At 41.5% G+C, this 72,089-nt stretch overlaps 1 non-coding gene across 1 annotated transcript; it reads left to right on the top strand.

The window, feature by feature from the left end:
* The first annotated feature begins 36,723 nt into the window (after window positions 1-36,723).
* Window positions 36,724-36,795, top strand: TRNAW-CCA (transfer RNA tryptophan (anticodon CCA)). The gene has a single exon. It is a non-coding gene; the product is annotated as a tRNA-Trp (tRNA).
* Window positions 36,796-72,089: the final 35,294 nt, after the last annotated feature.

Genomic DNA, 72,089 nt, shown 5'->3' on the forward strand with positions numbered 1-72,089 from the left:
CCAGTTATTGGTACTGAAATGTTTCAATTGGTTTCGAAATTGAAGAGGTTGAAATAGGTGTTATTGTGCATTAACAGAGCGGGATTTTCTGATATACAACAGGCAGAATTTTAGGCAAAAAATTTGTTGATGGAGACTCAGGAAAAACTGCATAAAGATCCGCTTGATGACTTCATTATCAAGCAAGAACTAGATGCTAGAGATAACTTCCTTCATATCCATAAAGCATATATTATGTTTTTGGCTCAAAAAGCTAAAGCAACTTGGATTCATAATGGAGATGAGAATACTCATATTTTTCATGCATCTCTGAAAGTTAGGAGGATACAGAATAGGATTCTTTCTATCAAAACTGAGGATGGCATTTGGGTTGATACACCAGCTGGAATCAAAGATGCTTTTTTAGGTTATTATCAAAGATTGTTGGGGACAACTATGCCACAAAGGAGGAAAGTTTCTCAGTCAATAGTGACTTTAGGTCCAGTTATTTCCGAGTCTCATATTCGGATTCTTACAGCAGAATTCTCAATTCAGGAGGTGAAATAGGCTATGTTTTCAATTTCAGGGGTGGAAGCTCCTAGCCCAGATGGTTATAGTAGTTACTTTTATCAAGATAACTAGAGTTTGGTGGGTTTGGAGGTTAGTGTCGTTGTCTTATCCTTCCTCAAATCGGGTAAGCTGCTTAAAGAGATTAATGCCACGACTATTACTCTTATTCCTAAAACAATCTACCCAGATAATGTCTGTGATTTTAGGCCTATTGCATGTTGTAACGTAATTTATAAAACTGCATCTAAGATGATTTTTTCAAGACTTCGCGAAATTCTTCCAGACTTAATAGCAGAAAACCAGGGGGGATTTGTTCATGGAAGATACATAGCATACAATATTATGATATGTCAAGATTTAGTTCGACATTATGGAAGGAAAAGTTGCAAACCAAGTTGTATGATCAAGTTGGATTTGAGGAAAGTTTACGACACAATTGAGTGGGATTTTATTGAAGAGATGCTTGCAACCTTTAATTTTCCTCCGAAATTTATCCAGTTCATTATGATTTGTGTTCGAACACCGAGGTACTCATTGATGATCAATGGCTCAATGCATGGTTTCTTCGCATCTAAGAGAGGAGTGCGTCAAGGGGATCCAATGTCTCCACTGCTTTTTGTACTGGGTATGGAATACTTGTCCAGAATTATGCTTAAAGTTGGTTCATCCTCTGGTTATAAATTTCATGACAGATGTTCTGTCTTAAAGATGAACCATTTATACTTTACGGATGATCTATTATTATTCTATCATGGACACTACATTTTTATTCTTTGGATGCTTAAGGGGCTCAAACTGTTTTCTAAGACTTCTAGAATTTTTCCAAATGAGTCTAAATCTTCTCTATATTGGAGTGGCATGTCTAAGATTGAGGTCGATAGGGTGCTGGATGTTTTGGGCTTTACTCGCAGTACTCTTCCATTTCGGTACCTTGGTATTCCAATATGTTCAAAGTGCATCTCTTCTGCTGAATGTGGGGTTATTCTTGAGAAAATGATCTTCAAGATTAAACAATCGAGCTCTAGGAAATTATCATACATGGGCAGAGTCACATTGATTAATTATGTTCTGCTATCAATACATTCTTACTGGGCTCAAATATGGACATTACCGTAGAAGTTATTGAGGGATATAGAAGCCATTTGTAGAGCCTTTCTTTGGAAAGGAATGGCTGATTTTCAAGGTCTAGGATTAGTTGCTTGGAACAATATCTGCCTTCCAAAAGCAGCTAGAGGGCTGGGCTTTAGGAAGATTTCTGAATGGAACATTGCTTCACTGGGTAAATATGTTTGGGCCATTTCTTCCAAAAAGGACAACGTGTGGGTTAAATGGATTCATAGTATTTACTTGAAAAAGGAGGACTGGTAGGAGTATAAAGTGTAATGAAACTGCAGCTGGTATTGGAAGAAACTTGTTGCTATTAAAGATCTCTTTAGAGCCAAATTGGATAAGACATCTTTTATTGCAATGAAATATAGTATTAAATCAAGTCATGATATACTCTGTGATCACCCTATCAGTGTACAGTGGAGGAATTTCGTTTGGGAGAGACTTAGTATTCCGAAACATAGATTCATTTTATGGTTAGTAATGCTGCAGAAATTAAGTACCAGAACATATATAAGCAAATATATACTAGGTTTGGAATCAGTTTGTGTACTGTGTGGCGACCACAATGAAGACCTTCCTCACTTGTTTTTTCAGTGTGCTTATAGCAAGGTCTGTCTGTTGAAGGTGAAGAAGTGGCTAGGTGGGCGAGCCCAAACAGAGCACTACCAGCGGTTACTGCAGTGGATAACTAAAGCGAAGCACCTGAGTAAAGTCAGAAAGTGTATTTTTATAGCCTCTGTTGCCTCATTGGTGTATCATATATGGAGAGCGCGGAATGATGTTTTGTGGTCAAATAAACTTTGGCATGTAAGTCATATTGTAGAGGTTATTCAAAGAGAACTCAAACTTCGATTGGCTATGACAATGCCAAGTAAAACAAGAAGTGTTGATAGAGAGTGGTTTCTAAATTTGTAAAGATAGATACATGGATGTATAAAGTCAGGATAGGGGATTTTAGAGGATTTAGAGGCAAAGCTTGTAAATTGTACATGATATGGTTTTGAGCAATACAATGATTCTTATTCACCAAAAAAAAAACATATAATATACACATAAAATTTGGGAGTTACAAATTTGTAACTGATTTTGTAACTCCAAAATATGTCACATTTGGGAACACACATGCGTCTAATTTTTGTGACTCTCAATAATATGTTACAAAGTGTGACAAATCACATTTTGTCACATTATTTAATCTAACATTATATTATATGAAATAATATAACAGAAAGAGAGTTAGATTTTTCTATGATATGCTATCTCAGATTCTAGAGTATTAGAATGTTGGGGGAGAGTGAGATAACACCACCTGAAAAATAAATCTACACAAAAAATGGATTGACAAAGACTTAAAAAATATTGAGAAAGAACTTTCAAACCCAAGTAGATCAATGGTCTTCTTCAACCTTGATGAAGCTTCAAAACCCTAGGCAAAACCACCACCTTTGAGTAAATCCTTTGAGCAAAGAAAAACACAAAATCAAGGCTTATACACGTTGCGAAACGCTGTCCTAATAATTTATTTCCTAGCCACCATGGATGCTTGAGGCCTTCTCTTGAGGAAATAAGGATTGAGATTTAACAAGCCTTAAACTATCAAAGTCAAGCAATTTCTTTAAGAGTACTTGGAGAAAACTAGAGATTCTTGGAGCTAGAGAGACAGAAGGGGTAGAGAGAGATTGGAGAGAGTGATCAAGTCTTCCAAAACACTATTTTGACCCTTCTATAGATTACGCACCATCATTAGGTCTAATCAAAAGGATTAGACTTTTAAAACACGTCATTAAGAGCATTTCATGTAACTTTCACATACTGCAGTAGGCGATGTGTCGCCTGCAAGCAGGCGACCCATCGCCTATTAGGGTTTCTTCATTCTTGAAACCCTAAGCATCAGGTGATGCTACGCCATTTGGGTGGCAACGTATTGCCACCCTCTATATTTTTGGACACTTCCAAAGATCCTAAAAATGCTCTAAACGCTACTAAAAGTTTTGGGAACCCTTAGATACTTTCATGCATCACTTTGGACCAAAAATTGCATTTTAAAAGTGCCTACTGTTGAAGCTCAAATTTCACATCTTCACTATGTGAAGTTTATTAAGTGTTTATACCTTGCTTGTATCTTAACACTTATCTTTTGTATTTAACCAATCATAATAGTCATCACAAGTCTTTAAGTATAACCATTTGTCTATTCTATTGTGTCTACACCCATCTGAGACAATGGCCTCATCGAACTTCTCATGCCATTATTTTGTTGTTTGCTTCAAACCATATAATGATTTAACAAGCTTACACACCTTATGTTCATTTCCCCTTAGAACAAACCCTTTTGGTTGTTCCAAGTACACCTCGATCGAGGTTACCATTTAGAAATGTCATTTTGACATCCTTTTGATGAACATATAGGTTGTATATTGATGATAAGGCTAACAACAATCTTATAGATGTTTTCCTTGCTATCGATGCATAGTTATCGAAATAATATATGCCCTTATTTTGTCTAAACTCTTTGGCCACAAATCTTGTTTTATAGGCTTGAATGGTCCCATTATTATTGTATTTCTATCAAAATACCCCCTTGCAACCAATTGGCTTTGGTCCTTGTGGTATATCAATAATCTCGCAAGTGTGGTTAGACATAATTGAAACCATCTCATCATTTATTGCCTCTTTCCAAAAGTTAGAGTCCCTTGGGGACATTGCTTCTTGGATAGTTTTAGGATTATCCTCCACTTGAAGTACCAATATGATACTTCTAAGTAACTCCATTATGGTTTCCCTCTACTTGGTAAAGAGTCTCAACTTGAGAGGTTTGATTTTGTGATCAACTCTTTTTAAGCCTTTGGCTTCTTCTAGGTAATATCGGTTGCTCTACAACCCTTGAAGGTAACTCCTCTTGTGTTCCTTCTCATGAGATCGGTTCTTGAGGCTTATTGTCACTATACAACAAACTCTCAAAGAACTCCACTTATTTTGATTCAATTATCAGATTAGAATCTAAGTCTAATAGCCTATAGGCCTTGCTATTTGAGGCATAGCCTACAACACACACATTTGATGTCCCATGGATCCAACTCGATCCTTTTAGGCTCTGTGCTCTTCCAATAAGCAAGGCACCCTCACATTATGAGATACCCTAGGTTGGACCTCTTTCCTTTTCATATCTTATATGGTGAAATTTTATTCTTCTTTAGATGAATCCAGTTTAGAATATGAGAAGCGATATGTAAGGCTTCTCCCCATAACACAAAACTCAAATTCACATGTAATAGCATAACATTAATCATTCCAACATATGTCCAATTATTTCTTTCTGCTATACCATTTTGTTGGGGAGTATAAGAGTGTAACACCCTGGATAGCCAAGACTGTTACATTGTGTGTTTATAAAGGTGCAAGACTTGCTAATCAAGTCATATAATTAAAGACGTGTTACTGAAACTATAGTTGAACTAGGGTTAAAAGATTTTGGTCTCAAAAGCTTCATTTCTTATAAATAAACATTTCCTTTACATGGGATCCCAAAAGTAGTAAAGATAAAAGACAGTGTACAAAATTTTAGGATGAAAATACAGTTATTAGCCACTCTAAGGCAAAACAAATAATTAAGCTTCTCTCATCCTGTATCACTCCTCGGCCGTGGCGGCCGATCAGCTGATATTTGCATTCAGCCCCGAAGCTCTCCATCTCAGGACTGGTCCAACTTGCCCTTGCCTTTACATGCTCCACGTAGGACCCGTAAGCCAAGGCTCACCAAGAAAACATAATAACAAAGCATAATCATGAAGCAACAACCAGATAACTCATACAGTATAAACAAGTACTCAACTGTTCAAACATTCATGTCATTCAAGTATTCAGCATACCAAGTACATCATTTCATACCACTAATCATTTCACATTTGATAACCAGGGTTAATGCCCTTAGGCCGCACCCTCCATTTATCCCACTGACTCCGGTCCGCCTAAACCGAGCTCAGTGAATATTAAGCTGTCCTCATCTACCAATGGCCGAGCCGCGCCCTATGCGCAAATATTATTTACGGTACCCTTAGGTCGTTTATCATATGTCCCATGCCATAATACAATCTATGACATCATACAGTTATAGGGAGCTCTTAGTCCCATCAAAAACACATAACCGGGTGCAGTTTTCTTACCTTTAGATTCACTAGTTTTGTTCAATTCGATCCTTAAGCACGATCCCGTTTGAGCCCTAGCGTACACGTAGTCACGGTCACAAGTTAGAATCAACTCCAAACTTCAATTCCAAAACCTAGCCTCGGCACCAATCTCGAGCCCTCGGGAACCTATAATTCCACCAAACGGGGTTGGTGGAATCAAACCCCGAGCCCCCGGGCAAAAACCCTAAGAAATAACCCAAAAACCCTTTTCTGGGAATAGGGTAGTGCTACAGCATTACAAACAGAGCCTTCAGGCTCCTAGATGCCCAAACCTAGCGCTGTAGCGCCCTAAGGCTACCACTACGGCGCTAGTCACAGCCAGACACTACCCAGTTTTCTCCTCTTCGAATTTCCTCGAGCCAAACCTTTCCAAAACTCAATCAAACCTCAACAAAACTTCAAAACAAGCCTCCCAACATCCTGAACTCATCCCTGCAATCCCAACCACACAAAACTCAATCACATGAACCCCATATCAAGGAAATCATCATAGCTGAACCTAGAGCCCAAAAACTCAACAGGGAGAACAACTGAAACCACATAATTCAAGTGACCAAAATCAGAACTTCTTACCTTAAACAGAGAAGAAGTTCAACCTTAGGCTATCCTCCACTCTTCCTTAGCTTTCACTCCTCAAAGTTTCAGCCTCAATTTCCTAGAATTCCCACCAAAACTAAGCTTAAAATCCATATCTACTTTAAGAACCAGAAATTGAAAAGCAACCTTAAACCTTACCTCAAATGGATGGACTACTCTTTCTAACTCCTCAAGCTAAACCAAGGACCCTAGCCTCAAGCTCCTGCCCAGACTCTCCCTGAGTTACAGCTCCAAATTCCTTCAAGAGATGAGGAAGAAACTTAAACCGAAAGGGAGAAGAAATGACTCCTATTTTCCTTCTTTCTTTTTCTTCTTCTTTTCTTTTCCTTCAGCTTCCTTCAAATTCTAGACTTTCCACTAAGGCATAAAGCAGACTTAACTCTTATCCCTTATAAGCCAAATGACCATAATACCGTCCCATTAAATTTAAGCCCTTAATCCTTCTAAGGTCATTCTGGTCATCTATTCCCAATTCCCGCTAATTCCTCGAGTGTCTCTAATATTTACTGTGTAACGCACTGGTTACCCCAGAACAGTTACGGTGAACGGTGGACTGGAAATTTGACCCACTACCCGAGTCCTTTGGTCAAAAGCGTGCTCTAAGTATAATTAACAGGTTAAGGTGAAAAATTAATAAAAAGGGAATGGATGTTTTCATTACAAACTACTCTGCAGAGCTAATCAAAACATTTACAAGTTGTTCTCAGTACAAAATAGTCATTACAGTTTCAAATTTACAATCCCGTCGACCTAAGCGGCAAAATAGGGTAAACCCCCTAGTTCCTCTGAGAACGCCTTGGCCATGGTGGTCAAGCGGCCGCATATGTACACATCACCACCTAAGCTCTCCACTCAAGGCTGGGTGAGCTTCTCTTTCCCTTTACCTGCACCACATAGCACCCATGAGCCCAGACCTAGCAAGAAAAGCATAATAAAACATGATATAATATCAACAATGATCATAATAACCATTCAGGACCAACAGTCCAAACAAATAGGTGACAGTCGCAAAAGTCACTAATATAGGGACAACACCCTTTAGCCATGTGACGATAGGATCACCAGACTTAACTGATAAGAGAACCTTTCATAAGTTTGAATAGGACAGGTGTATGGTGAATAGTCACCAACATAACCCTCCTCATGACCATAGAGTCATAACCCTGGAATAGCGTTCCCTAGCCAAGTGACCAATAGTCACTGGGGCCATATGCCCTGGCTCTAAATAATTGGTCCTAGACCAGACAAGCGCTTATAAGTTCATCGACCTTAGGGTCGCTCCAGTGTTAATGCCTTAGAGCCATTCAATACTGATATCAATTAGATCTAATATTCATTCAGCCCTGCGTTCAGGACACTCATGACGACTCTGACTCTAAGGTCAGTGTCCCTGACTAGTCAGTGCCATATACAAATAATTAACATTCACTAGCATTTAATATGCACTCTCTGTCCACATATATCAATCAACATGCCTCAATAGCAAACTCGTATGTCATATATACACAGGGTGCAGTTTTCTTACCTCAGGTTCGAGCGAGAAATATAATAAGGACGACCCCTGAGAACGATCAATCTTTTAGTTCCTTAGCGGTTACCTAATCACAATCAATGATAACGTCCATTATTGAGAATCTACATAATTAGGGTCTTAACCTAAGCACCACTCTCGGGACCTCGAAATATGCCCACACGGTGAGTAGATTCGATCTCGGGCCTTAAGGATTGAAACCCCAAGTCAAAAACCCTTAAAAACACTCAAAATGGGACTTAGAAGGAATAGGGTAGTACTACATCGCTCAACCCCTAGCGCCCCAGCGCTAAACTCAGAACCACCAATATGCCAAAAAGCCTCCTGAGGAGTGCTGTAGCCCTAAGGTGGGCGCTAAAGCGCTACCTCCAGACCAGCACTGCCCTGAACCGACCTTCTTCAACTCCTTCGATTCCAACCTGATTCCCAAGCTTCCAAATCCCATTCTTAATGCCAAATGAACCCAAAAACCATCCTAACACACCCCAAACATCACAAGCATGGGAACCCTAGCCAAAACTCCCAACAAAACCAAGAATTCACCCTAGAAATCTCAGCTGCAAAACCAAACCAAAACAGAGCAAACCAGAGAAATCTATGGTTAGATACTTACCCAAAGCTCAGCTTAGGATGCTCTTCAAGGGTGGAACACACTCCCAAACTTCCAAGGCTTGCTTCCCAAGCTTGAATCCTCAAAATTAGTTCAAAAACCACAAAGAAAGGTGAGGAAAAGAAGGTACGGGAGAACTCTTAAACATGCTCTATTTTTCACTATCTTCCTTCAGCTATCAAAGGATATATCTATCCTGGGGGTGAAATGTCCATTTTACCCCTAGGTAAATTAATAGTTTCTAAAGACTCCCAAGGGCATATTTGGTACTTTCCTCCTATCTCGTTAATCATAATTAACGCTTTCCAATTCCCGCTATTCTCAATAATCTCAAACATCAATAATTCACATCCCGTTACCCTTTATTACCCGGTAACGCTCTAATCATTAAAATCACCCCGAGACTCAACCCAAGCCCCAGTCTTAAACCGGTTGTGACTAAACTGCTAATCAATATTCTAAGATCGTCTCATGCCGAATAGCTCGAACCAACCCACATTATAATGTGGTATCAACACATATCCACGACATGCATACAATTATACAATTGTACCCTCAACGGGCCAAATTACCATCACACCCCTGTAATTAAAATGTTGACCCACATACACGCATTTAACATCATATTATAATATAATTCACATATACATGCATAACATCATTTAATGGCATAATTAAACAAGTATGGCCCTCCCAGCCTACTAATCCCGCCATTAAACATCATCGGAGATTTCGAGGCATTACATACCGCTTACTTCCCGACACCTAACTAATTACCAACTATATTCCTCAATATCAAAATAAATTCCAATATATTCTCTAAATTCCCAGAAATACCCCCAGGCTCGCCCCGAGCTGGGTATAAATCCCCGCTGTGACTTTTTCGCTAAACCGCTCACTAAGATCGCCTCGAGTCACAGATTGCAAATATATCCACATAATAATGTTATCTCACCAATTTACCACAAATATATACATTTATGCCCTCAGCGGGCCAAAATTACGAATATGCCCTTCTAACCTTGTCAGGGCCTACATGCATACTAATACACATAGCCATGCATCACATATATTCAAATACTCATATAACATGCTTTTAATCACTTAATTCACATATAATCCAGTTATGCCCTCACGGCACACTAATCAAAGCCCTTAAGCCTTATTAGTGAATTTGGGTCGTTACAACTATCCCCTCCTATTGAGAATTTTGTCCTCCAAATTTACCTAAATAATTCAAGATGCTGATCCTGCACTGCTATCTCAAGCTCCCAGGTCGCCTACTCGACCCTACCATTCGTCCACAATACCTTAACAAGAGGAATTGTCTTATTCCGTAGTACTTTATCTTTCCGATCCAAAATTCGAACCGGTTGCTCCTCATAAGCCAAATCTGTCTGCAATTCCAAGTCATCATTCCTTAGCACATGTGTCGCATCTGAGACGTACTTCTGGATCATAGAAACATGGAATACGTCATGAACTCCTGACAATAATGGTGGCAAGGCTAACCTGTAAGCCACCTGACCGATCATTTCTAGGATCTCAAAAGGTCTGATGAACCTAAGGCTTAGCTTTCCCTTCTTTCCAAATCTCCTCACCCCTCGCAAAGGTGAAACCCGGAGAAACACGTGGTCCCCAACCTGGAACTCCACGTCTCTACGCTTGGGATCAACGTAGCTTTTATGTCTGCTCTGTGAGGCAAGCATCCTAGCTCGGATCTTCTCTATAGCTTCACTTGTCCTCTGAACCATATCTGGCCCCAAATACTTCCTCTCACCCATCTCATCCCAATGAATGGGTGATTTACACTTCCCTCCATATAACATCTCGTAGGGAGCCACTCCAATCGTTGATTGGTAACTATTGTTATATGAAAATTAAATCAACGGGAGATACTTACTCCATGATCCCTCAAAGTCGATCACACACGCTTTGAGCATATCCTCCAACACCTGAATTGTCCTCTCAGACTGTCCATCAGTCTGAGGATGAAAGGCTGTGCTGAACTTCAACTGAGTCCCCATAGCCTTCTGCAAACCACCCCAAAACATGGAGGTAAAGATAGGATCTCGGTCTAATACTATATATTTAGGAACCCCATGGAGACGTACGATCTCCCTCATCATTCAGAACACAAATCCATCCCTGATACCGAAGCAAACCAACCTCAGAAATAGAATAGTCCTTAGCTACCCCCGCTAAGACATTCTCTCTAACCTCCTATAACTGAGCGTCTACCAATTGCCCTTCTTTGATCCGCTCTAGAAGGGTCGACTATAGAGTAATATTAGCCAATCGGCCCACCACCAATTCTATCCCCGCTTTGACCATCTCATCAGTTAACTCTCTCAAGATCTGGGTGGAACTATATAACTGACCTGGGCCTCTCCGACTCAATGCATCCGCCACTACGTTGGCTTTCTCCAGATGGTAAAGAATATCACAATCGTAGCCTTTCACCAACTCTAGCCAATGCCTCTATCTCATGTTCAGGTCCTTCTATGTAAAGAAATACTTCAGACTCTTGTGGTCAGTGTATACCTCGCACTTCTCCCCATACAAATAATGTCGCCAAATCTTAAATGCGAATACCACCGCTGCTAGCTCCAAATCATGGGTAGGATATTGTTGCTTATACTCCTTCAGCTGTCGTGATGCACAAGCTATGATCTTCTCATTCTGCATCAACACACAGCCTAAACCCAACCTCGGTGCATCGCAATAGACAACAAATTTCCCTTCCCCCGAAGGAAGACTCAACACGGGCACAGTAATAAGTCGTCGATTCAATTCTTGGAAACTGTCTTCACACTTGTCTGACCAGATAAACTTTAAATTCTTCTACGTCAATTCTGTCATCGGTGCCGCTATCTTCGAGAAGCCTTCCACAAACCGTCTGTAGTAACCCGCTAGACCAAGAAAACTCCGCACCTCCGACGCATTCCTTGGCCTCGGCTAATCCCTAACTGCCTCTACCTTAGACGGATCCACCTTAATCCCATCTACACCCACAATATGTCCAAGGAATGTCACTTTTGGTAACCAAAATTCACATTTCTGAAACTTGGCATACAGCTGATGCTCCCTCAATCTTTGCAGAACCCATCGAAGATGAATCTCATGCTCTGCCTCTGAACTGGAGTACACTAAGATGTCGTCGATGAAGACAATAACGAATTGATCCAGAAAGTCTTTGAACACCATGTTCATTAAGTCCATAAAGGCTACTGGGGCGTTGGTTAAACCAAACGACATGACTAGAAACTCATAGTGCATGTACCTCATTCGAAAGGCCATCTTCGATATGTCCTCGTCCTTGATCCTTAGCTGGTGATAACCAGATCGAAGATCAATCTTCAAGAACACCGTCTTACCCTACAGCTGATCGAACAAGTCGTCAATCCTTGGTAGGGGATACTTATTCTTGATAGTTAACTTGTTCAATTCCCGGTAGTCTATACACATTCTCAAAGTCTCGTCCTTCTTCTTCACAAAAAAAACTGGAGCACCCCATGGCGAGTAACTAGGCCTGATGAACCCCAAATCCAGAAGCTCCTGCAACTATATCTTTAATTCTTTCAGTTCTGTCGGTGCCCTCCTATTCGGTGCCCTTGACACTGGCTCCGTCCTTGGCGCCAACTCAATGACAAACTGAATCTCTCTACGCAGTGGCAACCCCGGTAAGTCCTCAGGAAACACATCCAAGAACTCCCAAACCAATCTGGTCTCTTTCGTTCCTGTTGGCGAAACCCTGGTGGTATCCACCACACTAGCTAGGAAACCTATACATCCTCCTTGTAATAGGCCCCTAGCTCTCAACTCTGAAATTCTGGGTGTGCGGGGTCCATGCACCGCTCCAACAAAGACAAAGGGATCCTCGCCCTCCGGCTCAAAGGTCACAAACCAGTCAATCCATACCTAAAATCATATCAAAGTCCTCCATACTCAACTCAATCAAATCTACTGACAACTCTCTACCATCAACTATCACTGGCAGTACTCTAATCCACCTCCTAGATACTACCAGTTCCCCTGTAGGCAAGATAGTCCCAAACCCTGAAGTACAATACTCACTAGGTCTACACAGTCTATCAATCACCTTACTAGAAACAAACGAATGTGTTGCACCAGAGTCAATCAATAAAGTAAAAGGAGAGCCAGCGCTGGAAAGCTGACCTGTCACTACCGAGGGACTAGCCTCGGCCTCCGCTTGCATCAAGGTAAACACTCGAGCTGGAGTCAAGCTGTCCACCTTCCCCGCATCTCCCTTCTTCACTATTGGGCAGTCTTTCTTGAGGTGTCCCACCACCCCGCACACGTAACAGGCCTTAGCTCGACATTCGCCCAGATGGCGTCTTCTGCACCTCGTGCACTCAGGATAAGTCCTCCATGTATCACCGCCTCCCTAACGGCCACCCTGAGTACCCCGACCTCTCTTATCATGACTAGGAGCAGTCGAAGCATCAGGGGTCTTCCTCTTTAAATCACTGGGGCCTCCGCCCCTACCAGAACCAGAATAGGGAGGCACCGCCCTGCGATCCTCCTATCTTGCTGCACTCTGCCTCCATATCTTATTCTCTGTTTCTTCAGTGGTGAGAGCCTTCTCTACAGCCTGGGCATAAGTTGTCACTCCAGGAACTGTTGTAATCCTCACATCTCGGACAATCATAGCATTAAGCCCTCTAATAAATCTTTCCTGCCTAGCTGCATCAGTAGGCACAAGGTCGGGTGCGAATTTCGCAAGTTTGTCAAACTTTAGGGCATATTCTGTAACTATCATACTACCCTGAACCAGCCCCACGAACTCATTTACCTTTGCTGCCCTGATGGCAACATTATAGTACTTCTGACTGAATAGGCCCTTGAATCCTTCCCAAGTCAAAGCAGTAACATCTCTGGTCTGTGATGCCACTTCCCACTAGATTCGGGCATCCTCTCTCAGCATAAATGTGGCACAAGCCACTCTGTCATGTCCCTCTACCCTCATAAAGTCCAAGATGGTAGTAATCATGGTCATCCATTGTTCAGCCTTCAGTGGTTCAGGTCCTCCCTCAAAGATCGGGGGCTGTTGTTTCCTGATCCGCTCGTACAACAACTCCCATCTGTTCCCAACCTCTACTGGATGTACAACTGGTACCACTGCAGGTGGCACAATAGGGGCAGCACTCCCTGATGGAGCCTGCTATCGCAGAATTCGAATCTGTTCATCTTGGTTCTGAAGTCGTGCTTGCATGTCAGCCATAAGCTGCGGCCAGTTCTCAGGGACTGGCGGAGGGGTCTGGCCCTGATCATCATCTCTAGTCTCAGACCTGGTGCCGGCTAGTCGTGTATATTTTCTTGGACGCATAATTATCCAAGTCAATCTACAATCAATGACTCGGCAGTCAGACTATGATGACAGTGTAATAATCCATCCATGATCCACCATTAGAACCCCAAACATTCTCAGACAATCAAAATATATCAGTTCATCCAATTATCCAAATATTTTTATTCACATGCATAGCAGTGCTGATAAGCACGCCCCAATATCATCATGCAATAGTTAAGGACCAGGCCCTGTCAGTATCTCATGCTCCCTATTAATCAAACAGATATCAACAGTCATATTTCATTTAGATCATTTAAGCATATAATCATGTATACACAATTACCAAACCCTGAGTCAAGCTTGTCTTTCACGGCGAATGTACATGTCCAGCCATTCTTCAGGAACCCTTAAACCTAGGACGCTCTGATACCAAGTCGTAACACCCTGGATAGCCAAGACCGTTACAATGTGTGTTTATAAAGGTGCAAGACTTGCTAATCAAGTCATTTAATTAAAAACGTGTCACTGAAACTATAGTTGAACTAGGGTTAAAAGATTTTGGTCTCAAAAGATTCATTTCTTATAAATAAACATTTCCTTTACATGGGATCCCAAAAGTAGAAAAGATAAAAGATAGTCTACAAAATTTTAGGATGAAAATACAGTTATTAGCCACTCTAAGGCAAAACAGACAATTAAGCTTTTCTCGTTCTGTATCACTCCTCGGCCATGGCGGTCGATCAGCTGACTATATACATTCAGCCCCGAAGTTCTCCATCTCAGGACTGGTCCAACTTGTCCTTGCCTTTACCTGCACCATGTAGCACTCGTGAGCCAAGGCCCAGCAAGAAAACATAATAACAAAGCATAATCATGAAGCAATAACCAGATAATTCATACAGTATAAACAAGTACTCAACTGTTCAAACATTCATGTCATTCAAGTATTCAGCATACCAAGTACATCATTTCATATCACTAATCATTTCACATATGATAACCAGGGTTAACGCCCTTAGGCAATACCCTCCATTTATCCCACTGACTCTGGTTCGCTTAAATCGAGCTCAGTGAATATTAAGCTGTCCTCAGCTACCAGTGGCCGAGCCGCGCCCTGTGTGCAAGTATTATTTATGGCACCCTTAGGTCGTTTATCACATGTCCCATGGCATAATACCATCTATGATATCATACAGTTATAGAGAGCTCTTAGTCCCACCACAAACACATAACCGAGTGCAGTTTTCTTGCCTTTAGATTCACTAGCTTTGTTCAATTCAATCCTCAAGCACGATCCCGTCTGAGCCCTAGCGTACACCTAGTCATGGTCACAAGTTAGAATCAACTCAAAACTTCAATTCCAAAATCTAGCCTCGGGACCAATCCCGAGCCCTCGGGAAGCTCTAATTTCACCGAACAGGGTGGTGGAATCAAACCCAGAGCCCCCGGGCAAAAACCCTAAGAAATAACCCAAAAACCCCTTTATGGGAACAGGGTAACGCTACAGCGCCCTAAGGTGGGCGCTACAGCGCTACAAACAAAGCTTTCAGGCTCCCAGATGCCCAAGCCTAACGCTGTAGAGCCCTAAGGCTAGCGCTACAACACTAGTCACAACCAGACACTACCTAGTTTTTTCCTCTTCGAATTTCCTCGAGCCAAACCTTTCCCAAACTCAATCAAACCTCAACAAAATTTCAAAACAAACCTCCCAAAATCCTCAACTCATCCCAGTAGTCCCAACCACACAAAACTCAATCACATGCACCCCAAATCAAGGAAATCATCATAGCTGAACCTAGAGCCCAAAAACTCAACAAGGAGAACCACTGAAACCACATAATTCAAGTGACCAAAATTAGAACTTCTTACCTTAAACAGAGAAGTTCAACCTTAGGCTATCCTCCACTCTTCCCTAGCTTTCACTCCTCAAAGCTTCAGCCTCAATTTCCTAGAATTCCCACCAAAACTCAGCTCAAAATCCATATCTACTTTAAGAACCAGAAATTGAAAAACAACCTTAAACCTTACCTCAAATGGATAGTTAAACCAATGACCCTAGCCTTAACCTCCTGCCCAGACTCTCCCTGAGTTACAGCTCCAAATTCCTTCAAGAGATGAGGAAGAAACTTAAACCGAAAGGAAAAAGAAATTACTCCTATTTTCCTTCTTTCTTTTTCTTCTTCTTTTCTTTTCCTTCAGCTTCCTTCAAATTCTAGACTTTCCACTAAGGCATAAAGCAGACTTAACTCTTATCCCTTATAAGCCAAATGACCATAATACCTGCCCATTAAATTTAAGCCCTTAATCCTTCCAAGGGCATTCTGGTCATTTATTCCCAATTCCCGCTAATTCCTTGAGTGTCTCTAATATTTACCGCTTACTTCCCGACACCTAACTAATTACCAACTATATTCCTCAATATCAAAATAAACTCCAATATATTCTCTAAATTCCCATAAATACCCCCAGGCTCGCCCCGAGCCGGGTATAAATCCCCGCTGTGACTTTTTCGCTAAACCGCTCACTAAGATCGCCTCGAGTCACAGATTGCAAATATATCCACATAATAATGTTATCTCACCAATTTACCACAAATATATACATTTATGCCCTCAGCGGGCCAAAATTACGAATATGCCCTTCTAACCTTGTCAGGGCCTACATGCATACTAATACACATAGCCATGCATCACATATATTCAAATACTCATATAACATGCTTTTAATCACTTAATTCACATATAATCCAGTTATGCCCTCCCAGCACACTAATCAAGGCCCTTAAACCTTGTTAGTGAATTTGGGTCGTTACAAAAAGGTTGCACATTCGTGTATTATACCATGCATCTCACAAAATACATTAAATTCAATGGAAAATTATTCACCGCCCCTATCGCTTCTAATAACTCTTATTTTCTTTTCCAATTGATTTTCAACTCCAATTTTATTCTTAAGCAAGTATAAATATGTGAATCTAGAACAATCACCAGTAAAGGTAATAAAATACCTATGTCCTCCTCTAGTAATTATTCCAATCAATTCACACAGATCACTATGTATAAAATCTAACAAGTTAGTTTTACTTTCAACACTAGGAAAAGGTCTATTTACCATCTTGGATTTAACACATAATTCATATTTATCATGCTTAACATCTTTTCATACAATTAAACCATATTTGCTAACTCTTTCAATTGTAGTAATTCCTATATGAGCAAGTCTATTATGCCACAGAGTAATAAAATAAAAACCTAGCTCATAAAAGGTAGATGAGCATTGTAATGCCCCAAATTTCCTAAAAAGGTTTAGGACCTTGATTAGGAGGCCGAGAGGGCCATAATTAATTTATTATGGTATTTAATGATTATATGCATGTTTATGTGAATTATATTATTATATGATGGTGAATGCATGCATGTGGGCTCATATTTTAATTGCAAGGGCATTTTGGTAATTTAGCCGTTGGGGGCGTGGTTGTGTAATTTCATGCATATGGGTGAATTATAATTTTACCACATCATATGTGGATTGGTTCGAGCCATTCGGCATGAGACGATCATGGGAATGTAAGTGTATGGTCTAGTCATAACGGGCTTAAGTTCGGGGCTCGGGGTGAATCTCGGAGTCACTTTGATGATTAGAACATTACCAGGAATTAAAGGGTAGTGGGATATGATTTATTGGTATTTGAGAATATTGAGATTAGCGGGAATTGGAGAGCGTTAATTATAATTAACGATATAGGTTGGAAAGGACAATCTTACCCTTGGGAGTGTTTAGAAGCTTTTATTTGCCTAGGGGCAAAATAGTCTTTTCACCCCCAAGATATATATCAGCCTTTGGGGTTTAGAAGGCTGTGGAATTGTTAGAAAATAGAGCAACATCAATCTCCTCTCCCTCCTCACCCGTACACCATTTCCCTTCTTTCTCCCTTTGGCATTTCGAGAGCCAACTTGAGGTAAAAAGCTAGGAAATCAAGGTTTGGGCTTAGGGACTTGACTCAGCTATTGAAGGGGATTGAAAACCAAGCTTGAGGTATGGAAATTCAGCCATGAAAGTCTGGTTATACTCTGTTTTCTTTTAAGTTTCAGCTTGTGATTTCTTGGTGGTTAGTTGGAATTAATGGAAGTTTGGTTGGTGTCTAACTTGGGTTTTGATAAGGGTGAGTTGTGGATAATGTTTAGTGGTTGAATTGGGTGTTAGGTTGAGGTTTGGGACTGGTTTGAAGGTTTGGTTTCGAGGGAAACGCAGGGGAAGGAAATCTGACTGTTGCTGGTTTGCGTAATGTGTCGCGGCCTGGCTATGGCGTACCGCGGCCTGAGTGTGCTTCTCGGCAAGTTTTTGCCTCTGTCTGAGGGTGAGCCATGGCATGGCTATGGTGAGCCGCGGCCCATCAGGGCAAATTTGGCCAGAAATAGGTTTTTGACTTGGGGATGCTAGCTTAAGGCCTCGGGGTCGATCCTACTACCCGGTTAAGTGTGGATTGATGTTCCGGAGGCTAGTTATTGGTTTGGAAACCTTTGCTTTCATTTTCATTGATGAATCCTATATTTTGTTGGTTATGACTAGGTGACCGCTAAAGGACTAGAAGTTGATCGTTCTCAAGGGTCATTTCTTTTATTAATTCTTGCTCGAACCCAAGGTAAGAAAACTACACCCCATATGTGACATGCATGGCTGTGATTGATGCATGTTGGATGTTGAATGTGAACATTGATAGCATAGTGTATGCTTGGCAGCTTTGCCCATTTGCATATGGTTATTATTGAGGCATGCTGGATGACTAAGTGTGATGCATGTGATGCACGAGAAACATGTGATTAGGGCATGCCATGAACGATGAATATGAGATTGGTCAGAGCTTGAGTCTCTGTGTTTGTGCATGATCGTAATTATGCTAGCAACTATTCAGTAAGCATGCTGAATGCCCTATTCTTGGATAATTGGCATATGATACACATTGATAGCATTGCTTACCTGTGCATGGAACTGACTAACTAGTCAGATTTGGCAAAGGTGTTAGTATCAACTGTAAAGTTGTGACTCACTAGTCAAGTTCGGCAGTGGTACTGGGCACTGGTCACATTGCGCTGACTCACTAGTCAGAACGGCCTTAGCGTGTATCACGCAAGCCGTCAAAGATTAGATCTAATCGACTATCAACATTGAATGACTCAAAGAGCATTAATGTCAGACCGACCTCAAGGGTCGATGAACATTATAAGCGCTTGAAGGTTAGAGGCTTATCCAACAACCACCCTTCCATTTGAATTAGTGACTTGCTTGCCAGTCACTCAGTATGGTTTACCAGAACCTATTGAAGGTTAGAGGCTTACCCAACAGCCACCCTTCCATTTGAATTAGTGACTCGCCTGCCAGTCACTCAGCATGGTTTATCGGAACCTCAAGTGTTGCGACACTCATCTGATTAGGATTGACTTGATAGTCCTCCAATCAGAAGGCCAGGATTTCTTATCCTGGATACCCCAGCATTTGTTGGAATTCATTTGCATGCTGAATAGAGCTATGATTTCTAGCCATGCCAGATATGATTTGATATCGTGATATGACTGTTTATAAGCATATGAGTTTTCTTGCTGGGCTTCGGCTCACGGGTGCTTTGTGGTGCAGGTAAAGGCAAAAGAAAGCTGGACAATCCTTGAGTTGGAGAGCTTAGGTGATGACATGTACATATGCAGCTGCTCGACCAATACTTGGGCGAGGTTTGAAAGTGGAACTAGGGCTGAACCCTGTTTTGCCGCTTAGAACGGCCTGTTATAAACACTTTCTTGTAATAAACTCTGAAATTATATTTTTGGGATCCCAATGTATACAGTAAACGTTCTAGGGAAATGTTATATCTTAACCAAAGTTTTTAACCCCTAAACTGCTAATTATACTTAGTTACACGTTTATGGCTAAACGACTCGTTTAGCGGGTTTAGCACTGTTTGCAATGTGCACTGTAGCAGTCCCTAGAGTTGGGGCGTTACAATTTTGGTATCAGAGCATGCCATGGTTTATGTGTTCCTGAAGACGAGCTGGGCATGTACACTCATCACTGAAGATAGCTTCACTTAAGGAATGGTAACTTTTTTTGTAGTTATGTGTTTAGCTGCTTAAATAGATTGTGAATGCTTTACCTGCACATTGCATTAGGGAGCATGAGATTCTGATAGAGCTTGGCTCTTGACTATTTGATTATATGCTCTGTGAACATATTTATGAATATGATCATTTGATTACCTGCTCCATGATTACATAATTGTGATATTTGCATGCTTGAGTTGAGGCATGGTGTGAATGTTGGAAGAGCAGGGATTTTGATTGATGTATGAATGCCATGGAATTGTTTATAGCACTACCGTGATTTGTGAATGTGGTGTGGTAAGATTGATCCCGTGGGGGAAAACTCATGATATGCTCATCGTGTTTAATGGGTCAAGTTATTGACTGCGGAGCAGGTTTATAGCCAAGGCAGATATGAAGCCTGGTGGTGGTTATACAGAGGCTGGGAGTTTCAGCCAGGGGTTGAGTTCTTCATCTGCCCCTCAGGGTTTTCAACAAATAGTCACAGATTTGCAATCAAGATTGCAGAGGCATGAGGAAGAGATCAGGTGTTTGAGGCAACAGCAGAATCTATTGGGGAGCACCTCTTCCTATGTTGTGCCAGGTGTTGCACCAGGTTTGGCTCAGCCTAGGGTTGAGAGCAGATGGGAATTTCTCTGTGGAAGATTCCAGAAGTATTACCCTCCTGTTTTTTAGGGAGGCCTAGATCCATTTAGAGCTGAGCAATGGATGGGCATGATTAGTTCCATTCTTGACAGTATGGGGCTGGTAGGTCACGATAGGGTGATCTGTGCAACATTTGTACTGCGGGATGATTCCCGAACGTGGTGGGAAGTGATATCCCAGACACAAGACACAGCTGTGATGGACTGGAAAGAATTTAGGCAGTTGTTTAATGAAAAGTATTAATGTGATGTGGCCAAGACTGCCAACAAGAATGAGTTTCTGAATCTTGTTCAGGGAAAGGCATCAGTAACCGAGTATGTTAACAGATTTAGTGGGTTGACCAAGTTTGCTTTAGACGTGGTACCCATAGATATAGCTCGGAAGGAAAATTTTGTTCAAGGATTGAATCCTGGAATAGCTCAGGGCATTAGAGTTGCCCCAGTGCATGAAGTCTCTACCTATGCTCAGGTGGTAGAGAGGGCTCTTGCTGTTGAGAGCATCAGAGATGAGGAAAAGAGTGCCATGGAGCATGGAGCTCAGATAGTGGTATCTCCATTTATTGGAGCGAGCAAGAAGAAAAGCTAGAAGACTGATATAGTATGCACCTGGTGCAAGAGGCGTCATCTGGGAGAATGCCGAGCAAAAGCATGTTTCTTATGTGACATGGTTGGGCATTTCAAAAAGGATTGCCCAAGGCTAAGAGAGCTTGAGCAAAAGAGGATAGACAGCCCGATTCCAACTCGAGTGTTTATTCCAGAACAGTCAGAGTCTGAGACTGAGATTAGCTCCTCAGGAGTGGCAGGTCAGTTTTCTAGTTTTTATTTATGAGTTGTGCTTATTGGTTTTGGTACCATGCTGTTCCTTTGTTTGTTGCATATAAAGAGGCATAAAGTGGATATGCTGATCACATGGTCATGTTGCGAAGGGAAAATGATGCTGTATTGGTGACTTAAGAAATAAGTTGGGTTATGGAAATGACTCATCAGTGATATTGATAAAGCTGGTTATGACTGGCTTGGGTGTGATCTGAGAATAGAAAGCCTTGAGGCAGTTGGCGTTGTGCATAGCTTTGGTATGGTGATGACGTCTATATAGAGAGCTAGAGTTTTATGGCAGAGAGATGCATAGAACTCTTAACTAGTGTGGTGGATACCACTTAGTTTGTGTGAGTGGGATCAGGACAGGTTGGACTAGTCTGTGAGTTCCTGAATGTGTTTTCAGGGGATTAGCCGGGATTTCTGTAATATAAAGAGATAAAATGGTGGTTTGATTAGTGCCAAGGATAGAGTTGAATTGAGGGCATTGTATTGAATGGCTTAGTAGGGTTGTAAGAACTCGAGGCTTAGATACTGAGTGAGAAGGAATTCTCAAGAGTTAAACTTTGATCTGGTTAGTACCAGTTAGGGATCAGGGGAAAAGGATGTGCAAAGGCTGTGTTTTTATCAGATAAGAGCACTAGGAAATGCTGTATTATATTTCAAGGATTTGATTAATGTCAAATTGCTTTGATGAATTAGATGAACAGAGCTTTCAAGGGATTACTTGAATAGGGGTTTGTGATCGTCTAGGACGATGGTATTGTGGTGTATTCTCTGTGGAAATTTGACACCTTAGAAGGCAGGAGTGTCCTTGGATGGGCGTGATATTATATGTGATTTGTAGAAAGAATTCTGAGTTTCTGCATTTTAATATCTCTTCATAATATTTCCTTCTTAGGTTGTAATCTAATATTAACTGCATTTTAATATCTCTTCATAATTATTCTTGAGACGCGGTTATTAAGGATAAGATATGACACATTATCATATGTAACCCTCCTTGAGCCTATAAATACACATGAAATAGCTCAAGGAATGGAGGCTGAGATTCATTTTAGCTTTTTTACTTAAGATTGAGAGAAAACGAGCTAAGGTGAGTGGTTACCATCTGAATGTATTACGCCTAAGGTTTGTGAAACTCAGGAACCCTAGTTCTTTGATCACAACTTTAGGATTCTATAATAACAATATCACAAAGTGGACGTAGGTCATTACCAATCACTGGGGCCGAACCACTATAATTCTTGGTGTTTTTTCCTTTCCATTAGATTATCTTTTCAAGCATCGTGCTATTTCCTGTCGTATATTTTGTTATGCCCTGGATAGCCAAGACCGCTACACTGTGTATTTATAAAGGTGCAGGACTTGCTAACCAAGTCATTTAGTTAAAATATGTCACTAACCATGAGTGTGCTAGGGTTAAAAAGGGTTTTGGTCTCAAAAGATACATTTTATATAATTAAACAGTTTTACACATGGGATCCCAAAAAGAAACAATGTTTAAAAGTTGGTTTACAGAATCTCCAAAATACAGACAACCATCAGCCATTCTAAGGCAAAACAGACGTTTCTGGTTCCCCTGTTCTTGCTTTCTCCTCAACCGTGGCGGCAGAGCAGCTGGTCATGTACATTCAGCTCGTAGAGCTCTCCTAGTCAAGGCTGATCGAGTTTTCCCTTGCCTTTACCTGCACCACGTAGCACTTGTGAGCCAAGGCCCAACAAGAAAACATAATATGCATCACAAACAACAATAACAGATGAATAATCCTTTGAACATGAACAAACACTCAATACTCATATTAACCACATAGCACGTATTCAGAATCAAAGATACAACTAAGCATTAATAACAATCAAGTTACATGATAAGTAGGGCTGACAACTTAGGCCGCACCCTCTGTTTACCCCACTGACTTTGGCCCGCTTAAACCAAGCTCAGTGCATAATAAGCTGTCCTCGGCTACCAGTGGCCGAGCCGCGCCCTGTGCGCTAGTTTAACCTTGGCACTCTTAGGCCGTTGGTTTACTATTTACATGGCATAATACCATCCTTTCAAAGCATACATATTAGGGAACCCTTAGTCCCATTACAATTACACAACCGGGTGCAGTTTTCTTACCTTTAATTTCTACGTTCACTAACTACGAGCGACGTCCCTCGAGCACGATCCATTTCCCAAGCCCTAGCTTTAACACCTAGTCAAAACCAAGGTAAAGGATTCCATTAATATTCAAATAAAGGTTTTCGGGTACAATACTAGCTCTGGGACATCAAATTCCACCAAGCACGGTGGTGAAATTGATCCTGAGCACCCTAGGTTAAATTCCTGCACTTAAAATCCCCAAAAGATCAGAACTGCACCTAAGGGTTGCGGCCCTTGAAACCTAGCCGCGGCCTGCCCCTAAAACAGAGCCCAAGCCCCCCAGTAAGCAGACACGCACCGCGGCACTCTCCTTTGGCCGAGCCTCCCTGGCTCTCTTGCTTCATAAGGACGCAGCGCTCTAAAACAGAGCCGCGGCCCTACCCTTCGTGCCCAGAAAAGCCACCATTTATAGCATCCTAACCTCATTCAAAACCATCCCAAAGCACCCTAATTCAAAACCCATTAATCACAAAACTTTTAACATGATTCTAACAGCATAATCCAACAGAAATCCAGCTTAAAAACCTACTAAAATTCCATTTTGATTTCTGAAATCCAGCAACTCAAAACTCCAAAACCAGTCATGCAAAACTCAAATTTTAACTTCTAAATTATGAATTGAAGCTTACCTCCTTCGCTGAACCATTTCCTTGACAACCTCTGAGTTAAAACCCAAGCACACAGCTTCAATTCAGCCCTTAAACATCAAAATCATAAACACCTTAATATTCAGCCAAAAACTCAGAGTTCTAGCACCCAAAAACATAACTCAACTCTTACCTTAATCTTGGTTGAGTGACCCTTAGTCTGAACTAGGCTAAACCTTCATGAATTCAGCTCAAATACATAATTTTCCAGTTGAGTTTCCCTTAGTTTCCAGTGGTTTCTTGAAAGAGAAAAGAGAAGAAAGAGAAGGAAGAGAAGAGCTGAGAAGGTCTGTTTGTGTGTTTATTCTTCTACTTTTCATTAACTTAGTCTAATCTTAGCCAGTTAAGTCAATCCCAAGGCTCGGGGTACCGGAAACGTCCCCAAGGGCAAAACAGTAGATTTCTCCAATACTCCCGTCTAAGCTTCCTATCCCCAAATATATCTCCATATATTTATTTCCATAACCCGATAGTCTAAATAATTACCCGATACCTAAAATACCCCTGACTTATCCAAAGTCAAATATTAAGCCCCGTTGTGACTTTTCCCGTTATCTAGCTCCCTAGGATCGTCTCAAGTCGCACACTGCAAATCTACCCACATAATAATGTGGTTCTCAAAAATATAACATTTAACCACATTTACATTCATATAATCATACAAGCATGCTTACATATAATCATGCATTAAATCAATAAATTCACACCTAAGCCAATTATGCCTTCCCAGCGCACTAATCAAGGCCCTTAAGCCATATTAGTGATTTTGGGTCGTTACATATTTGACTCTGTGTCGTTGGATAATTTGAGGGTCAACATTCTGGTGCTTTCGTCGAGAGCTTGTGAAAGAATCCAATGGCGAAAATTTCCAAGAAGACCGGACAGGCCGCCGACGCTTCATCATCCTAGCCTCCTCCCCCAAATGTGGCTGAGGATGAACCACATTTGGAGTTTGATGAGGAGGAGTTAGATTCTGAAACCTTGAAGGCAACACTGGGGGTGTTGCAGGATGAGTTGGCCAATCTGAGGGCCAATCAAGAGAATGTTGTAGAGATAATGGCGTCGCAGAAAAGAGAAATAGAACGCCAATGTTAGAAGCTGAGCGAGCGGTAGGTTGAGATGGATCGTCGACAGAGGGATGCCATGGCCGCCCTTGAAGCAGCCATCTAGCAGGCTAGGAATCAGACTGCGTCAGCCTCCCAGCCAGACCAGCCACCAAACGGGCCACCTCAAAGGGGTCCCAATCCTATTCCTCCACTCCAGCCAGTAAGCCCTCAAAGGCCGGAGTAGCCGCCTGTGGCTCAGGATGATGTCCCACCTAGGGATACTGAGAAGCAGCCTCCATCTTAGGCTGGTCGAGGCAATACCCCGCGCCCGAGGCAGAATAGGGCCAGGCAACCGCCCCACAATCCTAGACGCCCAGGGGATGAAAATCCAAATCTACCGAGCAGGGGGCAGCATCCTTCCGCCAATAGGAGGAACTCCGAGACAGGCTCTACGGTCAGGGGCCCCCCACAGCATAACAATGCATGGGGACCCACCGACTAGCACAAGCCTCCCCTTAACGCTCGGGAAATGCCAGCCCAAGGAGGCAACAAGGTGAATAGCTGGTCGCACCATAGTCAGCCACAATTCAGAGATGGACATGACTACAATGAGGCCGAGTATGAAGCATTACTCGCTGGATTGCGGTTAGCCAAAGATATGAATATAAAAGCGCTCAACATCTATAGTGATTCTCAGCTGGTGGTGAATCAAGTCACAGGAGAGTACCAGGCGCGAGGTTTAAAGATGGTTGCCTATCTGAACAAAACGAAGGATCTATTGGCTATCTGAACAAAACGAAGGATCTATTGGCTTAGTTCGACAAATATAGTCTCCAGCAAGTGTCTCGTGATCAGAATTCCAACGTGGACGCTTTGGCAAAATTAGCAAGTGCGAAGGATGCTGATACTCTGAACATAGTGCTAGTGGAACGACTATCCGTACCAAGCATCCAAACAACAGAGACCACTCTGGTGATCCAGATGGCGGATACATGGATGGCACCATATGTAGAGTATCTAACAAATAGTGTGTTACCAATGGACAGAAACAAAGCCAGTACCTTTCAGTGGCAAGCTGCTAGGTATATCCTGGTCGATGGAATCCTGTACCGAAGGGGATACTCAATGCCACTCCTCAGATGTATTACAAAAGAGAAAGCCAGAGAATTTATGAAAGAGGTGCACGAAGGTTTTTGTGGAGACCACGCTGGGGGCAGAGTTTGTCAAAAAATATCCTAAGGCAAGGATATTTCTGGTCAATGATGAATGAAGACTCAATGGAATTCGTGCAAAGTGTGATAAATGCCAGAGGTTCTCCAAAATCCCACGAGTAGCCCCCAATGAGCTTAAATAGATGCAAAGCCCTTGGCCATTTGCAGTTTGGGGGATCGACCTTATCGGATCTTTACCCACGGGAAAAGGCAGTGTCAAATATGCTGTGGTTGCCATCGACTATTTCACCAAATAGGTCGAAGCTGAACTGCTTGCGACCATAAAGACCAAGAAGGTGCTGGATTTTGTGATCAAAAACATCATTTTTCATTATGGATTGCCAAGGAAGATTGTCTCGGATAATGGCACCCAATTTGATAGTGATTTATTCACGGACTTCTGCAAGCGACACGGTATTATCAAAAGCTTCTCTTTTAGTTGCTCATCCCCAGGCAAATGGACAAGTTGAAGCAGTTAACAAAATTCTGAAGGATACACTGAAGAAAAGGCTAGAAGAAGCTAAGGGGGCGTGGCCAGAACAATTGCCTGAAGTACTCTGGTCGTACAGAACTTCCCACCGAACAGCAACAGGTCATACTCCATTCTCTTTGGCTTATGGTTATGAAGATATGTTGCCTGCTGAGTTAGAACCACTTCGCTTCACCGAATAACGTACGATCAAGATTTGAACAGCCAGCTGTTAATGGAATCCCTGGACTCAATCGATGAGAAACGTGAACAAGCCCAACTCTGAGTAGATGAGAACCAGCAGAAGGTTGCCCAGTATTTCAATTCTAAAGTGTGAGAAAGAAAGTTCAATGTTGGAGATCTTGTACTCCAAATAGTTTTTCTAAACACCCGCGACCAAGCTGCTGGAGTACTCGGACCCAATTGGGAAGGCCCATACCAGATTGAAGAAGTCCTTCACCCAGCACCTATAAACTTGCACGCTTAAACGGAGATCTCATTCCTCGCTATTGGAATGGGGAACACCTGTGCAAGTATTACCAATAAACAATTCTTCTTAAAGAATTGGCTTGTATTAATTTTACTTTTTACAAGTTTTGAAAAAGGGTTGGTCATCTTATGTGACCGATCGCTTATAAGTGTAAGATCTTATTGATCACTCATACAGTCATGTTTCGACCATATATTACGAGAAATATAAGGGACTGTGCACAGCCAGTCATTTCTCGGCAATTATTGTATTTATTACAAGTATTTGCTCATTACGTGTGTTGCTTTGCTGTATTATAATTCTAATTATATTGTTACGAGCAGTAATGTTCGAACAGGTTCTGGTCAAGGCAAGTGACCAAGGACCTAAACCTCCTCGATCACTTGAGGGGCATATAAGGTACAAGTAAGCAAAGCATATCATTAAAAGGTATGTAAACACATGAGCAAAATAAGTGAAAGCATGCTAGGGTACTTAGAGTATTTTTCAAAATTTTGTTATTTTGTTAAATCAAACCAAAGTGCTATGCTAAGTTCAGTAATGCGAACAGATATTATAATAAAATAAAAAGATGTTATAGTATCAAAAACGAATTACTTTACACCACAAGCAGAGCTGCTCGGATGTAATTGTCTGATTAAAAGGAAAATAGCTGCCCATGCAGCAATAAAAATTAGTCTTTACATCACGACCAGTAAGTCGCGTAATTAAAAGATTTAAAGATAAACAAGGCAAAAGACTAAGAGGCTGGAGGATCCTGGGGGGTGTCCTGGTCGACGACATCTCTAGCGTCATTGTCCACCCCGTCCATGCCAGTTGCCAAGGACATTTCGGGCGAGGCAGGTACCCTTGCCCTCTCCTCTTCTGCCAGTCGAGCCACACAGCGGGCTATCTCAGCTTTCCTTGCACGCTCGGGAAGGTAGCTGAAGTCCACCCCTTGGTTGTGTTTCCAGAAGTCATACAAACACTTACTTGTGGCACTCTTGTACCTTTCCAAATTGCTGGCATTGGCTTTCTCAAGCTTCTCGATCCGACCCTCCAAGGTTGTAGTCTCCTATCTGCTCGAGATCAACTCCTGCTCGAGCTATTTGGCCTCGCGGTAGTTAATGCGGTTAGAATATTTGAACTGGTCCCTCTACTCGACGACTTTATCCAGAGAATTTTTCTTCTCCTTCAACTCCCCAGCAAATTTGTTCTTCTCCTCGAGCATCGCCACAAGCTGTTCAGCATATTTCGCTTCAGCAGCTTTGAGTTCGTCAGCATGTTGTTGCTCCAAGGATTTAGACTGCTTGGTGACAGTACCCGAGCGTAGCCAACCGGCGGTAAGGGTTAGAAATGCTTGCGGTCAGAGCAAAGATTAGATTGATTGTAAAGTATACAAGAAGTCATCTCCACAGGAAAATATAACTTACACTGGCAAATTCATTTAAAGCGCGGGTTAGGATCTGGTCAACATCCATTGTCTCAGTCGCAGCCATCGCCTCTCGGTAGCGGTCGTGCTTCACAATTTTTGCAAACATGTCTTTGACCGATCTGAAGGCACGACTTGTTATGTCGTCCCCGGTGGAAGTAGGACCAGCCTGCTGAATCTGGTCAATTGGGGCTGCTGGAGATGGAGTCGACCCGGCAGGAGCAGGGGGTGTCTGCTGCTCGTGAGGAGAAGGGGGTGGTGTTGCATTGGCTGAGGGTCTGTCCTCTGGGAGGCCTACAGTGTGAGGCTTCTTAGCCTGAGGCATTTTACTGCTTTCCCCAGGATGCCTCTTGCTTGCTTTCTTTTTGCTCGAGGGAGCTGCGGGAGCATCAGGGGCACTGTATATGTCGAACACGCACTCAGATTCCATATCTGAAACAGAAGCAAACATTCTAGCAGTGAGACAATATAAACAATTAAGTATGTTATGTCAGGAAAATAAACTGAAAAAATTGTAAGTGAAATACTCGAGCTATCATTACTGGTTGCTACATTATAAACTCTACTAGTCTTATACTCACTCTCTGGCATGAAGAAGGATGAATCTAAATTTGGAGCGTACTTAAAATTGCCATCCCCGTCAAATAAGAGACAAGGAATTGGCAAGCTATCTAAAAGCGAGAGATCAGTATCGTTCTCATCCGAAGATTCGTTGAGGGGCTCGAGGGGTTCGGTGGCTTTCTTTTTCCCTTTTCCCTTTGGGGCAGGGGGAGCGGCAGCCCGCAGGGTGCTGGAAGGTTCCCTGATTATTACTCCGGTGGCCCTCCTCGGAGGAGTTTGTTCCACGTTCGGGTGCTGCTCAGGAACTTCTCCGCCAGTAGCACTCCCCGCTGTTGACTCCCTCATGTTCTGATGAGGGGCCAAAAGGCCGACCAGCCAAAAGTTAGCCTCTGTGACCAGATGTTTGACGCTTTTATCCATGTCAGTAATACTGCCAAGAGGGCTGATCTCAACTCCATGTCTGGAGTGGGGTCTGTTGTTTTTTATTGATCAAATCAGAGATTATACGCAGCGGAACAAGAATCAAATTGTTAATTTAATCCCATAAGATTTCTAGATCTACTTCTTCACATGCATATATATATTGAATCAAGGACATGAATAGAAAAATTACCTCAGGTCCTTCCTTGCTGCTATCTTTTTGTATGGCTAAATCCTTGAGATCTCACACCAAGATCTTCCAAAATGTTCTCAGCACACAAAGAACGAGTGTGGGCTCGCTATACAAAATAACAGGAAAAATCTATTTATCAGATGTTCTCAACACATGAGATCTGAAAAAGGACAGTGACTTTTGTATGTATCACTATTCTCTTTCTCTGAGAGAGATTTCTAGATATTTTTCTATCCCTGAAAAGTTACGCTCTGAAAAACGGATATCCTATATTTAATATATCCAATATATTAAAATAAAATCTTAGTTATTTTAAACAATTTGAAAATAACTAATCAGTTATCAAATTTTTGTTTAAATAATAATATTTTAATCATATTACAATATTTTATTATTTATTTAATATTTAAATAACTAAAATTATAGAACCAAGAAACTGCTCAGTCTCTTATGCATGTAGCACAGTGACTGTGCACTATGCTACACGTGTACCACATGCCAGTGATGGCATGTGATTTTTCCTAATTTTTATTGTTATTTAAATACCAAAAATCCCCAAAAATAAATTAATTCAAAATTAATTATATTTTTTTTAAATCAAATAATTAATTAATTACACATAATTATGTTTGATATATAGAAAAATATTTTACTTATCACATAAGTCCTTTTTGCCCATTTTTTTTGTATTTACCTTTGTCAGTGTTTGTTTGAGCCATTTCGGGGACCATGGACCTATAACATTAAGCTCCAATAAATTGAAACTAAATAATTAAACTCTTTAATTATAATAGTTAATTTATTAATTCTGATATTACTCCACTATAAATTCAAAATTGCACTATTTATGTTATAGATATACTTTTACAGAAATCTTTTCTTAAGTCGTCCATTGATATAACCATCTCACAATAATTCAACCCTCTAATTAATTAGTTCATAAATTAGAATGGAAGAATTACCATTTTACCTTTCTAATTTACTTCTTATTCCTTAAGTACCATTAATTCATGTTGCAAAATTTTTGCTATGCAAGTGCACACAGTCGCAATTTGTAATAATATGGTAAAAACCAAGTATCGTCCTCAAGGACTGATTTATCAATTACCAATCAATCAATTTTTTTAATTCTATTTGATTAAACAATTTCAAAGATTTCAAACAAAGAAGAATACTAACGAAGCACAATGAAAATTCAAACAAAATATCAGAGAGAATGAAATTAGGACAAATATGATCCTCTGTTTTCCACCCTTTTATTTCCTAGTGCAAGAATTATATTCCCTTCTCCCTATTCAAGAACAGGTTGGAAAAACAATTCATAATCTGGTTAAGATTTACAAAATCCAATCTAAATGACAACTTCCTATATTTCTATGGTAAAGTTGAATCATGAAGAAGGCATTAAACACGCAACTCAGAAAAATAGGCAAACAATTTAGATACCTTCGTTCTAAATTGAGTTTGCATCCAAACAATCAAAGCATATCAAATTTCACTTTTCAGATTTCAATTTGATTCGTGAAATAACATTTAGAGGTGATCAATCAATAATTGCACAAGTAACACGGATTGTAAGGAATTGAAAGAGATGAAGAAGAACATGAATTCTGCATTAATCCATAAAAAGGGTTTCCAAAAGATTAACATAATAGCCCTAAAGGAGAAATTAGCCCATAATATTCATTCTAGCAATCATAGAATTCAATTACAAACATAAAAAAATTGAAGATAGATGATGAAAAACACAAGAATGGATCCTCCAATGGTATTCTCCACTCTCAGTCGTCGTCTCTCTCTTCAGACCCCTTCCAGTCGCAAACTATGTTTTTCAAAAATCCCTACCAAGTTCCGAGTGAAAGGATCGAATTGCCCATCAAAAAGTGATCAGATATGTGAAAATCGCGTCATCAGCGTTGTAGCGCTGGTATTGTAGCGCTATAGCGCTAAAGTCAGAAACAGAATGAAAAGAAATCTGGGCACCAGCGCTGTAGCGCCCTTATCGTAGCGCTGTAGCGCTAAAGTCAGAGCCGAACTTCCTGAAAACTGCGTCCAAGCGCCGTAGCGCTGTTGTTGTAGCACTGAAGCGCTAAAGTCAGGAACGTCAACTCTTCAGAAATCCTTCCTAGCGCTACGGCGCTCCCTTAGTAGCGCTGTAGCGCTACTTACAGAACCCAAAAGTCCACAAATCCGTCCCAATTTTGTTCCACTTTCACTCCTTTTCACTATTTGTATCACTTTAGCATTAATCACCCTGAAACATGAACAAACGAACATAATTCCGAAATAAATAATCCTAACTAATGAAAAATAGCCTAAAAACTTAGACCATAAATGAGCCTAAAACTCGTTTATCAATTCACTAGTGAATAATTAATCTATAATCTAATTATAGATTTAAGCTCAAAATCATTCAATTCCAAAATTAACCCTTAAGGGAACTAATATACGATCTGTTAGGTAAGATTAGATTCTGTATTGTTGATACATGTTCCCAGCCATCCATGATATTAAATCTCCAAAACAAAAGTCATTAGCCTCATTCTTTGAAGAGACCTTAACGAATGAATCAAAAGATTTAATAAACATGAACAAGAGTTCATGAACACTCAGAATTTAGGTTGATCTATAAATGATCATCAGTTATGATATGAATTACAAGTCTTTATTGTTAAATGGTTTTTGGATAAAGACTTTAATTCATATCGGTCCTTGTCATATATAATCATATTATATAAAGCACCTTTACCAAGATGTCTTACCACATCAATAATCTGAATCTAGATTACTTGTATCATTATGATACTCAGTAAACCGTACTTACAACTCCAATTAAAGAATTCCATAACTTTAATTTGTTTTTGTTGACTAGTTTTTTTCATTCATGTGATCTTAATTCTCTCGTACTAATGCAAGATCACATCATCAATAATGAATATGGAATTTTTCTAATATTTACAAAATTATTCAAACAATAATTTCACAATCTAAATATAACAATAATAATAAACCATTGTATTTATTTACTCACAAAAAAGCAAATGTCTTTACATGCTTTTAGGACACACTCCTAACAGGGTCTGGTCGTAGCCATGGGCCTGAAAAGCTTTAAAAGATTAACAACTAGTGATACAAAGGCTTTACCTCCTTGAGCAAAGGCCAGATTGTTCGCGATCATGTCGGTCATAAGGAAATACTCTTGCTGGTACCTCCCCACATTCGATATGTGAGTGGTCCAGTCAAGAAGGTGCGCCCAGTCTCCTAGTGACAAAAGTGAAAGAACCCCGTACCTTCTTGGTTGGGGTTGGATTTGATGTCGAACAAATAGTTAACCTCATGAGGAGTTGGCACAGGCCATTTTCTGTGGTTGTAAAGGATATAGAGTATTGCAAGCATTCTATACCCATTGGGAGTTATTTGGAAAGGGGCGACTCCGAAATAGTTGGCCACCCCTTGGAAGATTGAATGAAGAGGCAAGGTAGTCCTTGCCTCAATATGGTATCTCGACCAGGCGCTGAAGGCACCTCCGGGCAGGTTCGCCCATTGCTCTTGGTTGGGTCGAACTAATGTCACCCCCGTGAGTCCATATTTCTTGATGTAGTTGGCGATAATCCTGATCGTCACTCAGCTTTCAGAGACAACATGCTATTCAACATCTGGTTGAATGGCATTTCAGGGCTGATCATGAGCTTGGATATTGGGGTCAGGGATATTTTCTGCTCGACCACTAGTCGAGGGAACTTCGGCCCGAGGAGCAGGCTGTTTTAAGGATTGGGAGTTTTCTTTTTGTGGGTCGTAGTTTTTGCTCGAGCCATATTTTGGATAAGGACGAATGGAGTGTTTGAAGTGGCACGAGAAAAGGGAATGTCAGGTATTAGCGATGATGGTTGCTCCTCGTTCTCAAGTAGCTGAGCCAATAAGTCATCGTCGATAGGTCTTTCTCCTCCCCACAGATCTTGCATGAAATCTGCGAACAGAGAAAGGAGGAGATAAAACGCACAGCTTAAAAGCTTGTGTTGAAAGTTGGAATAGCGTTGCTCGCGTATACGACCAGCAGCATTCTAACAGAAACACTAAGTTCTATACGAGCAGTTTGAAAAATAGATTAAAAAGCAGAAGTAATAAATTTTTTGGCAAAAAGCTTTTTCGACTCCGAAGGGGCGGGAAAAACCCAGTTTTTCACCTAGCTTAAAAATCGAATTTTTACTTCGATTTTACGCCCTAAATCTACAATCTCGACTACCAAATTGGCTCATAACTCATACGAAACAATATTTCACTACCCTATTAATCATTTGTCAACATGCAAATGATCCCCGTATATTTTCGACCAAGAACATAAAGGAGTTCAGAGATAAAAACACATATAAGGCAGTTTCGAATAGCAACTAAAAGGACAAAAAAGTTCATAAAACTTACTTAGGTAAAGATTGAAGTCCAGAGATGAGAGCTATCGGGCGTCCGAGTATAGATGTCTGAAAGTTTCTGGGCTCTGGGGCGCGAGTTCTTCAGTGTTATTCAAGAAGGCAAAGGCAAGTAAAAGGTAAAAATGTTAACTTGAGGATTATTTATGAAGACCAAGGCACGATAAAAGAGGCAATCACGAGTTACTTTTTTCTAAGTATGGGGAAGTGGAATAGACGTCAGACACACTTTTGGGAAACTGAAAGGACCTGATTAGATAAGATTGGTCACATTTTTCGAGAAGACATGGGCGGTTCTGACAGATTTCGTGGGGTATACGAAAGGTTAGTTTCCTAAGTTTACTTATTGTTGGTCACAATAAATAAACTTGGGGGGCAAATGTTTACCCAAAAAGGTCATTGATGACGTGGCAAGGATTACTTACACATAGATTGATACGTGGCAGAATTAAAAGGCAGAGGTGTTGTTCGGCTATCGACCAGAGGCACTCCTCCTTGTCGGTGTTAATGTTTGTCACGACCAGGCTGGTCGTGAAGCCCGATTTATTTCCTTCTTAGGCTGTAATCTAATATTAACTGCATTTTAATATCTCTTCATAATTATTCTTGATACGCGGTTATTAAGGATAAGATATGACACGTTATCATATATAACCCTCCTTGAGCCTATAAATACACATGAAATAGCTCAAGGAATGGAGGCTGGGATTCATTTTAGCTTTTTTACTTAAGATTGAGAGAAAATGAGCTAAGGTGAGTGGTTTCCATCTGATTGTATTACGCCTAAGGTTTGTGAAACTCAGGCACCCTAGTTCTTTGATTACAACTTTAGGATTCTATAATAACAATATCACAAAGTGGACGTAGGTCATTACCAATTACTGGGGCCGAACCACTATAATTCTTGGTGTTTTTTTGTTTCCATTAAATTATCTTTTCAAGCGTCATGCTATTTCCTGTCGTATATTTGATTTCGTGTCGTTGGCTAATTTGAGGGTCAACAGAAGATAAATTAATATTTTACTTGGTCAATCACTTTGCTCACATGTTTTATTTTCTTGATTATTGATTAATATAAACTTCTATTGAATATCGAACATATAGCTAATCATATTTAAAGTGACGTAATCACAGTGGAATATAAATATGATTATATGTTCAAACATAAGTTAGTCCTAAGATTAGATAGTGTACAGGATTTACACTGACTTGTCAATCTACGATATGATCTACTTACACATTGTAGTGTTATGTTCGTTCCAGAACATTAGCAAAATAGATAAGACCGGATGTATTTGTTACATTGGACTAGACCGATATTGACAGTAGATAGGATAAGTAAACATGTCGTTATTATCTATTCTAGTCATATCATATAGTTGCACCACAAGTCAAGTCAATCTCAATTCTGAGTGGTTAGTATTCTAACTGATTGTATTATTTGAGTTCTTTGACTTGTTCGTTACTAGCTTACCCTACAGACTAGCCGATACTTACATCTTGGGAACTCGGTAGACTAGCCGATACTTAAATAAAAAAAATTTTAATTTTTTTATGACAGTGTACATTGTTGTCATTTAAAGACATCCTGCAAATTTTCAAAAAATTTCGAATAGTTTACAGTGCCGAAAACAAGGTTCAAACAGTTGAATTTTACACGCACATACAAAAAATAGACATGCGTGCAACAACCTTGTTTTTGGCACCGTAAACTATTCGAAATTTTTTGAAAATTTGCAGGATGTCGTAAATGACAACAATGTACACTATCATAAAAAAAAAAAAAAATTAATTATTTAAGTAGCGAAATAGTACTCTGGTTGCACCGAAGGGGTGCCTATATATATAAATATATAGGCCATGGGAAGCCAAGACTAAACAAAATACAACCCCAGACTAACCACCCAAAACTAACTAAACTCAGTAGAAAATGATTGTATTTCTGTTAATGTTTGATCCGCCATTGCCACCACATTCTTTTTGGAAACTTTTACACTTCTTCTGAACCTTTCCTCCCTTGAGTAGTAGTTATTCTAGGGAAAAAGACGACTGTCATTATGGTCTGGCAAGGCCTTAATATAATATAATTTACCATCAATTCCTTTAGAAGAAGCTTTCGACACTGTGTACAGAAATAATGAATTAAAGACAAATACGGGAACTTCAGATTAAAAAAAAAAAAAAGTATGGGAACGTCTAGAAGAAATAAATAACAGAATTAAAATAAATACTTATAAATAGAAAATGTAACAAAAAGTGGATCCGTGGCGCAATGGTAGCGCGTCTGACTCCAGATCAGAAGGTTGCGTGTTCGATTCACGTCGGGTTCAAAGTCCTCCTTTTATTGAATCATCTTTAAATATTTTTTTCTTCTCCCACTTGTATTATTATTATAATCGAACCTCACATGCTCAGTAATGAAGAAGAAACAAAGATTTTGAGTTAACAAATAAAAAACAGATTTGTTGCACTTCTACATAATTAATTATTTTTGTACAGAAAGACAACACATCTAAATTAAACATAATTACTTAATTATTCGAAAAGTTATTAGACAAAATCTTAGAAGTACTTTATTAATTGACCACAACAAGAACATATATACATATGAAGCAGTCAAACACATTTTTCTTACTAACACTTCATAAAACTCAAAATTATATTTATTAATTAGGCAATAGAATCGCTCTTCGCGGTTATTTCGACAATTTTTTATATATTTTTTAGAATATTTTTTTAATAGAATAAATTGCAGCTAATATATTTAATATTTTTAAAATTTTGAACTTTTATACTCAATTTTTTTTAATGATAAATATACTTAATGTTTCTAAAATGTTATTATTTTATACTCAATTTTTTTATGCCGTAAATATACTCAATATTATTATAATGTTGCACTTTTGTACTTGTGTTTTTTTTATCATTTCGAGAAATAATAGAAAAGTGAAAGAAAAATATAGAGTTTTACTTATATTTTAAATTTTAAATTATTTTCACTTCTTTATTTTTTTCAAAATAATAAAAAAATCATTTAACATTTAAAAATTAATCAAAATAATTAAAACTTATTTTTTCCTTCACTTTTTTTTTTAAAAAAAAAACTTATATTTTAAATCGATGGGAAAATATTTTTAATTATTTTAAATCATTTTTTATTAATGTTAATTGTTACACCCAGATTTCGAGACCTGAGATTGTGACCTCGAAAGCTGGATTCGTCAGGTGTGAGCTCGTGATATTTAAAGTGCATGTTCGTGGTCCAGGTGCCAAACCCTCGAAGCAAGGTGGCAACCTCGAAGATATGTAACCTCGAAGTTCTTTCTAAGCTTGAAAGTCATAGCATTGGAGTATATCCATTGTCGGGTGTCTTCGGATCAGGAAGCCCGAGCTTGGCATGGGTATAAGCTCGGAATGTAACGGCCTCGATGGTTTTTACTTGCTCCGAGATGATCTTGGGGTAAGGTGGCTAGCTCATAATTTACCTAAAGACCTGGTCCGATATGATACCAATTACCGATCTCGAACGGTGTAATGGGTCATCCGATGAGACGCGCTCTATGCATTTAAAGATATTTATTGTTGTAACTTCCCTACATTAAAGGGATATTAGCTAGTCTGTTATATGCCTCCTGGTCTTCAGGGGACGTTTCCTTGTATATAGGAGTTACATAATTTAATGTCATTATTCCCATTAATGAATAAGAGTATCTTCCCGAAATATGTGGGAACGAACTCTGAGAACCCTCTATAAATAGATAGATCATGAGCACTTAGAGGGGACAGATTTTTGAGATCTGGAGGGAATTTCTGGAGATTTCATCCCTGAAGAATTTCCTGAAATAAAATTGACTCGTGGACTAGGCAGAGTTAATTGCTGAACCACGTAAAATTCTTGCTGTTATTCTATATTATTCATCTGTGTCATAGTTCTTGTTGTTTAATTGCTCTACGTTTTAAGTTGACAAAAAACGGCGTCAACGATTTGGTGCTTTCATTGAGAGCCTTAAGCAATACAATTCCTGATTAGCTATGGCCGCGAATGATCAGAATATTCCTGAAGAAAACTATCCACGGCGCCCTGGGAAGCAGTCGATGACAAATCGTGAACTTGAAGAGAGAAGTGAATCCTCCGATTCTCGAGGACCTCTAGCGCCTCCGACTCCCAGGGGCGATGAGGATATGTACTATAATCCTGAGCGGTACGTCCTCATTGTAGAACTTGAAAATCGACAGTTAAAAAAAAGCTGGCTGAGGCCAAGAAGCGGAACGAAGAGTTGGCTAGGTTAGTTGCGGATGCACAGGCGACTCAGCCACAACCTCCACAGGAGAACCAAGACCCACCTCCACGGGACGTTCATGTTCCTCCCCGCAGACCTCGTGGACGACCTTTGAAAAACGTTTCCACAAGAAGAACGGAACAACCTCCGCCACCAGCAAAACAACCTGCTCCCTCGAGACCCCGAAGGAATACTCGGGCTAGGGCTCTGGTCAACTCAATTGCCGAGTTACCAGCAGAAACTGGGAATAATCGAGCCCCTGCAGAGGCTCGGACTCAGATTCCTGGTAACACGCAAAATGTTACCGAGTCAGCACAGGCGAACTCGGGACCATCCAAACCCTGAAATGGGTGGCAGCCACCGTCAGCCATACGATTCCCTTCGTCGCCTATAAGATACCCCTCACCACCTCAAAGGAACGCTCAACCAGCTTAGGGTGATGAGGAGGGACGAGCAGAACGGAAACAAGGAAATAGAGAAGCTATCAGGGAACGGGAGAGGCACCCAGCCTATGAGAAGCCAAATGTCTCAGTCTCGCACTGCAGAGACGAGGCAGCATGATAGAAATCCATCTCGGAACAATCATGCGGCAAGCCTCTCTAGCGACGACTCAGGGGGCACCAGATCAGTCAGCATGTATGATCAAGGACGGAGAAATACTGGAAACCATAGGAATCGCTCCGACCTGCAGGAGCACCTGAATAAGAATTGGGGTAGTGGTAATCCATTGAACCCAGACTTGAGAGATCGCCTAAATGGGCGCAAAGATCCCCTGGGAAGATGCGAGCCTGGAATTGTGATCAATGATAGCCAATTTGAGGCGAGACCACTACGAACCCAGTTCAAGAAAAAATTGATCAGCTGGAAAGGGCATTTAGGCTCTTGCAGAATGAGCGAGGTCGGAGTCGAGATGAGGATTCTAATGAGGAGCTCGAACCATTCGCTACCCATATTTCCAACACTCCTTTTCCTTAAGGGTTTCAGATTCCTCATGTCCCGCCTTTTGAAGGGAAGTCCGACCCATACAGTCATCTGAGTACATTTAACACCATAATGAGAGCAAGTAATGTGGGATACGAGCTCAGATGCATGTTATTTCCAGCATCACTTACAGGACCAGCAAAAAACTAGTTTGAGAAGTATAAGAGACATTCAATCACTTCTTGGGATCAACTATCAAAGGATTTCAAAAAGCAGTTTAGAGCCATGATCGGGGTAAGACCTGAAACATCGACCCTGACCAACGTTCGACAACAGCCAGGTGAAACGTTGAAGAGATACCTTACAAGGTTTAATCTGGAGGTCGCCTGAGCTCGGGATGTGGACGACAGCGGTCATCTAATGGCCATCCAAGTTAGGGTAATGCCGGGAAGTCCCCTCTGGGATGATATGCAGAGAAAGCCTGTGAGGTCCTTAACCGAGTTTAATAGGCGAGCTTAGAGGTTTGTCAATGTAGAGGAGGCGAGGTCAACGCTGAATATGACCTCTCAGCCCATTACTACAACGATAAACATAAACTCTGCCTCAGCCTCAGCAAACCCATCAGCCTCAAAATCCCCTACAGAAAACCCTTCTAAAAGGAAGAAGAATGAAATAAGTATCCCCGAGGCAAAAGGGGAAAGATATTTCTCCGTGTACAAAGTGTACAGCGAGCTCAATGAGTCTCGGGAGAATATATACCTGGCGAATGAAAACCAGGTCCCTTTCAGGCGTCCAGACCCCATGAGAAATCAGAAGTCCAAGAGAGACTCCAGCAAGTACTGTCGATTTCAAAGAGATATTAAGCACACTACTGATGAATGCAGGCAGCTGAAGGACGAGATCGAAGGACTGATCTCGAGAGGATACTTCAGACAGTATGTCAGGAACCAGAATAATAATCAAGCTTCTACTAGCCAGAGGGCAGCTACGCCACAGCCTGCTCAAAACAATAATTCCCGAGCTAGAGAAGAAGATAAGCCCCCTCCAATTGATAGGGAAGATGTGATAACCATCTCGGGAGGGCCTCATCTGACAGGGACGGGCAAGAATGCCCAAAAGCGATACGTGAATGAGCTAAAAACTGGGGACAGGTCCCCTTATGAACCCGAACCTAGAGCCCCAAAGTGTCAAAAGATTGAATCTTAGCCGATAACCTTTACTGAAGACGATGCATCCCATGTTCAGTTTCCCCACAATGACCCACTGGTCATTACTCTCCAGCTCATGAATAAGAGAGTTCACCGAGTCCTCATTGATAATGGGAGCTCAGTGAACATTCTCTATAAGGCCACCTTAGAAAAGATGGGACTCGCGCTTCGAGACCTAAAAGCTTGTGCAACGACATTGTACGGTTTTTCAGGAGAGGGGATTGCCTGTATGAGGTCCATTGAACTCCCTGTAACCTTGGGAGACTACCCAGTCTCAACGACCAAGATGTTGGAGTTTATAGTAGTGGACCTGCCATCAGCTTACAACGTGCTGCTCGGCAGACTCGCCTTAGTAGGGCTGGGGGCAGTCTCGTCTATAAGGCATTTGGCCATCAAGTTCCCAACTTCTAGTGGCATCGGGACATTGAAAGGAGACCAGTTGGCAGGGAGGGAATGCTATAGCATTTTCATAAGAGGAAAGAAGCAGGCTAGCGCACAAGCGCTCGTCGTTATTCAGAATAAAGACGGGAAAATCTTGGAGTTAGATGAAGAAATTGACCTAAGAGTGGAGGAAAGAGCTGATCTCGAACCATTGGAAGAGCTCAAAGAATCAGACCCCCCAAAAATGGTATAGGTCGGGAAAAACCTCCATGAAGATACTAAATATCAATTACTTTGCTTTTTGAAGAAAAACCAGGATGTCTTCACGTGATCACATTCGGACATGGTAGGAATAAGTCCAAATATAGTGAGCCACGTGCTAAATATCGATAAAAGCTTCCCACCGAAGCAAAAAAAGCGAAGACAACTGGATGACGATAGGAAAAAGGCCCTAAAAGAGGAATTTGACAGGTTAAAGGCAAACCGATTCATTAGGGATGCTTTTTCCCCCGATTGGGTATCCAATCCGGTACTGGTCCCGAAGCCTAATGGGACGTGGCGAAACTGCATTGACTACTCGAACCTCAACAAGGCCTGTCCTAAGGACTTCTTTCCTTTACCACGAATTGACCAGCTCGTGGATGCCACGGCAGGGCACGAACTAATGTCATTCATGGATGCCTATTCTGGATATAACTAGATTGCCATGCATGCCCCTGACCAGGAACACATGAGATTCATAACAGATAAAGGGTTATATTGTTATAACGTCATGCCATTCGGGCTCAAAAATGCTAGAGCCACTTACCAGCGGCTCGTGAACATGATGTTCTCCGAGAAAACAGGGAACAACATGGAAGTTTATGTTGACGATATGTTTGTCAAGTCTCAACTTAACAATAACCATGTTGATGACCTCGAAGAATGCTTTGCCGTGCTCCGGAAATATAACATGAAGCTTAACCCTCAGAAGTGCTCTTTCGGAGTATCTTCAGGAAAATTCATGGGTTTCATTGTAAATGCTCAAGGAATAAAAGATAATCCAGACAAGATCCAGGCCCTGATCGATATGCCTTCACCTCGAAGACATAAAGATGTCCAGAGTTTGACGGGCAGGATGGCGCACTAAGTAGGTTTATATCAAAATCTGCAGACCATTTTCTTCCGTTTTTCAACCTGTTGAGGGGAGGCAAGAAATTTGAATGGATAGAGGAATGCGAGTTGTCTTTTCTGTAACTCAAGAAACACCTCGCAGAGCCCCCTATCTTGTCAAAACCTATTACGGGAGAAGTTCTGTACTTGTATCTTGCTATGACCGAGCATGCCATAAGTGCGGTACTCGTACGAGAGGAAGAAAAAGTGCAAAGGCCCGTGTATTACATCAGTAAAAGGTTACTGGGGGCAGAATCAAGATATCCCTTGATGGAGAAGCTAGCTCTCAGCCTAATTCACTCATCTCGAAAACTTCGACCCTATTTTTAAGCGCACCCCATCCATGTGCTAACTGATCAACCACTAAGACAAGTCTTGTCCAAACCAGAAGCTTCAGGTCAACTTCTTAAATGGGTCGTTGAACTCGGGCAATTCGAGATCACCTATCATCCAAGGACGACCATTAGGGGGCAAGCCTTGGCAGACTTCATAGTGGAATATACTAGCATGAACAACGATGAAGTTATAACCCCGGCCCATGAGCTGTGGAAACTTTACATCGATGGGTCATCTAATGAAAACGGATCGGGGGCAGGAGTAAATTTGATCACTCCTGCAGGAAGCAGATTTCACTCTGCCTTGAAATTTGACTTCAACGCGTCAAATAACGAGGCTGAGTACGAGGCTTTACTGGCGGGACTTCTTATAGCCAATGAGCTCAAAGCTAAAGCAATACATTGCTACAGCAACTCCCAGCTAGTGTTTAACCAAATTTTGGGAGAATACCAAGCTCGTGGTACGAGAATGGCAGCTTACTTAGAAAAGGCAAAATCAACATTGGAACATTTTGAGTTTTATGCGATAGAACAGGTCCCCCGAGAACAGAACTCGAATGCGGATGCCTTGGCCAAACTCAATACCTCTACTGAGAATGACGAACTGAGTGTCGTGCCAATTGAACACCTCTCGACACCTAGTATTGACGAGCCAGAGCAGGAGGACGTGTGTATGATCAATTCCGAGCCTACCTTGATGACTCCGATAGTTGAATATCTCAAGACCAGCATCCTTTCGGAAGAACGGACCGAGGCTCGAAAGTTGATGTATCAAATCACTCGTTACACCATTATAGATGGAAGGCTGTATAGAAGAGGATATTCCATTTCACTACTCCGGTGTGTGACTCATCCCGAAGCTAAGAGAATCATGGAAGAAATTCATGAAGGGTTTTGTGGAGACCATACTGGGGGCATAGCCTGTCCAAGAAAATCATACGCCAGGGGTACTTCTGGCCTACCATTAAATCAGACTTGTTCGACTACATAAAAAGGTGTGATAAGTGCCAGAGATTCGCCACAATCCCTCGAGCTCCACCGTCCGAATTAACTATGATGACCTCCCCATGGCCATTTGCAGTATGGGGAATCGACCTCGTAGGCTCCCTTCCAACAGGTAAGGGCGGGGTAAAATACGTGGTAGTCGTTGTAGATTACTTCACAAAGTGGACATAAGCTAAACCTTTGGCGACAATAACCTCCAAAAAAGTCCTTGACTTTGTGGTGAAAAACATAATATGTCGATATGGGATGCTGAGGAAGATTGTGTCCAATAACAGAACCCAGTTCGACAGCGATCTGTTTACCAAATTTTGCGAAAAAAATGGAATAATAAAGAGCTTCTCGTCAGTGGCCCATCCCCAAGTGAATGGCCAGGTCGAAGCTATAAACAAGACTTTAAAAAGTTCGCTGAAGAAAAAGTTGGAAGAAGCTGAAGGAAGATGGCCTGAAGAATTACCCCAAGTCCTATGGGGATATAGGACCATGGCCCGTACATCGGTAGGACACACCCCGTTCTCTCTGGCGTACGGTTGCGAGGCGATGTTGCCAATCGAGGTCGAAATTCCCACAATTCGAGCCCTCACTTATGATCAAGCCTCGAACCACTCTCAGCTCGAAGAAACTCTTGACCTGATCAAAGAAAGAAGGAATGAAGCTCAATTAAAAAATGTTGCATACAAACAGCGAGCTACCTGGTACTTCAACAAAAGAGTTCAGGATCGAAAATTCAGCATGGGAGATTTGGTGCTAAGGTGTGTATTTTTGGCAACGCGGGATCCAACAACTGGCGTACTCGGGCCAAATTAGGAGGGACCCTACCAGATAGAGTCAGTCATCCGACCCAGCGTTTATAAGTTGGCGAGATTGGATGGACGTCTAGTACCACCAGCATGGAATGGCGAACACCTATGACCTTAATATCAATAGTATAGGAAGGATGTTGCCTATAACAATGCTTGTTTATCTGTACTGTTTTTCTATTTTTGGATTTCTTCAAATAAAGTTTGATTTCGTTTAATATGCTGTATTTTTTGCAATCTCTCTTAATTTAATAACCTATGGTCTCACTCATAGGATATTAAGGGGGCATCAGTGGCACATGTACCACAGCACATATACCACCAGCTTGAAAAAATAAAATAGCGTATACGAAACACACAAGTGTTTGGACGTAACCAAATACGCGAGCTAAGACAGTTTGGATATAACCAAGCTGTCAAAAGTACACAAGTATTCGGAAATAACCAAATGTGCGAAACAAGATAAGTTTGGATATAACCAAACTGGCAAAAAGATAAAAATGTTTGGATGTAACCAAATATGCAAACTAGATTAAAAATTGAAGTGTATGGATTACAAACCTAACACGACCTTAATAGGTTTGGAACAAACCAGCTAAAACTAATCGGCAGCAAGTTGGAGCATAACCCACTTCGTGTTAAGCCGAGATCGAGGCTGGAGTATCTTGCAAAACAAAAGTTTCGACCTCATAACCTCGGAGAGCTAACCGAGGACGAGAAAAAGTAACTAAAAAGTGAGATACAACTAAACAATCTGCATTACACACCATATAAGTACCTTCGGGTGCATGGTAAAAATAATATCGACCTTGAGGAATAACAAGATCGGAAGCGGATAATTCAAGCAAACTGTGCATGAATGCATTGAACCTCGAGCTTAAATCCAAATTATGTTTGTGTGATTAAACAGGCATATATGACACTTTAATATAAAATGTGCAAAATATTTCAACCTGAGAATTGTAAAGCATATATATTAAAATGAAAAAAAAAATTGTATCAGCCCCATGGGAATAAAAAATAATACTACATAAAAGGCTATTACAAAATATTCTAAGGGATCTCCTGCCATAAGGAAGTTGGAGTAGAGTCTCTCTATGCTCCCTTACCTCCTTGGTAGGGGTAGAGCGATGATATTTAACTGGAAAATCAAACGCATTTCAACTAAGTATGGGCCTAAAAACAAAGTTCGAGCATAGAAAAGAAGGAGGTTGAGATACTTACGAATCCATCTGAACGAGTAGAATCGAGACGGGGCTAGGCCATCTGTCCAGAAGAAGGCATTCTTGAAGTCAGGAGGATGATTGGGAAGATCCTCGAACACTTTCTTCTCCTTCGAATAGTTCGAGAGATAGTAGAAGCCTTCTCCTCCCCGAGCTCGGGAGGGATTGCTTTTCAAACAGAAGAGATATAAATTCTCTCCTGGTGAAGGTCCTGCCCACTGCAACTCGTGATACAACGACCTCAGGGCAGACAGTACCCTTTAAGAATTGGTGTTGAGCAAGAAAGGGGCCAGTCCAACAAAATCTGTGAAGTCCTTGAAAAAAGACTCCAAGGGCAATACTGCCCCTGCCTTCATGTGCTCCTGGCTCCAAGCTGCGTATCTCAGCTTGCTGTCAGGATTTTCATCTCCTGGGGCGCGACAGCTTCGCTCATGGGAGGTTGGGGCTCGACACCTTAGTGAGTCTGATAGTCCAATACCGTGAGAGGCCAAGATATCAGTTATATGGCCTAGTGACGTAACCAAGCTCGAATAATGCTCGGCCTCAAAAAATTCTCTTCTCGGCTGCGAGCTAGAGGGTTCCCCCATCAGTGAAAACTGAAGATCACCTGGCTTGAAGGCGATTGTCACTTTAAGTGAAGGGTCGAGTGGAATCGATCTAGGCTCGGTGTCCGGATCTGGATGAAGGGCGACCCTTATTCTTTTCATTTTCCCTTCTTCGACCTCATTTATCTGACATCAGAAGTGATCTCGAGTGTCCTCTTACTCATGCCTCAGTTCGTGTTCCCGAATTAAACGTTGATTTCGGATGAAAGGAAATTCCGAGCTCGAAGTTACTGGTGAGTAGGGAATTGCGAGCTTTAACCCCCACCACTTTCCTGAATTCTGCAGCATCTAACAAGAAAGTAAAAGGGTGAGGGCCAAGCGAACAAGAAGTATAGAGATAAATAGTACCTAAGCTCGAATGATCGAGGCTACAAGGCAAGCTTGATCCAAAGAACGAGACCAGTCCCAGAGCGTGTGTTCCATCGAAGGGAAGGAAGGTGGATATGTCATGGGAAATCCCGAAATATTAGGGAAGTAAGGTGGCAGTTATTAAAAAGGTGATATTTTTGGGAATCGTGCATTCCTTAGAGACAAACCCTAATTTTGTACCCGATACCTTGGTGTGCAAGATACGGTTTCTAAAATTTTAAAACCTAAAAAAGGAACCATTTTTGGACCCTTTTCCGTAGAAACTGGGTTTGAACCTAGTGTCCATCAATCGAAGCACCCTAATCCTAGTGCATTAAACTAGTGAATGGATAAATGGGACTAGAGTAAACCCTAATGCCTACGGTATAACAGAAGCATAAGCATGCATAAAAAAAATGTATATATATAACACAAAAAGACCATAAACCGAAAACTTACACAATGTAATTGGTGGAAACAAAGAAATGGATGATTGGACGAGCGATTGCAAGTACGATCTCACTGATTCAAAAAGTCCAACCGTGTTTTGTCTTCTAGGCTTGGAGAACATGCAAGAATCGGACAAGAATGATTCTGGTTTTTTCTCTCTAAAAGTTTGAATGTTAAGGGAAAATGGAGAAGACAACCGAAAACTTATTTATAGGCCCACGGGGACGAAAAGAGAACTAATCTTGGCCATTGGCCAGATTCTGTATCAAATCTGACGGTCAGGGAATAGTGAAGTGATGGTACCCAAAAGGAGGGCAGGCGGATGGACATGGGCAAAGTTTCAAGGCACTTAAGTACCTGAAATAAGCAATACCCGTTTGACGCGTGTCCACACTCGAGTGTTTCTTATTGTACAGTTTCCAAAAAGAGTAGTTCAAAAGTTTCCTTCTCATAGGATTCGAACTAATACTTTTGAGGGGGCAAAATGTTACACTCAGATTTCAAGACCTGAGATTGTGACCTTGAAAGCTGGATTTGTCAGGTATGAGCTCGTGATATTTAAAGTGCATGTTCGTGGTCCAGGTGCCAAACCCTCGAAGCAAGGTGGCAACCTCGAAGATATGTAACCTCGAAGTTTTTTCTAAGCTCGAAAGACATAGCATTGGAGTATATCCATTGTCGGGTGTCTTCGGATCAGGAAGCCCGAGCTTGGCATGGATATAAGCTCGGAATGTAACGACCTCGGTGGTATTAACTCGCTCCAAGATGGTCTTGGGGTAAGGTGGCTAGCTCATAATTTACCTAAAGACCTAGTCCGATATGATACTGATTACCGATCTCGAACGATGTAATGGGTCATCCGATGAGACGCGTTCCATGCATTTAAAGATATTTATTGTTGTAACTTTCCTACATTAAAGGGATATTAACTAGTCTGTTATATGCCTCCTGGTCTTCAGGGGACGTTTCCTTGTATATAGGAGTTACAGAATTTAATGTCATTATTCCCATTAATGAATAGGAGTATCTTCCCAAAATATGTGGTAACGAACTCTGAGAACCCTCTATAAATAGATAGATCATGAGCACTTAGAGGGGACAGATTTTTGAGATCTAGAGGGAATTTCTGGAGAATTCATCCCTGAAGAATTTCGTGAAATATCCAAAGTCTTAATAAAATTGACTCGTGGACTAGACAGAGTTAACTGCTGAACCACGTAAAATTCTTGCTGTTATTCTATATTATTCATCTGTGCCATAGTTCTTGTTGTTTAATTGCTCTACGTTTTAAATTGACGAAAAACGGCGTCAACATTAATAAAACATTTATTAATTTTTAATTTAAAATAGTTATTTTAAGGAATAATAAGAAAGATAAAATAATTTAAAATTTAAAAAATAATTGAAAACCTATATTTTTCGTTGACTTTCTTATAATTTTTTTTAAAAAAAAAAAATAGGTATAAAAGTGCAACATTTTAAAAATATTGAGTATATTTACAGTAAAAAAAATTTGGGTATAAAAGTACAACATTTTGAAGAAATTGAGTATATTTACCGCCTCAAAAAAAATATTGGGTATAAAAGTGCAACATTTTGAAAGCATTGAGTATTTTAGCCGCAATTTACTCTTTTTAATATAAATAAAGGAAAAAAATTATTAATACTAGAAATATAATAACTGAAACGTAATTTCAATATACAAAAATATATAAGTTATATTATATAATTGCATCTATATAAAACTAAGTAAACATGCAATGCCCGTTGCTTATACCTAGTATATATACATTTTTTGTTATATTATGCCATATATATACATTCTTGTTATAATATATATTTATATATTGTCTAAAGGTATAACATCACAAAGGCAATGTGGGACTATAGAGATTTTTTAAATGATTAATTAATCCTTTTATTAAATAAAAAAAATCACAAATTTTGATTAGAATAGATAAATCATATATAAATGATTCTAAAATGCCACATTGGCTCATATTTATATATAAATAATATGTTAAATATTAATATGACTAAAAAAATTATTTAGCAAGATTGAGTCAAATCAATCACCTATATAAGAAAAATATACTAATATTTGAATATATTACGAATCAAAATGAATAAGTGGTACTTTATATATACTTAATGTTTTTAAAATGTTACACTTTTATACCCAACTTTTTTATGCCGTAAATATACTCAATATTATTAAAATGTTGCACTTTTATAATTGTTTTTTTTATCATTTCGAGAAATAATAGGAAAGTGAAAGAAAAATATAGGATTTTAATTATATTTTAAATTTTAAATTATTTTCACTTCCTTATTCTTTCTCAAAATAATAAAAAAAATACATTTAACATTTAAAAATTAATCAAAATAATTAAAACTTATATTTTTCCTTCACTTTTTTTTTAAAAAATTATATTTTAAATTGATGTGAAAATATTTTTAATTATTTCAAATCAATTTTTATTAATGTTAATAAAACATCTATAAATTTTTAATTTAAAATAGTTATTTTAAGTGTTACACCCAGATTTCGAGGCTTGAGGTTATGACCTCGAAAGCTGGATTCATCAGGTGTGAGCTCGCGATACATAGCCTCGAAGATTGGTAGCCTCGAAGTCCTTATAAGCTCGAAAAACAGAACATCGGAGTATATCCATTGTTGGGTAGCCCTGGATCAAGTGGCCCCGGATCAACATGAGGTCGGATCGACAGCATATGTGACTTGGAAGTTGAGGGCTTCTTCGGGGGTGGGCCGAGTACTGGGTGGACTGTGACCTGGGGAAGCACGGAAGAAGCCGCTGAGATGAATGCGTCGACCTGGGCAGTCAGGTCCCCGGCTGTGCTCGCAGTAGTCGGAGCTCGCACCCATGTCAAGTTCGCGTATTTGGTTATGTCCAAACACTTTTACGTTTTTTTATGTTTGATAGCTTGGTTACATCCAAACTGTCTTAGCTCACGCATTTGGTTATATCCAAACACTTGCATGTATTTCGTATATGTTATTTTATTTTTCAAGCTGATGGTATATATACCAATAATGCCCCCTTAATATCGTATGAATGTGACCATAGGTTATTAAATTAAGAGAGATTGCAACAAAAAAAAAAAAAAACATAGCATATTAAACGAAATAAATCTTTATTTGACAAAATCCAAAAATAGACAAAACAGTACAAACAAACAAACATGCTTACAGGCAACATCCTTGCTATACTATTGATAGTAAGGTTGTAGGTGTTCGCCATTCCATGCTCGCGGTACTAGACTTCCATCCAATCTCACCAACTTGTAAACACCGGGTCGGATGACTGACTCTATCTGGTAGGGTCCTTCCTAATTTGGCCCGAGCACGCCAGCTGCTGGATCTCGCATTTCCAAGAATACACGCCTTAGCACTAAATCTCCCACACCAAATTTTCGATCCCGAACCCTTTTGTTGAAGTACCTGGTAGCTCGCTGTTGGTATGCAGCATTTTTTAGCTGAGCTTCATTCCTTCTTTCTTCGATCAGGTCAAGAGTTTCTTCAAGCTGAGTGTGGTTCGAGGCTTGATGGTAAGCGAGGGCTCGAATTGTGGGAATTTCGACCTCAACTAGCAACATAGCCTCACAACCGTACGCAAGAGAGAACAGGGTATGTCCTGTCGATGTTCGGGCCGTAGTCCTATATCCCCAAAGGACTTAGGGCAATTCTTCAGGCCATCTTCCTTTTGCTTCTTCCAAATTTTTCTTCAACGAACTCTTTAGAGTTTTGTTTACAGCTTCGACCTGGCCATTGGCCTGGGGATGGGCTACTCACGAAAAACTCTTTATTATTCCATTTTTTCGCAAAAGTTGGTAAACAGATCGCTGTCGAACTGGGTTCCGTTGTCGGATACAATTTTCCTCGGCATCCCATATCGACATATGATGTTCTTCACTACAAAGTCAAGGACTTTTTTGGAGGTTATAGTTGCTAACGATTCAAATTTTGTCCACTTCATGAAGTAATCTACGGCGACTACCGCATACTTCACTTCGTCTTTGCCAGTTGGGAGAGAGCCTATGAGGTCGATTCCCCATACCGAAAATGGCCATGGGAGGTCATCATAGTCAGCTCGGACGATGGAGCTCGAGGAATTGTGGTGAATCGCTGGCACTTATCACACTTCTTTACGTACCCAAAAGAATCTGACTTGATGGTAGGCCAGAAATAACCTTGGCGTATGATTTTCTTGGACAAGCTATGCCCCCTGGTATGGTCTCCACAGAACCCTTCGTGAATTTCTTCAATGATTTTCTTGGCTTCGGGTGGAGTCACATACCAAAGTAATGGCATGGAATATCCTCATCTATACAGCCTTCCATCCATAATGGTGTAACAGGGGATTTGATACATCAACTTTCGAGCCTAGCTCCGATATTTCGGAAGGACGCCGGTCTCGAGATATTCAACTATCGGAGTCATCCAGGTAGGCTCGGAATCAATCATACACACATCTTCCTGCTCTGGCTCATTAATACTAGGTGTCGAGAGATGTTCAATTGGTACGACATTTAGCTCATCTTTCTCGGTGGAAGTGGCAAGACAAGCTAAGGCATCCGCATTCAAGTTTTGTTCTTAGGGGACCTGTTCTATCGCATAGAAATCAAAGTGTTCCAATGAGGAATTTTCCTTTTCTAAGTAGGCTACCATTCTTGTACCATGAGCCTGGTATTCTCCCAAAATTTGGTTAACCACCAGCTGGGAGTCGCTGTAGCAATGTATTGCTTTAGCATTGAGCTCCTTGGCTATACGAAGTCCCACCAGTAAAGCCTCGTATTCGGCCTCGTTATTTGATGCGTTGAATTCAAATCTCAAGGCAGAATGAAATCTGCTTCCTGTAGGAGTGATCAAAATTACTCCTGCCCCCGATCCATTTTCATTAGATGACCCATCAACGTAAAGTTTCCACAGCTCGTGGGCTGGGGTTATAACTTCATCGTTGGTCATACCAGTACATTCCACTATGAAGTCTGCCAAGGCTTGTGCACTAACGGTCGTCCTTGGATGATAGGTGATCTCGAATTGCCCGAGTTCAACTGCCCATTTAAGAAGTCGACCTGAAGCTTCTGGCTTAGACAAGACTTGTCTTAGTGGTTGGTCAGTTAGTACATGGATGGGGTGCGCTTGAAAGTAGGGTCGAAGTTTCCGAGATGAGTGAATTAAGCTGAGAGCTAGCTTTTCCATCAAGGGATATCTCAACTCTGCCCCCAGTAACCTTTTACTGACGTAATATACGGGCCTTTGCACCTTTTCTTCTTCTCGTACGAGCACTGCACTTATGGCGTGCTCGGTAGTGGCAAGATATAAGTACAACACTTCTCCCGTAATAGGTTTTGATAAGATAGGGGTTCTGCGAGGTGTTTCTTAAGCTCCTGGAAGGCCAACTCGCATTCTTCCGTCCATTCAAATTTCTTGCCTCCCCTCAACAGGTTGAAAATCGGAAGACAACGGTCTGTAGATTTCGAGATAAACCTACTTAGTGCTGCCATTCTACCGGTCAAACTCTGGACATCTTTGTGTTTTTGAGGTGAGGGCATATCAATCAGGGTCTGGATCTTGGCTGGGTTAGCTTCTATTCCTCGATCATTTACAATGAAACCCAGGAATTTTCCTGAAGATACTCCAAAGGAGCATTTCTGAGGGTTAAGCTTCATGTTATATTTCCGGAGCACGACAAAGCATTCTTCAAGATCATCAACATGGTTATCGTTAAGTTGAGACTTGACTAACATGTCGTCAACATAAACTTCCATATTGTTCCCTATTTGCTCCGAGAACATCATGTTCATGAGCCGCTGGTATGTGGCTCCAACATTTTTGAGCCCGAATGGCATGACGTTATAACAGTATAACCCTTTATCTGTTATGAAGCTCGTATGTTCCTGGTCCGGGGCATGCATGGCAATCTGGTTATATTCAAAATAGGCATCCATGAATGACATTAGTCCGTGCCCTGTCATGGCATCCACGAGCTGGTCAATCCGTGGTAAAGGAAAGGAGTCCCTTGGACAGGCCTTATTGAGGTCCGAGTAGTCAATGCAGGTTCGCCATGTCCCATTAGGCTTCGGGACCAGTACCGGATTGGCTACCCAATCAGGGTAAAAAGTATCCCTAATGAATCGATTTGCTTTTAACTTTTCGACTTCCTCTTTCAGTGCCTTTTTTCTATCGTCATCCAGTTGTCTTCGCTTTTGTTGCTTCGGTGGGAAGCTTTTATCGATATTTAGCGTGTGGCTCACTATATTCGAACTTATTCCCACCATGTCCGAATGTGACCACGCAAAGACGTCCTGGTTTTTCTTCAAAAAGCAAATTAATTGCTATTTGGTTTCTTCACGTAGATGTTTCCCGACCTTTACCGTTTTCAAGGGATCTGACTCTTCGAGCTTGATTTCTTCGAGCTCTTCTAATGGTTCGAGATAAGCTTTTTCCTCCACTCTTGGATCAATCTCTTCATCTATCTCCAAGACCGTCCCGTCCTTATTCTGGATAACGACGAGTGCTTGTTCGCACGCCTGTTTCTTTCCTCTTACGGAAATGCTATAACATTCCCTTCCGGCTAGTTGGTCTCCCTTCAGCGTCCCGATGCCACTAGAAGTCGGAAACTTGATGGCCAGATGCCTTACAGACGAGACTGCCCCAAGCCCTACTAGGGCGGGTCTCCTGAGCAGCACGTTGTAGGCCAATGGCAGGTCCACTACTACAAACTCCATCATCTTGGTTACTGAGACTGGGTAGTCTCCCAAGGTTACCGAGAGTTCGATGGACCCCATACAGGCAATCCCCTCTCCTGAAAAACCATACAAGGTCATTGCACAGGCTTTTAGGTCTCGAAGCACGAGTCCCATATTTTCTAAGGTGGCCTTATAGAGAATGTTCACTGAGCTCCCATTGTCTATGAGAACTCGGTGAACTCTCTTATTCGTGAGCTGGAGAGTGATGACCAGTGGGTCATTGTGGGGAAACTGAACATGGGACGCATTGTCCTCAGTAAAGGTTATCGGCTGGGATTCCATCTTTTGGCATTTTGGAGCTCTAGGTTTGGGTTCATAAGGAGACCCGACCCCAGTTTTTAGCTCGTTCACATGTTGCTTTTGGGCATTCCTGCCCATCCCTACAAGATGAGGCCCGCCCGAGATGGTTATCACATCTTCTCCATCAATTGGAGGGGGCCTATCTTCTTCCCTTGCTCTGGAATTATTGTTTTGAGCAGGTTGCGGTGTAGGTTCCCTCTGGCTAGTAGTAGCCTGATTATTACTCTAGTTTTTTACATACTGTCTGAAATAGCACCTCGAGATCAATCCTTCGATCTCTTCCTTCAACTGCCTGCATTCATCAGTAGTGTGACTAGTGTCTCTGTGAAATCGACAGTACTTGCTGGAGTCCCTCTTGGACTTTTGATTTCTCATGGGGTCTGGACGCCTGAAAGGGACCTGGTTTTCATTAGCAAGGTATATATTCTCCCGAGACTCGTTGAGCTCGGTGTACACTTTGTACACGGAGAAATATCTTTCCCCCTTCGGCCTCGGGGTTACTCCCTTCATTCTTCTTTCTTTTGGAAGGGTTTTCCGCAGGAGTCTTTGAAACTGGTGGGTCCGCTGAGGTTGAGGCAGAGTTTACGTTTATCGTTGTAGTTACGGGCTAAGAAGTCATATTCAGCGTTGGCCTCACCTCCTCTACATTAACAAACCTCTGAGCTCGCTTATTAAACTCGGTTAAGGACCTCACCGGTTTTCTCTGCATATCGTCCCAGAGAGGACTTCCCGGCATTACTCCAGCTTGGACAGCCACCACAAGGGGGAGGCTCATAACACTTCCTCTATACAGATGTTAGGTCTTTACACCTACAGGTGAGTGGACACCTGATCTACCTATGATGACACAGAGACTAGGTCGTGAAACAACAACATGCACAAATCATGATCACTATGGCTCTCATCAGTATAACCAAATGCAGGTAAACATGAAAAGAAAGAAACATAATCCCTTTATATTTTAGAAAATTGGGCAACATAACAGCTGCATTTGAATAAAACCCAAAAATCATAATCTGCATAAATAAGTGAACAAAAATATAGTTGGCACTCAGTGCCCTCAGAACAGATCATAAAACATGCAGATTAAGTTTTCAATTTTTCAAACATTTTTAAATATCAAAATTGGAATATGTTTAATGAAATTCAATACGAGTAAAATAACTTCAATAGTCAAGTTGAGTCCCTACCTCCTTAGAATTTTCAAGCCGAGCCCAAAGCGACGCTCCCAAGCTTAACGATGATCCTAGAGTTATTTAATCTAATTTTTATATCACCCATTTCCTACGTCCACCAAATTATACAATGATTATCATCATTGTATTCCTTATTCAAAATCGTGCCCAATGACATATAATATAACCATATTTGAAATTTCAAGTTCTGGAATCTCACCCAAGTGGTGCACAGTAGCGTTTGGTAGCGGCAGTGAGTGGTGTATCAGAATCGTTGACGAAGGTAGGCGTGACATATATCAAAACGACCATGTCGGCGAGTAGATCACGTTCATGCCAACCATCAGTCCAAAAAGTGCTCAGGATTGTTGAAAAGTCACTGGAAAATCGCCGGAAAGTGGCGGAGATACCCAAAATCTTGCTGGAGAAAAAAAGTGAGTTGACCAAAATGACATAGTGGGCGACGTTTCTCCCTTCACGTTGGTTCCAACGGTTCCATCCACTCTCCGAACAATGGTCTGAGTTGGCAAGAAAACTCAATCAAATTTTTTATGACGAAACTTTGACACTTTGTTCGTGTGTGTCTTGACTCTGATTGCCTTGAGATTTTTGGGATGGGGTTGTCGTTGACCGCTAGTGCTCTAGCTTCGCCGCGTGTCAGAAATGGTGGCCGGCGGTGGTTGGGTCTGGTGCCCTTGTCGTGGCTTGCCGAGAGAAGAAAAAGAAAGAAAGAATGAAGGAAATGGAGAAGAAAGAGAAGAATGTCGAGGAGAGAGAAAGGAGAAGAGAAGAAAAAGAGAGCCCTTCGACTCTTTGAATTAGTGGGTCCTACATATATAAAAAATGAATTATTTAATAAAAAAAAATTATGAGTCTTTACATTCTTCCCTCCTTAAAGAAATTTTGCCCCGAAATTTTCAAAGTACAACCTCAATCTGAAAATTAAACAAATGAGGATATTTTTCATACATCTGCAACTCTAACTCCCAAGTAGCCTCGTCTTCTCTATGGTTTTGCCATAAGACCTTTGACTACTGGAATCTCTCTGTTCCTTAGCACCATTAACTCTCTCGCCAGGAATCTGATAGGTTGTTCTTCATATGTCACGTTCTCTTGAAGAGGGATACTCAATGATGTGCGATGGGTCTGGAGTATACTTCCTCAGCATCGACACATGGAACACATTGTGAACATGCCCCAACCGCGCTGGTAAGTTCAATCAATAAGCGACCTCCCCAACAATCTCGATAACCTCGAAAGGTCCAATATACCTCAGGGCTAGCTTACCCTTCACTCCAAATCTCATCACACCACATATGGGAGTAACTTTCTAGAAGACAAAGTCACCAACCTCAAACTCAACTTCTCGTTGGTGGAGGTCGGCATAACTCTTCTGACGACTCTGAACAACCTTAAGTCTCTCTTGGATGTCATTGATCTACTCAGTGGTACTAGCAATAATTTGAGGTCCAATTGTGACATACTCATCTGATTCTGTCGAACACATAGGTGATCTGCATGGTCTCCCATATAAGGCCTCATAAGGAGCCATGCCTATACTACCTTGATAGCTATTATTATAAGTGAATTCCACCAATGACAAGTGTTCTCCCTAGCTACCCCAAAAATCCAAAATACAAGAACGAAGCATGTCCTCCAAAGTTTGGATAGTCCTTTTAGACTGTCCATCTGTCTGAGGGTGGTGAGCGGTGCACAAGTTAAGTTCAGTTCCGAAAGATTTGCAATGCTCGCAAAAACCTTGATATAAATTGAGGATCTCTATCAGAGACAATGCTAGAAAGGCAACCCATGTAGTCGAAGTATATTATCCACATAAAGTCGAGCTAGTCTAGAAACCATATAATCATTCCTAATTGGACTGAAATGAGCAGATTTGATCAAACGATCGACATTCACCCAGACAGTGTCATGCTTTAATGGTGTTAATGGTAATCCTGTCACAAAGTCCATCGTGATCCTGTCCCACTTCCATTTTGGTATAGGTAAAGGTTGAAGCAACCTTGAGGGTCTCTGGTGTTCAGCTTTAACTTGCTGGAAAACCATACACTTAGCTACAAAGTTAGGCACATCTCTCTTCATACCTTCCCACCAGTATTTTCTTTTCAAGTCTTGGTACATCTTTGTGCTTCTAGGATGTATAGTAAATTTAGACCTATGAGCCTCAATCATAACAAACTCTCTAAGATCAAGGATATTTGCAACGAACAATCTTCCCTTATGGTATAAGAATCCTTCGACATTTACTGTCCATCCATCTAACTGCTCACCGTTTTGGATTCGATTCCAGATAAGTCTCAATTTCTCATCTTACCACTAACATTGTTTAATTTGTTGAAGTAGCACTGGTGTAACCACTACGTTTGAAACACAAGCAATATCTTTTCCTTGATAGTACTCTAATTCATAATCACCCACAATGATCGTTCTTTTCCAATCTGCAAGAACCAAACAAGCCAAAGTTCCATGAGGTTTTCTACTTAATGCATCAACGACCACATTTCCTTTTCCAGAATGATATTGCAAGGTGAAATCATAATCTTCCATGTACTCGACCCATCTTCTTTGCCTCAAATTCAAGTCTCTTTGAGTAAAGAGATACTTTAAACTCTTATGATCAGAATATAATTCAAACTTTGCCCCATATAAGTAACATCTCCAAATTTTCAAGGCAAAAATCATTGTAGCAAGTTCCAAGTCATGTGTAGGGTAGTACTTCTCATGTGGCTTCCATTGGCGTGAAGCATAGGCAACAACCCTTCCATTTTGCATCAGAACTCCTCCTAAACCAGTACCAGAAGCATCAGTGAAAAACACATATGGTTCATCACTAATAGGCACAGCGAGAACAGGCGCCGTAGTAAATCTTTGCTTAAGTTCCCTAAAAGCTTCCTCACAACTGTCATCCCACATGAACTTTAAATCCTTTCTTGTTAGCCTTGTCAAAGGCATAGCAATTCGAGAAAAATTCTCCACAAAGCGACAATAATAACCTGCTAACCCAAGAAAACTTCGAATCTCAATAACGTTCTTTGGTCTTTCCCACTACAAGATCGAATATATCTTTGCGAGATCCCCAATAATGCCTTCTTGAGATATTACATGCCCTAAGAATTTGACCTTGGCCATCCAGAAGTCATATTTCTCTTTCTTAGCATATAATTGATGGTCCCTCAAGGTTTGTAACACAATTTTTAAATGTTCTGCATAGTCCTCAGGTGTTTGCGAATACACCAAAATGTCATTAATAAAAACAACCACAAACTTATCCAAATAGGGTCTAAAGATTCTATTCATAAGGTCCATAAATCCTGCATGTAACGCCCTACTAATTAGGGTCCGTTACCAAGTGTGTTTAAAATTAGTGCTGGACTCGCTAAATGAATCATTTGAACTAAACATGTGATTAAGCCACTACGGATTCAGGTATTTAAAATTTGGTCAAGTCATAAACATTTTCATTAAATCAAAAACTTTGTTCTTTACACGGGATCCCCAAAATGCAAGTTTAAAAGTCGGTTAAAACACCAAGGTTACACAATAAGCTGACCTAGGTGGAAAAAATGGGATCAACCCTAGCTTCCTTGAGTTTCTCAGCCGTGGCGGTTGAGCGAACTGCATATGTACACATTACTGCTATCGCTCTCCAACTCATGGCTGGCCAAGCTTAACTTTACCTTTACCTGCACCACCAAGCACCCGTGAGCCAAAAGACTCAACAAGAAAACATATTCAACAATTCATGGAGTAATATATCACACTTAGCAGTAAAACCTGAAACTAGCATAAACATTATATAGATCAACAACCATAGAGTTGCACAAGTGTGTGTTGCACTCCCTTTCAATTTGTTTGGCATCTGAGCGAGACATGTGCTTGGCGCACCCCCAAGGTGGCCCAGTCATAGTGCCCTGCACTCCACGTGCGTAATGCCAGTCTCACCTCAAAAGTCGAGTCCTACAGACCCTCGACTTATGAGTTGTGCCACACACACCCTTGACTTATAAGTCAAAGCCTAAGACCCTTGACTTATAAGTCGAAGCCTAAGACCCTCGACTTATAAACCGTGCTTCAGAGTGTTGACCCTCGATTTGGCCAACGACACGGAGTCAAATATACAATAGAAAATGAAAAGACAATTAAGAGTTTAATCTAATGGAAAAGAAGAAAACACCAACAATTTATAGTGGTTCGGCCCAAAGAATGGTAATGACCTACGTCCACTTAGTGTTACATGGGCCAATGGGCCTTAACTTTCCTTAATAACTGCGTATCAAGGTAATAAAAAGGAAATAATCAACATAATTATTATAGGATTACAACCATAGAAGGAAATAAATCGAATCATACGACCAGCCTGGTCGTATATAATAACTAAGCTTTGATGACACGTGTTACCTATGTGTCCAAAATTTCTGCCACATCATCCGCAGCCATTTTGGGTAAACATTTGCGCCCCAAGTTTATTTTATTGCGACCAGCATAACGTAAACTTAGGAAACTAACTATTCGAATACCCCACGAAATCTGTCAGAGCTGCCCGTGCTTTCTTGAAAAAAGTGATCATTCATGTCCAATCAAGTTTTTTCGGTTTCCCAAGAATTTGTCTAACAACTATTACACTTCCCCATGCTTTGAAAAAAGTAATTCATGATTACTTCTTTTACAATGTCGCAATCACTATAAATAATACCCCAAATCCACATTTTCACTTTTTACTTTTCACTTGCCATCTCATTTCCAAGAACTTCGAAGAAATTCGACCTTCAGAGCCCAGAAATCCCAGGAACTCTCATTTGAACATTCAAAGCTTTCTTGTTCAAACTTCGTTTTTCATCTAAGTAACTTTAACGAACCCCTTAGCGTTTGAGTTGCCATGCAAAACTGTCTTATACTTGTTTTTCTCTCTGAACCTTTGAATGTTCTTGGCTGAAACTATTATGGGGTTTGTGTGCATATTAATAGATGCTTGATAGGGTAGTGAAATAACGTTTCATAGGAGTTAGGAGTCAGTTTGGTAGTCGAGATTGTAGATTTAGGGGCATAAAATCAAAGTAAAAATGGGTTGAAAATTTTTTTCCCGCCCTTTCGAAGTCGAAAAAGCTTTTACGAAAAACTGTTTACTTCCGCATTTTAATCCATTTCTCAAACTGCTCGAATAAAATTTATCATTTTTGCTAGAATGCTACTGGTCGTATAAAAGCTTAACTTTTATACGCAAGCAGCTTTATTCCAACTCTCCACAGATTTTTAGGCTTTACGTTCTTGCCTCCCCCTTTCTCTATTCGCAGCCTTTCATGCAAGATGTGTGGGGAGGTGAGAGGCCTATCGACGACGACTTGCTAGCCTAATTGCTTGAAAACGAGGAGCAATTGTCGCTGTTGATACCAGAAATTCCTTTTTCTCGAGCTACTCCAAACATTTCATTGTCTCCACGCCAAAATATGGGTCGAGTTAAGTCTAAATCCCAGAAAAAGAAACCTTCCAACCCTTCAAATCAGCCTGCTCCACAGGCTGGAATTCCCTTGACCAGCGGTTGGGAAAGAAATATCCCGGACCCTAGCATTCAAACTCGTGCTCACCTTCGAAACGTCGTTCAACCAGATGTTGAATGGTACCTTGCCCTTTCTAGCCGAGTAACGATTAGGATGATCACCAATTACATTAAAAAATATGGACTTCCTGGGGTAACCCTAGTCCAACCCACCAGAAACCAAAGATCGAATCTGCCTGGAGGCGCATACAGCGCCTGGTCGAGGTATCACATCGATGCAGGAGCGATCATGCCTCTCCATCCTTTTTTCCAAGGAGTGGCCAATTACTTCGGGATCGCTCCTTTTCAAATAACCCCTAATGGATATAGAATACTTTCTGCACTCTATATCCTCTATAGCCATAAGAAATGGCCTGTCCCCACGCCACATGAGGTCAACTACCTGTTTGACCTAAAATCCAACCCCAATCAAGAAAACACAGAGTTCTTCCATTTCTGCCACCAGGAAATGACGCGCACTTTCCTGGGTGACACTACATTCATATCCAACGTGGGGAAGTACCATCTGGAGTACTTTCTGACTACTGACATGGTCGCGAACAACCTGGATTTCACACAAGGAGGTAATTTCTTAGCCCTCCTGGTCGTTCATTTCCCTTTAATTCTGCATGCATTCCTCTTAGAGATTTAGTGTATTTCAAGTCCATGGCTGCGACCAGCTCCCACCCCAGACATGGAGATCCGATTAGCACTTTTGGCCTGCCTGACTTACGTAGAGAAGAGCGTCAAGCATCTGGTCACAAAGGCAAACCTGAGGCTGGTCGGGCTTTTGGCACCTCACCAGGATGTGAGGGAGTCAACAGCGAGAAATGCCACTGGCGAGGAGATTCCCAAGCAGCACCCAGATGTGTCACAACCTCAATGGAGGACAACTAGAGTGACAATAAGGGAACCCTCCAGCACCCCGCGAGCTGCTGCTACCCCCGCCCCACTGGGAAAGGGAAAAAAGAAATCCACCGAACCTCTCGAGCCCCTTGATGAATCTTCGGATGAGAACGGTATTGATCTCTCGCTCTTAGATATTTTTCCAATTCCCTGTCACTTGTTTAACAGGGACGACAATTTTAAGTATGCTCCCAATTTAGATTCAGACTTCTTCATGCAAGAAAGTGAGTGTAACACTAGTAGAGTATATAATGTAGCAACCAGTAATGATAGCTCGGGTATTTTACTTACAATTTTTTTTGTTTCTTTTCCTGACATAACATACTCAGTTGTTTGTACTATCTCATTGTTCGTGTATTTGCTTTCTTGCAGACATGGAATCTGAAAACGTGTTTGATATGTACAATGCTCCCAAGGCTCCTGAAACTCCTACGAGCAAGAAGAAAACGAGCAAGCGGCATCACAGGGAAAGCCGTAAAGCGCCTTTGGCCAAGAAAACCCGTAATGCAGACCCTCTGGCAGACGGACCTTCAACAAATGTAACACCACCTCCTTTTCCTTTCGAGCAGCAAACTCCACCTGCTCTAGGTTGGTCGACACCTTCTCCATCGGCTCCAACTGACCAGACTCAGCAGGCTGCCCCTGCTTCCACAGAGGACGACATATCGAGCTATGCCCTAAGATCAGCCAAAGACAGGATGGTCAAAATTTTGAGGCACAAATGTTGCCGTGAGGCGATGGCTGGGACAAAGATGATGGACGTCAACCTAATCTTAACCCGCGCACTAAACGAGCTTGCCAATGTAAGTTGTCTTTTTTGCGGAGACAGTCCTTTTATATATTACAGTCAGTTTAACTTTAATTCTGATCGCAAGCAATGTTGACCGTTACTGCCGGCGGCTCCGCTCGGGAGTTATCACCGAGCAGTCCAAGACGTCCGAGCAACAGCATGCTGAAGAACTCAAAGATGCCGAAGCAAAACATGTCGAGCAGCTCGAGGCGACTCAGAAGACAAATGCAACATTGCTCAAAGAGAAAAACAAGCTGGCTGAGGAGTTGAAGGAGAAGCAGACTGCTCTAGACAAGGTCGTTGAGTCAAGGGACCAGCTCAAGGAGTCTAACCGCATCAACTAGCACAAGGCCAAAAAGCTCAAGGAGGACCTGATTGTGAGTAGACAGGAGACTACAACGCTGGAAGGCCAGATCGAGGAATTTGAGAAAGCCAACGCCAGTAATTTGGAGAGGTACAAGAATGCCACGGTTAAGTGTTTGTATGAGTTCTCGAAATATAACCAAGAGGATAAATTCAACTATCTTCCCAAGCGCATGAGGCATGCTGAGATACCCCGCTACATTGGTCGCCTGGCGGAAGAAGAGAGAGCAAAGGTACCTGCCTCACCTGAAATCTCCTTGGCCACTGGCGTGGAAGGGGCGGACAATGAAGCTACAACTGCCGTCGACCAGGGCACCCCTCAAGATCCTCCTGCCTCATAGTCTACCATTTTTATTTTACTATTTAATCTTTTAGGTACACGACCTACGGGTCGTGATGTAAAGACATTTTAATTTTCTAATTAAAATTTTATTGCTGCACGGGCAGCTTTTACTTTTAATTGAACAATTACATCCGATTAGTGACTGCTCGTGGTGTAAAAGGTTTCCTTAAGATATTATAATATTTGCATTTTATTATAACATCTGTTCGCATGACCGAACTTAGCATAGTACTTTGTTTTGAATTAACAAAATACAAACTTTTGAAAAATACTCTAAGTACCCTAGCATGCTTTCACTTATTTTGCTCATGTGTTTACATACCTTTCGATATGCTTTGCTGACTAGGTGGCTTATATACCCCCCAAGTGATTGAGGAGCTTTAGGTCCTTAGTCACTTGCCTTGACCAGAACCTGTTCGAACATTACTGCTCGGAGCAAAATACTTAAAACGATAATACAGCAAAACAACACACGTAATGAGCAAATACTTGTAATAAATACAATAATTGGCAAGAATGACTAGCTGTGCACAGTCCCTTATATTTCTAGTAATAGATGGACAAAACATGTCTGTACGAGTGATCAATAAGATCTTACACATATAAGCGATTAGTCACATAAAATGACCAACCCTTTTCCATAACTTGTAGAAAGTAAAATTAATACAAGCCAATTCTTTAAGAAGAATCGTTTATTGATTTTACTTGCACAGGTGTTCTCCATTCCAATAGCGAAGAATGAGATCCCCATTCAAGCGAGCAAGTTTGTAGGTGCTTGGATGGAGGACTTCTTCAATCTGGTAAGGCCCTTCTCAATGAGGTCCGAGTACTCCAGTAGCCTGGTCACGGGTGTTTAGGAAAACTCTTCGAAGTACTAGATCTCCGATGATGAATTTTCTTTCACAAACTTTACAGTTGAAATACCGGGCGACTTTTTGCTGGTACGCAGCTACTCGGAGTTAGGCTTGTTCACGTTTCTCATCAATCAAGTCCAAGGATTTCATCAATAGCTGGCTGTTATAGCCTTGTTCGTAGGTTATTCTGCGATGCGAGGGCAGATCTAACTCCACAGGCAACATAGCCTCATACCCATAAGCCAAAGAGAAAGGAGTATGGCATGTTGCTGTTCGATGAGAAGTTTCGTACGACTAAAGGACTTCAGGAAATTGCTTTGGCCAAGCACCCTTAGCTTCTTCCAGTCTTTTCTTCAGGGTATCCTTTATTTTTTTGTTGACTGCTTCGACTTGTCCATTTTCTTGGGGATGAGCGACTTAAGAAAAGCTTTTGATAATCCCACGTCGTTTGCAAAAGTCCATGAATAAATCACTATCAAACTGCGTGCCGTTGTCTAGGACGATTTTCCTTGGCAATCCATAGCGACAAACAATGTTTTTAACCACAAAGTCCAGTACCTTCTAGGTTGTTATGGTTGTGAGTGGCTCGGCTTCAGCCCATTTAGTGAAGTAGTCGACGGCATCTACAACATACTTGATGCCCCTCTTTCCCGTGGGTAAAGATCCGATCAAATCTATACCCCACACTGCAAACGACCACAGACTTTGCATCTGTTTACGTTCATTAGGGGATGCTCGCGGGATTTTTGAGAATCTTTGGCACTTGTCAAATCTCCGTACAAATTCCATCGAGTCTTCATTCATTATTGGCTAGAAATACCCTTGCCTCAGAATATTTTTTGATAAGCTTTGCCCCCCAGTGTGGTCCCTGCAAAAGCCTTCGTGTACCTCTTTCATCAATTCTTTGGCTTTCTCTTTCGAAACACATTTGAGGAGTGGCATTGAGTAACCCCTTCGGTACAAGATTCCATCAACCAGGATATACCTAGCAGCCTATTGCTGAAGGGTCCTAGCTTTGTTTCTGTCCGTCGACAACATGCCTTGCGTCAAATACTCTATGTATGGTGCCATCCATGTATCCACCACCTGGATCACCAGAGTGGTCTCCTCTGCTTGGATGCTCGGCACAAATAGCCGTTCCACTGATACTATGTTCAGAGTACCAGCATCCTGCGCACTTGCTAGCTTGACCAAAGCATCATCGTTTGAATTCTGGTCGCGAGGTACTTGTTGAAGGGTGTACTTCTCAAACTGCGCTAATAGATCCTTTGTTTTGTGTAAATAGGCAACCATTTTTAAACCTCAGGCTTGGTACTCTCCCATGACTTGATTTACCACCAGCTGAGAGTCACTATAGATGTCAAGTATCTCTATATTCATGTCTCTGGCTAGTCGTAACCCTACGAGCAATGCTTCATACTCAGCCTCGTTGTTGGAAGCAGTGAAGTCAAACCTAATTGCACAGTGAAATCAATGCCCTTCAGGCATAATCAGGATCACCCCTGCCCTTGCATGTTGCTCATTGGAAGAGCCATCTGTAAACAACTTCCATGAGGGAGGTTAGTTTTGGGACTCAGGCTCTTCGGTTTGCTCGTTATGTGTAAGTTTAGTGAACTGTGTAATGAAATCAACCAGGGCTTGTCCTTTTATCGCTACTCGTAGCAAGTAAGAGATATCGAACTGCCCAAGTTTGACTGCCCATTTCAATAATCTTCCTATAGCCTCTGGCTTTTGCAGCACTTGTCGTAGAGGCTAGTCGGTCAAAACTGTGATTGGGTGAGCTTGATAGTAAGGCCGCAGCTTCCTTGAGGCCAAAATTAAGCAATAGGCTAAATTTTTAATTGGTGGGTACTGCTGCTCCGCTCCAATTAGCATTGTGCTTACATAATAAACAACCTTCTGTACGCCTTCTTCTTCTCATACTAAAATAGCACTAGCAGCATACTCTGTAATCGCCAAATAGACAAACAAAGTTTCTTTATCGACCGACTTTGATAGGATGGGAGGTTGCGCCATGTGAGTCTTTAATTCTAAGAAAGCCTGCTCGCATTCCTCTTTCCATTCAAACTTTTTGTTGCCTCTAAGTAGATTGAAAAATGGGACGCACTTGTCTGTTGATTTTGAAATGAATCTACCGAGAGTGGCAATCCTTCTAGTCAAACTTTGAACATCCTTAATCTTTGTTGGCGATTTCATATCGATCAGGGCTTTGATTTTCTCGGGATTGGCTTCAATTCCTCTCGAGTTAACTATAAATCCCAAGAACTTCCCTGATCCTACTCCGAAGGAGCATTTGAGGGGATTCAGCTTCATCTGATATTTGTTCAATACGTTGAAGCACTCCTGCAAATCCTCTATATGTCTTTCTGCCTTCTTCGACTTAACCAGCATGTCATCGATGTATACCTCCATGTTTTTCTCGATCAGCTCCTTGAACATGTGGTTGACTAGTCGCTGGTAAGTCGCGCCAGCATTTTTCAAACTGAAGGGCATTACTTTGTAACAGTAAGGCCCTGTATCAGTCCGAAAGCTAGTGTGATCCTCATCAAGAGGATGCATACTAATCTGATTATACCCAGAGAGCTCTGCAGTGGCATTAACCAGTTGGTCGATCCTAGGGAGTGGGAAACAATCCTTGGGGCAGGCTTTATTGAGGTCTGTGAAATCCACGTATGTTCGCCATTTGCCATTCGACTTGGGAACTAGCATGGGATTAGAGAGCCAAGATGGATAAAATGCCACCCTGATGAACCCATTTTCCTTCAGCTTCTTGATTCTTCTTTTAAGGCCTTTCATCTATCTTTGTCAAGTAGCCTTCTTTTTTGTTGCACCGGTGGAAAACTCTTGTCGATGTTCAGGACATGGCTGATGACTACAGGGTTTATTCCAACCATGTCTTTGCGCGACCAGGCGAAGACTTCCTGGTTCCTCCTCAAAAACTCCACCAGTGCGTGTTTTGTTGTTGTCTCTAAGTTTTTACCGACTTTCACAACACTGTTCAGATTTTCTTCATTGAGTTGGACCTCTTCAAGGTCCTCGATAGGTCTTATTTCTTCCTCAAAATCCCCAAAGCGAGGATCCAATTCTCTATCCTCACTTTGGGCAACTCCCTATGTGGTGACATTATCACCTGAATGGGCCTGAGCATCAATTTCCATTTGCAACTCTTTTCTGGGAACATCTCTCTACACACCTTTCTTTCCCTTGGTTATCGAGGCGTTGTAACACTCCCTTGCTTCCCGCTGATTTCCCAATACGCATCCTGCCCCTGCGTCTGTTAGGAATTTCATTGCAAGGTGCCATATTGAAGTGACGACCCGTAGGTCGACCAGAATTGGTCTCCCAATTACATCATTGTATGCCGAAGGACAATCAACTACTATGAATGTAGTAAGTAATGTCCTATTAGCAGGTGCAGTACCTGCTGTAACTAGAAGCCTAATCGACCCAGTTGGGGCAAGCCCTTCGCTGGAAAAACCATAGATGGTTTGGTTGCTGGCTCCAGGTCCTTGACGGATAGCTTCATTCTCTCCAATGAAGACTTGTATAGGATGTTGACTGAACTTCCTGTGTCGACCAACACCCTCTTCACCATCATGTTGGCAATTTGTACGTCTATGACCAGTGGATCAGAGTGTGGGAATCGTACGTTCTGGTCATCGTCTTCAGAGAAGGTTATCAACTCCTCCTCTGTTCAAGCATTTTTTGGTGCCTGATCCTCCACACTCATCATCTCGATGTCCTAGTCGTGGCGTAGGGCTCAAGCGTATCGTTCCTTTGCCTTCCCACTATCCTCTGGGAGATGTGGAGCTCCGTAGATGGTGAGTAAAGTGCCTACCATAGGAGCTGGCTGTAGGGGTGGAGAGCGTTGGCGTGTAGGTTCCTCCTTGTTGCCACCTTGAGCTTCTCGCTGGGATCCTCCTACGACTCGTACATATCTCCTTAGATGTCCCTGCCTAATCAGGAACTCGATCTCATCTTTCAACTGGTTACATTCATTGGTGTCGTGCCCATAGTCCTTATGAAAATGACAAAACTTCGTCGTGTCTCTCTTGGAGATATCTTTCCTTATAGATGCAGGTAATTTGTAAGGCACACTTGAGCTGGTCGCCTGGTAGACTTCTGCTTGACTTTCGACAAGGTTCGTGTAGTTGGTGAATCTCGGCTCGTATCGACTGCCTTTGGGGCGTTTATTCTCAGAAGCTGAGGGTTCATTGCTCGCCCGTTTCTCACCATTCTTACCATTGCCATTCCCGTTTCTCTTTCCGTTGCCATTGGGCTTTTCCGACCCATTGGCGGCCTTGGCGGGTTCTTCCTTAAGCCCCTTGTCTTTTGTTGGCAATTTCCCCTCATTGGAAATCACATCCTTGAGCTTGATATATCAATCAGCCCGATCCAAAAACTCTTGGGGTACTTCTTACCCTATTCTTTCTGAGGCTACTCCAGAGGGCCATCATCTTGCCTTCGTCGCCCACTGTCTTGGCTCCAGCTGCTGCTCGCATGAAGTGTTGGACATATTCCTTTAAGGGCTCTCCCTCCTTCTGGCGTATCTCGACCAGCTGGTTGGCCTCCGTGGGGTGTACGCGACCAGCGTAGAATTGTTCGTAAAATTCCTTTACGAACATTTCCCAAGATACTATGCTAGCAGGAGGGAACTTGAAGAACCACTCCTAGGCGGTGTCAGAAAATGTCGCAGGGAAGATCCGGCATTGGGCATCTTTCGACACTTTCTGTATTTCCATTTGTATCTCAAACTTATTAACGTGAGATATTGGGTCCCCGTACCCATCAAAGTTCGGCAATGTTGGCATCTTGAACTTGCTGGGGGTTTCAGCCGCAGCAATCCTTTGTACAAAGGGAGTACCCCTCCTCCTATCGTACTCTATATGGGACGTCCGTCCCCCAACCAACTGCTATACTGCCTGGTTCAGAGCATCAATCTTAGCCTGAACCGCTTCTGGGACAACAGGGGCGACCTGTGCAGGGGGAGCGTACTCATCATGTCTTTCACGACGGTCATTGAGTGCGTCCCTTAAGTCGTCATCCATACGTCTCTACTCGCTAACTCCTAGCTGATCAAAGACGTTCTACTGCCTGGGTAGCCCCCCAGCGTTATGGCTAGCTGGCCTGTTATCCCTTTGTGGGGGACTTCTGCTCCCACCTCTCTCCTCATTTCTCCGACCAGCGTTTCCTCTGCCGGAATTGGCCACATTATAGTCATGTCCATCTCTAAACTGTGGCTGACTTCGGCGTGACCGGCTGTTCACGCTATTTCCTCCTCAGGCTGGCATTTCTCGAGCGTCAGGGGGAGGCCTGTGCTGGTCGTTGGGTCCCTGTGCATTGTTATGCCGTGGGGGGCCCCTGACCGACGAGCCTGACTCGATGTTCCTTGTGTTGGCAGAAGGACGTTGTCCCCTGCACGGTAGATTTGGCTCTTCATCCCCTGGGCGTCTAGGGCTGCGGGGCGGCTGCCTGGCCCTATTCTGCCTCGGGCGCTGGGAATTACCTCGACCAGCCTGAGATGGAGACTGTTGCTTAGGATCTCTAGCTGGGACATCATCCTGAGCCATAGGCAGCTGCTCTGGCCTTTAAGGGCTTGCTGGCGGGAGGGGAGGACTAAGCTTGGGAGTCCTCTGAGGCAGTGCACTTGGCGGCTGATCTGGCTGAAAGGCTGGCACAGCCTAACTCCGAGCCAATCAGATGGCTGCTTCGACAGCGGCCATGGCATCCCTCTGTCGACGGTCCATGTCTGTCTGCCGTTCACTCAGCTCCTGGCGCTGGCGTTCAATTTCCCTTTCCTGCATCACCATCGTCTTCGCAACATTCTCATGATTGGCCCTCAGATTAGCCAACTCATCTTGGAACACCCCCAGTGTTGCCCTCAGCATTTCCGAATCTAACCCCTCCTCTTCAAATTCCAAATGTGGTTCTTTCTCAGCCACATTTGGGGGAGGAGGTTGGGATGATGCAATGCTAAAGGTCTGTCTAGCCTTCTTGGATGTCTTCGCCATTAGAATTTCTTACAATTTTTTATCAATCTCTCAATGAAAGCACCAGAATGTTGACCCTCAATTTGGCCAACGACATAGAGTCAAATATATGACAAAAAATGAAAAGACAATTAAGAGTTTAATCTAATGGAAAAGAAGAAAACACCAACAATTTATCTTTGCGAGATCCACAATAATGCCTTCTTGAGATATTACATGCCCTAAGAATTTGACCTTGGCCATGCAGAAGTCATATTTCTCTTTCTTAGCATATAATTGATGTTCCCTCAAGGTTTGCAACACAATTTTTAAATGTTCTGCATGGTCCTCAGGTGTTTGCGAATACACCAAAATGTCATTAATAAAAACAACCACAAACTTATCCAAATAGGGTCTAAAGATTCTATTCATAAGGTCCATAAATGCTGCATGTAACGCCCTACTAATTAGGGTCTGTTACAAAGTGTGTTTAAAATTAGTGATGGACTCGCTAAACGAGTCATTTGAACTAAACATGTGATTAAGCCACTACGGATTCAGGTATTTAAAATTTGGTCAAGTCATAAACATTTTCATTAAATCAAAAACTTTGTTCTTTACACGGGATCCCCAAAATGCAAGTTTAAAAGTCGGTTACAACACCAAGGTTACACAATAAGCTGACCTAGGTGGCAAAATTGGGTTCAACCCTAGCTTCCTTGAGTTTCTCAGCCGTGGCGGTCAAGCGAACTGCATATGTACACGTTACTGCTATCGCTCTCCAACTCATGGCTGGCCAAGCTTCTCTTTACCTTTACCTGCACCACCAAGCACCCGCGTCCCAAAAGACTCAGCAAGAAAGCATATTCAACAATTCACGGAGTAATATATCACACTTAGTAGTAATAACTGAAACTAGCATAAACATTATACATATCAGCAACTATAGAGTTACACAAGTGTGTGTTGCACTCCTTTTCAATTTGTTTGGCATCTGAGCCAGACAGGTGCTTGGCGCACCCCCAAGGTGGCCCGGTCATAGTGCCCTGCACTCCACGTGCGTAATGCCAGTCTCACCTCAAAAGTCGAGTCCTATAGACCCTCGACTTATGAGTTGTGCCACACACACCCTCGACTTGTAAGTCAAAGCCTAAGACCCTTGACTTCTAAGCCGAAGCCTAAGACCCTCGACTTATAAATCGAGCTTCAGAGTGTTGACCCTTGATTTGGCCAACGACACGGAGTCAAATATACGATAGAAAATGAAAAGACAATTAAGAGTTTAATCTAATGGAAAAGAAGAAAACACCAACAATTTATAGTGGTTCGGCCCCAAATAATGGTAATGACCTACGTCCACTTAGTGCTATTATTAATATTGGATCCCAACGCTGTGATCAAAGAACTAGGGTTCTTGAGTTTCACAATCCTTTTGAGAATTACAATAAAATGATGAATAATCACACTATAGCTCTCTTTCTCAATATTCAGGAAAAAGTTTCAAAGATCAAAAGTCCCTTCCTTGAGCTATTTCATGCATATTTATAGGCTCAAGGAGGGTTACATGGGCCAATGGGCCTTAACTTTCCTTAATAACTGCGTATCAAGGTAATAAAGAGGAAATAATCAACGTAATTATTATAGGATTACAACCTTAGAAGGAAATAAATCGAATCATACGACCAACCTGGTCATATCTAATAACTAAGCTTTGATGAAGCATCGAGGAGCTGGTTGACAGATGAACAACACCCCTTCTTAATGACGCTGACACGTGTTACCCACGTGTCCAAAATTCCTGCCACGTCATCCACATCAATTTTGGGTAAATACAGAGATTCTCGACTTATAAGTTAAGCCCCTTAAATCAAATATGCCCTCGACTAGTAAGTCG

Source organism: Humulus lupulus, chromosome 3, assembly GCF_963169125.1.
Source record: "Humulus lupulus chromosome 3, drHumLupu1.1, whole genome shotgun sequence".
In the NCBI taxonomy this organism is placed as follows: Eukaryota; Viridiplantae; Streptophyta; class Magnoliopsida; order Rosales; family Cannabaceae; genus Humulus; species Humulus lupulus.